Source organism: Felis catus, chromosome F2, assembly GCF_018350175.1.
Source record: "Felis catus isolate Fca126 chromosome F2, F.catus_Fca126_mat1.0, whole genome shotgun sequence".
Classification (NCBI taxonomy): Eukaryota; Metazoa; Chordata; class Mammalia; order Carnivora; family Felidae; genus Felis; species Felis catus.
In genome coordinates this window covers 1,544,476-1,616,564 of record NC_058385.1, presented here as the reverse complement: position 1 = coordinate 1,616,564, position 72,089 = coordinate 1,544,476, and the positions used below count along the sequence as shown (strand labels likewise).

The window sequence follows — 72,089 nt, the reverse complement described above, 5'->3', positions numbered from 1 at the left end:
CTCATTAATCTGCCATTCACACCTCTTTCCAAGCTCTGCAGTAAGACTGAAACTTGCCAACTTTGTATCTATACTTGCTGTGAAAACCAGCAGCCTAGTAGCCACAGGAGGAAGCATAATAGGTTTGGAGTGCTCCAGAAAGTTCCTTCACCAGTTCAATGTCACTATTTGACATGTTGGGCAATTCTCTAAAATTTAAAGAAAAAAAAAAACACCTATTATCCGGGCTTGTTTTTATTTTATGTGACTTAGTGCTTACTCCATGAAAACAGTCCTATGCCCAGGATATTTGTTGAAAATAATCAATGGTATTGTTTAACACTGCACTTCCTGACAGAGTGGTACCAGTTGGGCAAACAATATACTGGTTATACACCTTAAAAACAAGATCTGAGGTTGGGGCACCTGGGTGGCTCAGTTGATTTAGTGTCTGACTTAGGCTCAGGTCATGATCTCACAGTTCGTGGGTTCGAGCCCCACATCAGGCTCCATGCTGACAACTCAGAGCCTGGAGCCTGCTTCCGATTCTGTGTCTCCCTCTCTCTGTGCCCCTCCCCCACTCACACTTTGTCTCTCTCTCTCTCTCAAAAATAAATAAACATTAAAAAATTTAAAAAAAAAGATCTGAGGAATGAGATGTCTATTAGCAGCTTTGAAAAGCTCTGACATGTTGCTGGGAAATTAGAAGGCTGTGTGATGTGCAGAGCTGTGTGCATGCACACAGATGCACAGAGCTGTGTGCATCTCTAAACTCTGAAAGATCTAAAGGCCTTGTGCAAGTAGGAAATGAAGCCTAAGGCAGAGTTATAAACTGCCAGAGTATTAAAAGCATGCCCCAACATCCACACAGAGATCCTCAGCAAATAATGAAAGACTTACTGATTTAAAGCATTTAAGAAAATCTCTGTCCAATCATTAGCTGACACTAAGCTAAGTGAGCAGGTTTGAGTGGTCACACATGAGAAGGAATACAGAATTTATAGACTTCAGGAAAGTCACTAACAAACAGGAACAACAAAAAATCCTGGGGAACAAGGGAGAGGGACTCTGATTTCCAAAGTTTCCACGTTATACTGTATAAAAAAAAGATGCAATTTTCAATAGAAACAACAACAACAAAAGACACACACACACACACACACACACACACACACACAAACAGAAAAATATAGCCCAGACACAGGGAGAAAGTGAGTAAATAGGTCAATAGAAACTGTTCCTTGGCAAATCCCAGGGATAGAGATAGATAGATAGATAGATAGATCTAGATATCAATCTCTCTCTCTCTCTGTCTCTCTCACTCTCTCTTTCTCTGTCTCTCTCTCTCTCTCTACACACACACACACACACACACACATTTATATATTCTAAGAACTAAAGGAAACTGTATCTAAAGAACTAAAAGAAAGTATGAGAATGTCATCTGACCAAACAAGTAATGTCCAAAAATATAGAATTTTTTTAATAGACAGAAAGAAATTCTGGAATTAAAACATATAATCAATAAAATTAAAAATTCAACAAAAAGGATCAAGAGAAAATTTCAGGTAATCAAAGGAAGAATCAGTAAACTTGAAAACACATCAATTGAGATGATCCACTCTGAGGAATGAAAAGAAAAAGAGTGAAGAAAAAAGAACAGAGCCTGGGAGACCTGTGGGATATCATCCAGTGTAACAACATATACATAAAGGGAATCCCAGAAGGAGAAAAAAGAGAGAAAGAGGCATTAAGAATATTGAAGAAATAATGGTTGAAAGCTTCCTAAATCTGATGGATGAAAAACATTAATCTACACATCCAAGAAATTCAACAAACTCCAAGTAAAAACAGTCAAAGAACTCTAAACCTATATAAATCATTATCAAACTCAAAAAACAAAGAGAGAATCTGGAAAGCTATAAGAGAAAAACAGCTCACCACGTAGGAAGGAACCATCAACAAGAAGATCACTGACTTCTCATCAGAACATATGAAGGCAAGAGAACAGTGGGAATTCAAAATGCTGAAAGAAAGTAGATTCAATTCTTTATTCAGCAAAACTATTCGTCAGACATAAACAGCAACTGAGAGATTTTTTCACCAGCAGTCCTGCCTTACCAGAAATACTGTTTTAGCTGAAACGAAAAAACATGGGACCATAATTATGAAAACATAAAGAGCACACAAAAAGGCAACTACATAGGTAAGCATTAAAGACAATGTAAATATATTTTTGTTTGCAACTCTTTTCTTCCCCAGCTAATTTAAAATATAATTTTGAGCAGTAATTATTGAACTGAGTTGATAATGTATAAAAATGTGATTCGATGGTAATAGCACAGAAGAGACTGGAGTAAATAGAACTATATTGCAGAGTTTTTTATTCTATTGAAATTAAGCTGGTATATTTCTTTTAAGTTACGATGTTAATTTAGATAAATCTTGGAGAAAATAGATGAAGTATGTTAAAAAGATAAGGAAATTAAAATAACATAATAGAAAATATCTATTTAACACAAAAGAAGTCACTAACGGAGGAATAGAAGAACATAAGACTTAAGACATAAGACATAGACATAAGACATAGAGAAAACAAAAAACAAAATGGAAGATAAAAGTCTACCTTATCATTAATTACATTAAGTGCAAATAGATTAAACATTCTAATCACAAGAAAGACATTGGTAGAATGGATTTTTTAAAACATGACCCAGTTATATGCTATTTATGAGACTCACTTTAGATTCAAATAGATTTAAAGTAAAAGGATGGAAAAAGATATCATATGCAAATAATAACCAAAAAGAGTTGGAAAGGCGATACAAACATCAGACAAAATAGACTTTAAGACAAAAATATTTACTGGAATGAAAGAACATTTATAGTGATAAAATGAAAGCCTCAAAATGAATTGAGCAAAAACTGACAAAATTAAAAGAAGAAATCAACCATTTAACAATAATAGTTGGATATTTTAATACTTCACTTTCAATAATGGATAGAATAACTGGTCAGAATATCAACAAGAAAATGAGAGACTTGAGCACTATAAACCAACTAGACTTAACAAACTCCATCCAGTAACAGCAGGATATACATTTTTCTGATATCCTTATGGAAATTACTCCAGTATACACTATACATTAAGTCATAAAACAACATTCAGTAAATTTAGTGATGTTAAAATCACCCAAAATATATAGTCTAACAAAATACACTATATAATCTAACAAAATACACTATATAATCTAACAAAATAAAATCAAATTAGAAATCAGTAACAGAAAGAAATTTGAGAAACTCACAAATATGTGGAAATTAAATGCACACTTCATAAATAAAAATGAGTCAAAAAATTACAAAAATAAAAAAATTACAAAATATTTTGAGATGAATAAAAACAGAAGTACAACATACCAAAACTTATGGGATGCAGCTAAAGCAGTGCTCAGAGAAAATTTATAGCCAATATATAAATATGTAAATGTCTATATTTAAAAAAGGAAAGATCTCAAATCAATTCTCTAACCTTCCATATTAAGCAATTAGGAGAAAAAAGAGCAAGCTAGATCTAAAGCAATCAGAAAGAATACAATAATAAAAGTAAAGGGAATAAAGGAAATAACAGATTAGAGACCATCAACAAAACCAAAATTTACTTCTTTGAAATGAAAATGACAATCTTTAGCTAGACTGCCCAAGAAGAAAAAAGAGAAGACTCAAAGTACTGAAGTCAGAAATAAAGAGGCACATTACTACCAACATTACAGAAATTTAAAAGATTATAAGAAAATACTATAAATGACCACATGACAAAAAACTAGATAATTTAAATGACATGGATACATTCCTAGAGAGACACAAATTACCAAAATCAACTCAAGAAGAAATCAATAATCTGAATAGACATATAACAAGGGAATGAATTAGTTTTCATTAGAATTTCATTAGAATTTGAAATTAGAATTTCAGATCTTCTCACAAAGAAAAGTCAAGAATCAGATGGCTTCACTGGTCAGTTTTACCAGTCAGTTAAAGAACAATTAGTACCAATACTTCACGATCTCTTCCAAAAAATAGAAAAGGAGAAAAACTTCCAACTCATTCTATGACACAAATATTACCCTCATACCAAAACCAAAGATATCACAGGAGAAGAAACCTGCGGGCCAACATCCCTGATGAAAATAGACACAACGCTAAACAAAATACTAGTGAACCAAATCTAGAAACATGTAAAAAGCATTACACACCATGACCAAGTGGGAATTATCCCAGGAATGCAATGTTGATTTAGCATCCAAAAATACATTCATGTGTTCACCATATTAATAAAATAGTGGACAAAAAACACATAATTGGCTCAATAGATGTGCAAGAAGCTCTTGAAAGAATCCAACACACTTTTATGATAAATATCCTCAATAACTATTGATAGAGGGGAATTTTTTCAATCTGATAAATGGCATCCATGAAAAACTCACAATTAAAATCGTACTTAATGGAGAAAGACAGAATGCTTTCTCCTTAAGATCAAGAACAAGATAAGGATGTCCACTGTCATCATTTCCATTTAATGTTGTACTGGAAGTTCTAGCCAGGGCAATTACGCAAGAAAAAGAAATAAATACCATCCAGATTTGAAAGGATGCAAAACTAGTTGTATGCACAGATGACACAATCTTGTATAAATAAAATCTCAGGAAAAAACTAAGAAAACTAATAAATGAATTCAGCAACATTTCAGGATGCCAGAGCAATATACAAAAATCCATTGCATTTATATACGATAGCAATAAACATTCCAAACATGAAAATAAGAAAGCAATTACATTCACAATAGCATCAAAAGCAATAAAATAAACTTAGAAATAAATTTGATAAAAGAGGCCCAAAATTTGTAACTGAAAACTACAAAATGTTGTTGAAAGAAATTAAGGAAAATCTAAATAAATGAAAGTGTATCTCATGATCATAGCTTAATAGGCTTAATACGGTTAAGGTGGCAGTATTCCCTAAAATGACCTTTAGATTCGCCACAATTCTTTACGAAATCCCAACATTCCTTTTTGAAGAAATTAACAAGTTATTCACAAAATGTATAGGTAATTGCAAGGGACCCCAAATAGCCAAAACAATATTGAAGAAAAAGAACAATATTAGAGGACCCACACTTCCTGATTTTAAAACTAAACTGCAAAGCTACAATAATCACGTAAGCATGGAATTGGCATAAGAATAGACATATAGACCAATGGAATAAAACTGAGAGTCCAGGGGTGCCTGGGTGGCTCAGTTGGTTGAGCGTCCAACTTTGGCTCAGGTCACGATCTTGTGGTCTATGAGTTCGAGCCCCGCGTCGGGCTCTGTGCTGACAGCTCGGAGCCTGGAGCCTGCTTCAGATTCTCTCTCTCTGCCCCTCCCCTGCTCATGCTCTGTCTCTCTCTGTCTCAAGAATAAACATTTAAAAACTTAAAAAACAAAAACTGAGAGTCCAGAATTTAACCCATATGTCTATGGTCAATTGATCTTTGACAAAGATGCCAAAACAATCCAATGGAAGAAAGAATAATTTTTTCAACAAATGCTGCTGGGACTGGATATGCACATGCAACCCATAAAGTTTGATCTTTACATCACAACATACACATATCATCTCAGATTGGGTCGTAGACCTAAATGTGCGAGTCAAAACTATAAAACTCTTCGAATAAAACATAAGGGTAGATGATCTTCATGACCTTGGGTTTAGCATGTAGTGCCTTTCTTTCCTTGTGTTGTCTGTGTCTGGACTGTGATGCCAAAAGCATGAGCAACAAAAGAAAAAATAGGTATACTAAATTCATCAGAATTTAAAACTATTGTGCTTCAGAAGTATTTGCGTGTCAAAAAGTGAAAAGACAACCCACAGGATGCGAGAAACTACTTGCAAATCATATATAGGATAAGGAACTCGTATCAAGAATATACAAAGAACTCTTGCGACAGAATAGCAACAAGACCAGTCCAAATAGACATTTCTCCAAAGAAAATATACAAATGGCCAACACACACATGAAAAGATGCTCAACATCATTAGTCAGAAGGAAAATATAAATCAAAATCATAATGAGATAGCATTTCACACCCACTAAAGTGGCAAAATCAATGAGGCAGACAATGATGGATACTGGCAAGGATGTACAGCAATTGGAAACTTCACACACTGCCCGTAGGATTGTGACTTCGTGGCGTCATCTTGGAAAATAACTCAATAATTCCTTGAAAGCTTGTAGAACGTTCCTTGAAAGACCAGTGTAGAGTTACCATATGACCCAACAGTCCCACTCTTGATACATACCCATGAGACATAGGTACACATAAAAACTTGGACACAAATATTTACAGAGCATTACTCACAACTATCAAAATGTGGAAACAACCCAAATGTCTATCAACTGATGAATGTATGACCAAATGTATATCTTTATAATGGAATATTATTCAGCCACCAAAAATGAAGTACAGATACATGCCACACTACAGGTGACCTTGAAAGCATTATGCTAAGTAAAAAAAGTCACTCATAAAAGGCCTCATATTGTATGATTATGTATCTATGAGATATTCAGAATAAACAAATTATAGAGACAAAAAGTAGATTAGTGGATTTTAATCTCAGGGAAGGTAGGAGGAGTTTATTTTGAAGTTGATGAAAATGTTCAGAGTTAGATAGCGGTGATGTTGCAAACTCTGAATATACTAAAAACCACTAAATTGTATCCTTTGGAAGGGTGAATTTTATGGTATGTGAATTACATCTTAACATAGCTATTATTTTTTTAAACGTTACCCCAGATTTTGTTATGTCAAAACGGATAATTAAACTTATAAGAAAATACCATGAAAAACTACAAGAATTCGTATATTTAAACGTGACTAAAAAGTTGGGCTCCACATTATTATGTGTTAAGCTATTGACACATGGAACATCAGAAATACTATGTAAACTTGAGCTCTTGTGATAATATAGCAATAACAATAATAATAATATCTTACCTTCTGGAGCACCTGTGTGGCTCAGTCAGTTAAGTGTCCAACTCTTGATTTCAGCTCAGATCATGATTTCATGGTTCGTGAGATCGAGCCCTGCATCCGGCTCTAAGTCAACAGCACAGAGCCTGCTTAGAATTCTCTCTCTCCCCCTCTCTCTGCCCATCCGTCCCTCTCTCTCTCTCTAAAAACAAATAAGTAAGCTTTAAAAAATAATGATCATATTTTACCTTCTGTAATGAATTTGATGCGCCTTCTCACCTGTGCCAGGTGTGGTGGACCGTATTGTGTCAAGGTAAGAACTACATTTTCCAGAATCCCCTTCCTTGAATGTTTCAGTGTAGATTGGCCAAAAGGACTTGTGCAAAAGGGAGTTTTGGCGCACACCTAATCTCGACACTCACGACTACTTTCCTCAGTGGTTTCCCACTGCCCTTAACCTGGTCTCCAGGGCCTACTGCCCATGACAGGCCACCCACCTGCCGTCCAACCTCAGGTGGGTCCTCTCCAAGCGGAGCATGAAACTCCCTTCCCGCTCCCTCCCAGGGCCACGTCCCCTGTGAGTCTCCTGCCCGGACTTCCCCAGGAAGACCTTCTTGCCAGCTGCTGTCCCCACTCCCGGGCTGCTCATTCAGACCTCCTATCGCAGGTGTAAGCATTGTCACAAACACGGGGCCCTGGCCAGGAAATGACAAGAGGAAGCATTGAAGAGTGAGGCCTGGCAAGTCAGCCACAGGACTGTCCCACAGGAAATTTAGGAGGGGCAAAGGGGTCAGCTGGGGACATCTTCCAGATACCCAGCTGAAGCGGGGCTGTAAGTAAAGGTGAAACCCCGTGGGATTCCAAGTTCCACCATGCAAAGCGGAGGGCAAAGCACTTGATTCTGTGAATGACATTACTGATAGAATTGCCATTTAATTTAAAATGATTTCCTACTTATTTATCCAAAGGATACAAAACTGCTGATTCAAAGGGGCACATGCACCCCAACCAGAGCCAAAGAATGGAAAGAGTGCAAACGTCCATCGATGGATGAATGAATAAAGAAGATCTGGTCTATATACACAATGGAGTATTACTCAGCCATCAGAAAGAGTGAACTCTTGCCATTTGCAACTACATGGAACTGGAGGGTATTATGCTAAGTGAAATAAGTCAGTCAGAGAAAGATAAATATCATACGATTTCACTCGTGTGGAGTTTAATAACCAAAACAGATGAACACAGGGGAAGGGAAGGAAAAATAAGATAAAAACAGAGAGGGAGGCAAACCATAAGAGACTCTTAAATACAGAGAACAAACTGAGGGTTGCTGGAGGGGAGGTGAGTGAGGGGACGGGCTAAACGGGTGACGGGCATTAAGGAGGGCACTTGTGGGGAGAAGCACCAGGTGTCATCTGTAAGTGATGAGTCACTAAACTCTACTCCTGCAACTATTATTATACTATATGTTAACTAACTCGGATTTAAATAAAATTATAAATAAATAAGTAAACAAGCAAAGAAAATGAATATCTATCACAAGAGGAAAGCATGGAAAAAAATGAAATCAAAAGAAAAGTTGGTTTCTGTGAGTAAAGGTGCAACAGATTATCTGAGTCAATATAAGAAAATGTGGACAGCTCAGCGATGCACTTTGCCCATTTGCCAAACATCTCTGGAGCGCCTCGGGGTGTAAAGCCTGTGGATGCTAAGCCCTAGGAGTAAAGCACAACCCACGCCTGTTAGCAAAGGAGACGGGGCCTGAAGAAACAGTGTTTAGTGACCGACGTGCCAAGCGCTCACAGCTACAGGCGGAAACTGTCCCGGGGTAAACGGTACCCGGCCCCCCCACTCCACCCGGAGCTCCAGATCGTGGCCTCGCTTGGAAATAGGACCTTCGCAGATGTAAGTAGCTAAGATGAAATCAGACCGCATCAGGGGGGCCCGAAATCTGACGACCTGTTTGTGAGGAGAGGAGAGGCACAGGAGAGAAGACCGGCGGAGACAGGAGTGATGCAGCCACAAGGCCAGGATAGCTGGGAGCAGCGTCTTCCCTGGAGCCCCCAGAGGGGCTGGCACCTTCATCTTGCACTTCTCTGCTCCAGAATTGTGAGGATAGTTTTGTTTTAAGCCGCCGGGTTTGTGGTCATTTGTTACGGCATCCCTAGGAAACTAATGCAGAAGCGAAAATGCTCCGTACATCCTAATGGTGTGTTGGGAACATACCGTGGTGGTTCATTTTAGGTACTCACTTGGCCAGGCTGTGGTGCCAGCTGTCTGATCGCATGTCCATCTGGATGTTGCCGTGAAAGTTTTTCTAGATGTGATTAGCATTTTAGTCAGCAGAGTTTGAGTAAAGCAGATCACCCTCCCGTAATGCGGGTGGGCCTCATCCAATCAGTTGAAGGCCTTAAGGGTAAAGACTGAGGTAAGCCCTACTCTCCACAGAGAAGGAATTCTGCCTGTAAATTGCCTTTGAATTTGAACTGCACACCAACTCTTCCAGCTTACCAGCCTGCCCTGGGGATTTCAGATTTATCAGCTCCCAACAGCCTGAGCCAACTCCTTAAAATGAATCACTATCTCGCTTAAAAACTGAGAATGAACTGAGGGTTGATGGGGGGTGGGAGGGAGGGGACGGTGGGTGATGGGCATTGAGGAGGGCACCTGTTGGGAGGAGCACTGGGTGTTGTCTGGAAACCAATTTGACAACAAATTTCACGTTAAAAAAATGAATCTCTATCTCTATGTCTAATCTACATCTGTGCCTATATCATCTATATCTAGAGTGAGAAATATAAGCACACATATAAATATAGGTATAAACATCTATATACAACACATATATATGACAAAATGTATCTCTGTTTTCAATAAACTAAATTTGCCAATCCCTGAGGGATGCTGATGTGCCTAAATCCCATCAAATGTGCAGATAAGAGGGACTGGTCATTATAAAACAGTACTGATACTGATCGTATCTTAAGTTTTTCAGGTCATCTTCAGTTGTGAATTTTTTGGGTAAGTTTTCAGTCAAATTCAACTCTCAACTACTAAAAATGACTATTTGATGTTTGTAGTAATAACAAACTAATTGCAGGCGTGCCTGGGGGGCTCAGCAGGTTAAGCGTCCGACTCTTGATTTCAACTCAGATCATGATCTCACAGTTCGTGAGTTCAAGCCCTCCTTCGGGCTCTGTGCTGACAGCTCGGAGCCCGGAGCCTGCTTCGGATTCTGGGTCTCCCTCTCTCTCTGCCCCTCCCCCGCTCATGATCTCTCTCTCTCTTTCTCTCAAAATGAAATAAACATTTTTTAAAAAATAAATACTATTTGCAAAAGGGAGGAAGAAGTGACAGATCAAAGTATGTGAGGGTGTTTATCAAGCGAGTTCGGGGGTGCTTACTAGGCTCTCTTGTTCTGCCATGGCTGGATAACTGTCCTCGGAGAAACATCCAGAAGGTCTAGCCTGAGAAAGTGCCCTGAAGGAACTTGAAATAGCACTATTTAAACCAAGGGTCTACGAGGCCAGGAACTCATGCCCACTGATTGTAGTTCCTCTCTTTACTAACTGCCTGCTCTCCATTCGTGTAGACACATCAGCACTCACATGTGACAGCATTTCCAAAATGACCACAAGGCACAGAATGGAAACTGCCCTCCTAAAATGCCTCAAAAATTTGTGTTCACTTACGAAAACTCCTAGCTTTCAAATAGCTTGTGCTCATGGGGAAAAAAATGACTGTTCAGAAAAGTGAATGAACTCAGCCAGACAGAGAAAGGCAAATCCTGTCTGGTATCATTTCTATGTGGAATCTAAAAAAAAGGAAAAAAGAAAAAGTCACACCATCGTCGAAAAGTGGTTGCCAGGGGGTGGGGGTAGAGGAAATCAGGAAAGGTTGGTAATAGTTACAAACTTTGAACTCTAAGATGAGTAAGCTCTGGGGATCTAACATATGACACGGTGGCTATTGTTGGTAACACCACAGAGTGAAATTGCAATGTGCTAAGAGAGTGGAATTTAAGGGGGGAAAAATGAATCCGGGTGGTGGTGGGAACTGGATGGGGGGGTGCTTTTCACAACGTATATGATTATCACAGCACTACGGCGCGCGCTTTAGCCATTTTACAATTTTACTGACAATTGTACCTCGATAAAGCTGAAGTTAAAAAAAAAAAGTTAAGTGGTGGTTAATCACAGATCTTCTTAGCCCTGGGGTCAGCATCTTCTGCTTTTGTTGTAAGGCACAAGAAGCAAACTGTGGCCCCCGTCTCGTCCCAGGCTGTTAGAGCCCACTGGCTTCAGGTCAGGTGACTCCAGGAGCCACTAATCCCCTCGGGGATGTTTACAAAGAACTAGAAAGACAAGGACGCTTGGCTCACAGGCAGAGAGCTGTGCTCGCACTCTGCACACTGCACAGGCCCCCTCTGCAGTCGCTCTCATGTGTGGCCACGAGAATCTGACCTTGTCTATGTGCTGAAATCCGAAGCGTCGGTGAGGAGGCCACCTAGAGGTTTCTGCCACGTTCGAACCTCCGGCTTTCCCAGGTAGGAAAACTGCGGAGTGTTGCCACACTGACTTATCCAAGAGCACAGCGGAGTGGTGGTGGGGAGCTATGGGCAGAGTAAGGGGCCCCCAAAAGAGGGGCTCACCTCCTAGTCCCAGGAACCCTGGAACATGGAAGAAGATGGGAGTAAGTTGACGATATTGAGAAGGCGAACTTTCCCCAGATTCTCCAGCTAAGCCTTAGATGCCCTCGCGCACGTCCTTAAGAAATCAACACACAGAAGCGTCCATGAGGCCCCAGAAACAGAGAAGGAGCGATGTTGCCACAAGTCCAGGAATGCCCGCAGTCATCACAACCTAGAAGAAGCAGGAGACAGATTCTGCCCCAGAGTCCCGGAAGGGGTATGGTCCCAGCGGACTGCAGTTCTCTGCCTCTACAAAGGCCAGAGACCAGATTTTCCTGTTAAATCACCCACTTTGTGGCAATTTGTGAAGCAGCCGCAAGAAACAAAGTTGGTCTTTGGCCTCCTCATCCTCCAGTATTCTTTCTTCTGTTCCACCTGCTCGGATGTCAGTCCTGAGCGTAAATTATGAGCCGTCCCTTTTATATCCTCACCATTGCCAGAAGCCCAAGCATGCGGGCAGTGGAACCTCAGGCCTCCGTGCAGGATCCTGGGAATGAACACACGGTGAATGTCCACCGACAGATAAGCTCCCTTCTAAGTACACGTGATCCTTGAAAGACACCCGTTAGGACTGCGCCGGCCCGCTTACACACTGCTTTTTTTTTCAGTGACTACAATGGAAAAAAATTGGGGGAGACTTGCTACAATCTGAAAAAATTCTCCAACAGCACAGCCTAGAAATACTGAAAAAATTGGGAAAAGTTAAGGAGTAATGAAAGAATACAGCTATATTACATAAAGTACATAAAAATACGTGTTAACCAGCAGTTGATATGATTGGTAAGACTTAAGATCCACAGTAGGACATTTGCAGCGAGGTTCTGGGGGGAGTCGAAAGTTATCCAAGGATTTTTGAGAGCACAGGGGTCGGCGGCCCAGCCCTGTGTCGTCCAAGCCCCATTTTCTCTCCCTTAATTCCCCGTCAGTGCTGACAGATGAACACTCTGCTCCTCAGAGGGGACACCAGGGCCAGTGACTGGCTGGTAGGCGACACCCAGGGCTGGAGCCAGCGTCCACAGGCAGCCACGCAGCCTCCCAAGGTAGAGATCTTCCTCTGAATCTTATCTGCTATTGCAATACTCTGGGGAATGACCCGTTTTAGATCCCGTCCAGTGAAAATACAGCCCAGGGTGCTTCATGACTGCCACAGACATACTTTCCCATCATAATCACTGGTGAGATGAGACTCACCAGCCAGACATCACACACAACAGCCAACAAGTCCAAGGTTGAGCCAATGTGAGATTTTGCCAAAGTAGATAAACACGAGAAATCCCCTTTTCAATCAAGAGCACTTCCCCTGCAAGTTTTCATTATAAATTGAGCTTCTTGGCATCAGCAGGAAAACCTGGCGGATGTGTCCAAAAATAGTCTGGGCCCACCAGGAGGAAGTCTCTAGTTACGTGTCTGATAACTGGGCTAAGACACAGCTTTGTTGAAATTATAATTGGCCGGTGAGAAAGCCAATCCCAGGAATTCCCTCTTGCGAACTAAGTGTTTCAAGTGCCACGTGCAACCGTGGAAGCTCCAGGAAAACTCTGTGCTAATGAAAAATGTGTTATTTTTGAAAATAATGTTTTAAATAATAATTTTGAAGTTTGCTTAAATAGAAGTTAGGTTAGGACATATCTCGGTTGAAGTTGTGAAAACTTTATGAAAAGTTTAACCTTGTCTGTGCTGAGACATTTCTCTATCTCTGCTCCCTGAGAAGTAACAGCAGAACGGGGCCCCACACCGTCTGCGCTTAGCGAGACTCTGAGAGTGTGAAGGTGCCGATGGGCTTCCAGAAGCCTGGACACCAGCTCCTGCCTGAGCTTTCCCCCTGGCCCTGGCACGGCAGGCCAGCTGGGGCCACATCCTGCCTCCTTCCTCAGGACCAGGGGGGCGGGGCGGCTAGGAGGGGGCTGGCTCAGGGGAAGGTCTGCACCTCTACTCACAGCAGGGTGGCCTTTCACTCTATCACCTCCCCTGGGGACGAGAGTGTGATACCCCTGAAAACGCCCCGATAGCACTGTTGGGAACATGAATGAGACTTACACACAAGGTCTGGCAGATAAAAAAGGCTCCGAAACTGCCCAGCAAGGTTTCCTGGAGCAGCGTATACTGGGTGGCACATAGAAAATAAGTTGGGAGACACATAATGTGTTTATATAATCGCAGTTCACTTCAATTTTCCCATTAAAAAAAAAGATTCTTAGATGAGGCACCATGCTATTTACATGAGACACATACGTGTAAAACACAAAGAAAAATGACCGTAAAAGCTAGAAAAAGAAACACAAAGCAAAAATCGAAAACAAAACAAAACAGATACACCAAGCCAAAAAGGACCAAAGAAGTAATGAGCTTGAGGGTAGATTTCTATCAAGCATAGGGTGGCCGAGAAAATACAGGAGACCCAGTTAAATTAGAATTTTAGAACAACATAACCATGAACGTGAACTAATGTTTAAATGTAATATCGGGACATAGTGATATTAAAAAACCATTTGTCGTTTATCTGAAATTCAAATTGAACCGGTATTGAGCATTTTTATTTGTTGAGTCTGGCGACTCTAACCTGGACCTCCCAGTCGCAGGACTCTGTGAACACCTGCCATCCCTCCCAGCGTCAGTTCGATAGCCTGCCTCAGATCTTGGCTTTGCAAAGAGCCCTTGAAAAGCACTCCAGCTCCTTGCTGGGGTCACAGCTGGGGCACCTGGGGTCTTGAATCCTACGATGCCTGGAGCTGAGGAAGCCTCGCCCCCGTGCTGGTCCAGGATGCACGCTGGGTCCCTCCCCGGAGCCCGGAGCCCTTTCTGTAACAGTCCAGGCCCCCCTGTCAGCACTGCTCTCCCTTGACCCTCTCACCTTCCCTCAGACACATCCCCATGAACTCTGGGCACCGGAGTGAAGGAAGCCTCCCTGAAATATCACTACCTGGAAAGCAAAACAGTCCTCAAATTTAGCAGAACAAAGAACGCTTCCTTTTACAACTTTCTACCTGGCATCTATAGGCGTCACATTCCAAGGACATGTGCATTTGGCTCAGTGAATCTCACGTTATCCAGTTAAACGTGATGCCAAAAGCAGCCCCCTTGCCCACTGGCTCTCAGCCTCAGTGCCAACTTCTCCTAGAGCTGAGCTTTTGCTCCACAGGCTTTTTGCAAAGCACCACTTTTCTCTCGGCCCCCGGCAGGCTAAGAGCAGCCATGCTTCCTCCAGTTCAGGCCGCGTCTGGTGTTCGCGACAGCCTGTGAGTCCACACAGTTGTGAGACCCTGAGGTCAAGTGAGTACCAGGGGCAAGAGTCTGTCGCTGCAGTGGTCGGAGCATTCCTTCATCATCACCAGCTGAGCCAGATATTCTCATAGGAAAAAAGATCCCAGGCTGTTGACATTCGGCTTCGCTTGACTCTTGCGGATTCATCAGTGTTGCTCAATTTGCAATGAGCCAGCAAAGCCTGGCCGCTTTAAGAATGAGGTGCAGGCTTTCTTTCCTACCATATAAGGTCCTTGGTGAAGTCACAGTGACTTGTTCTGGGAAATAAGTCTTTGCAAAATTAGATTAATGCTCACATTTGCCAATTTCTCTGAGACTCTTCTGGGGAAATTTAAGGTCTTGTTCATTACAATAAAGCACGTAACGTGGTTCCCATGTCGATGAGACATCGCACTGACAGCGGAAGTTAGCAACGCGATCACTTGTGTATCGAACGACACGAGTGAGGCAGGATGGGTGCGGAGTCTCGAGAGCTTTAACACACAGTATGCTGTTTAACCCCCAGGCAAGAGGCGTTGCCTCCCCTTCCTGCAAGGGGAAACTGAAACTCGGCTTCTCCGCACATCCCACCGAGCGGGTGGCGGGACCCCGTTTTCTGCCCTTTTCAGGACAGCCGGCTGTGCTGGTCAGAGCTGTGCCACACGGTCACAAGTAACACCATGGGTGGGAAGGGACAACACCACTGGCAGGGCCACTCCCGGTGTCCTGGACGTGTGTGTTAACGTGTCACTGAACAGCGTTTCACATAAGTGAGGCGGAAAGACGTCACACGTGTAAACGGAAAGCTGAAACCCCTCACCTGCTGTCCTCTCCACCCCAAACACAGTCCCCCTGGTGACTTCCTGCCCGTGGTTTTCACCATCGCCCCAGCCGAGGTGGCCTGCCCTACAGCACAGGACGTAACCTTTGTCACTCTTACCCACTAACAGGTCGTCCCAATTAGGCTACGATACGCACCTGCGGATGACGACCTAAACGACATCACAGTGACCCGAGATCTAGCCTAGTGAATAAACGCGCCATCCAAAGTGCATCTAGTTCAAAGCAAATGGCACACTGAAGAGAGGTTATTCAGAGACAGTGAGCAGGACAGAAAAGCGGCTGTGAAGTTTATCAGCCTGTAACAAAACTTCCTTTATAAAGATGCAGGGGATCTAATGGTGAAGGTTGTTAACATTCGCGTCTTTAACATTCCCATGTCCTAATCTTCTTGACAAATATTTTGAATACTAAAACCAATTTGGGCAGAAAAATTTCTGTGACTGTTCTGTGCACTCTCCGATATTTTTCATGTGCACCAAAGGGTGAATTCAAACAGAATTCATCCCTTACCCTCTCACCTACCGACATCGCAGAAGATGCACAGCAGACTGGAGCCTCCGGTTCGCCCAGAGGAGCGTTGTTAGGGACCCTACACATCACCCACAGACGAAAGGACTGTCGGTCAGCCCTGGCCACGGTGACTCAGGCGTGGACACGCCGGTCCCCGGGGTGAGCATCTGCAGCCCCCGGCCAGAGCAGTGAATCCGGGCATCGGGACTCACCCGGCCGGGCTTGTGCATCCTCTGGGGCCGGCCCAGCTGCCAGCAGTGATGGCACAGGCGAGGAAGGCCATGTTGAAGGCAGCCCTTCCTTCGCTCACAGGCCAAATCCCGGCTGCACCGCTGTCTTCTGCTTTCACGTAACCAAAAAACCTCGTCTGGCCTAGACCTTGGTTTTTCAGAAACAACAAAATAACTGAACGGAATGCTTCACCAGCCGTATTTTCCACCGTGACAGGCTTTCCTCCCCCGTGAGCTGTGTACATGACCCCTCCATTTTAGTAACAACAGCCAAGCTTTCTGAGCACTCATTATAGGCCAGATTTATTATACATCTTCTCTGTAAGCTTCCTGACAATCCCATGGGTTAGGTATGACTATTATCCTCCTTTTACAGGTAAAAAAATAATAATAATAATGCTTCAAGAAGGTAAGGGACTTGCCCAAGGTAACAGGTGGCAAGGATGGCATTGGAGTGTGCCTAACGAGCAAACTGAAGTTTGTCCAAGGCCACGCTGACCAAAGCAAGAGACGTTACAGCTTGCGATGACCCTTGAGTAGGAGTGATGTGCCGTGATGTGCCCCCTCCTTCCTGGCCAGTTGCCTAATTTAATTTAGTTCCAGAGAGTCAATAAATTTATTATCTTAAAGGAGAATGAAAACATTCCAGAAGAACATTTGAGTATAATTTCCAGCTCAAAAGAGCACAAAGATCACTTTACAAAGAAGTTCTATAATGAATAAACTCTTCGTGGGGGGTGGGGAGAAGCAGGAAAAATAAAGTTGGATTTCCTTGGGATCAGTTCAGCTCTTTAATTCTGGCTCTCGGTTACTGGCAAAACACTCTCCTGTGCAGCCCTTCACCCTTCGGTTTTATCAAACAGGAAACGAGGGGAGCCTGTACCAAAATTGGCGTGTTACTGTTTGCTAATGCGCCTCTAGCTTTGCTATTGTTCTTTCAAGAGATTTTTAGGAACGAAAGAAAACTGCATCCTCCAGAATTCAAGATGTGGTGATAGATGCCTGCTGTCTTCCTGGCCTTCCTCCGTAAAGAACTTCAGAAGAATCGAAGGACCAATGCACTTTCCAAAGGAAGAGAGAGGAGAGAAAATTAAAAGAACAAATGAAGAAGCTAAATGGAGAGTGATATTAATAAAATGCATTAACAGGAGAACCGGGAAGCGTCCTTTGCGGTCAGCCTTCTGTGATATTTGATAGTCTTCAACCTCCTCCTTCTGGCCATTGCTCCCCTGGTCACATCACACCCCATACGCTGGCGTCTCTCTTGGCTCTTTCTTCCATGGTCTCTTCCCTTCTCACACCTGCCCTGGGAAATCCGCCTCCAACACAACGGCTTCGTGTGTCATCTGCATCCTGAGGAGACCCTGCGTCCAGCTCGAGCTCGCTCTCGGGCTCCAGTCCTGAATCTCTAACGGTCTGCCCGGCATTCCCTCTTGGAGGCTACGCATTTACTATAGCCAACGATTTCCCAAAGTAAACTCCTCATTTTTCACTCCTCCCAAGCCACTCTCTCTAATGGCTCTCCGGTCTTCTCCATGTAAATTTCAGCCTCCTGCCCGTCACTGGAAACTTCATTTGTACCAGGCTTCCCTTCCAGCTACGCATCCCTTCTCAGGCCCTGGGGCGTGCAATTGCTTCCACTCTTCCTTATGCCTGGACCATGATTTCTCTCCCATTTTCGCCTTATTAATGCCTATCCTTTCTGTAAATTTCAGCTTAGATATGCTAGACCTCGAGGAAGACGTTAAGTGTGCTTCCCACGTCCTTTACTCTCTTGTGCTTACGCTGTCCTGGAGTTAGACCCTTCGCCACATGCCTGACATTGTGTTGTGACAGCTGCTTCTGGGCCGTTCTCCCACTAGACTGGACCGTTGGGGGCAGACGGGATTTCTTATTCACCATTTAATTCACAATGCCTGACACACACCAGGAAATCACTACGTATGCGTCACTTAAGCGGACGAGCAAGACAGTGCTGTTGCTACAATGCAGTGGGGCTTCAAACCAGCTTTCGTATCCTTCCTGTGCACTCCGGATACGGTTACAGTTTTGAAGAAGACAGGCATGTCATATGCCTCATCACACAACCCGGACCGCCTTCTCACCACTTCCACACATCCCACCAATCAAGAAGCTGTATTTCTGAACTTTGAATAAACCTTTTCATTTGGCAGCCAGAGCATGGTAGTTTATTTCACGTGGCAAGCTGTCGTGCTTCACCCTTGTTGGCCCTCTTTGTCCTGGCATGCAGGTAGACAAGAGAGGAGGAGGCAGGAGGGGCATCAACACAGCCCCAGGGAGGAGGGAGGAGGGGTACCACAGAGACTGTTGTAGAAGCCCTGCTGTGGCCTGGGCTTGAGCCATATGCTGGAAATATACATATATATACGTATATGAATATACGTATATATTTTCTTTTAAGTAGATGTGCAAGTGATTGCATCATGAATAAATGAATATAATTGATTGCTGGTCAAGTTGCAATTTTCTACTGAGAATCCACTTTGAAAAGGGCACCATAGGAGGTATTCTAGAAGCTTATGTCTGACACTGGATTATTTGTTCCCCTGAAGGTTTTCTCCAAAGATAGTAAAAAGACTCAAAGCCATAGGATCAATATAGCGTTACTTCCTAGGGGATGAGATTTACTCAATGATTAACCAACACAATAGGTAACATAAGACAATATTTTTATTTTATATTTTATTTATTTTTTTTAATGTTTATTTTTGAGAGAGAGAGAGACAGAGCATGAGTGGGGGAGGGGCAGGCAGAGAGGGAGACACAGAATCTGAAAGAGACTCCAGGCTCTGAGCTGTCAGAAAAGGGCCCAACACCCATGAACCCATGGACCACGAGATCATGACCTGAGCCGAAGTCGGACACTCGGTGACTGAGCCACCCAGGTGCTCCTAAAACAATATTTTTATAATGAAGACTTTACTTTTTAATGTTTATTTATTTATTTTTGAGAGAGAGAGAGAGTCAGAGAAAGAGGGAGACAGAGAATCCCAAGCAGGCTCCATGCTGTCGGTGCAGAGCCCTACCCCGGGCTTGATCTCATGAAATGTGAGATCACAACCTGAGCTGAAATCGAGTCCGACGCTTAACCAACTGAGCCACTAGGTATCCCTAATGAAGACTTTAAATGATAAAACAAAAGGTCTTCTAGGTGTTTTCCTCTTTGCACCTGGTCACCCAAGTTCATGTCATGGAACCCCAAATGGGGCCAGACAGGAGATGTAATGAAGAAAAGTGCCACTTACAATCACGTAAATGTAACACATTGACACACAAGGGATTCTATCTCTGCCACATGCACATGTGTGACCTCAGACAAGTGAGCCCCAGTTAATTAAATCCATATAGAAAGACCAAGAACGGGCCTAGCTCACAGTTGAGCACCCTGCAGTGGGAACCGGTGGGGATACTCTCCTCGTATAATCCTTTGAAAGGCTGACTCTTCTAACTGCATATCAGACTTGTTACCAAATTTGTAGTAGAAAATGGAAAAGATAATGATAATGACAAATAGTCTGAACGATCTCCTTCAGTCCTCTTAATATCCAAATCTCCCCTTCTTTTCTTGCATAGTGAAAAGACATTGGCAATCAACTTCCCATGCCGTAAAGCATCTCTGGGTGCTGCAGAAGAGGTTGGATGCCAGGCAAGTCACACGGAGTGCCAGCGGATGTCTCCAGCTCTGAGACACTGCGCTGGACTGATTCTGCTCCCAGGAGCACCTGTGGGAACCAGGGGGGAGGCAAGCGAAGACAGTGCAATGGGTGGGGGGGGCATCACGAGGGGTCTGTATGGAAAGGGGCAGACCAAGGCAACACCATGTCACTTTTTGACCACTGACTTGACCCCTTGACCCAGCTTGAGGCCCTGCCCCTTCTTTACCAGCCAACTAAGACCACACCCCAGCCACCTCCCTAACCGGGCCCTCACACTCTGGCTCACTAACCACCTGCCCTAATCACCCAAGACCAGACACCAGCCAACCAGAAACAGCCTCTATGCCCCAGAGCCTGCTGAAATTGTTCCAGTCTGTCAATTCTTCCTGCCACCCTGCCTTGCCACATCCTTCCTACAAAAATCCCAATACTACTGGCCCTTAAGCAACATGGGGATTTAGAGGTGCTCCCCACCCTGAGGCCGTCAAAAATCCACATATTCTGATTCCCCCCAAACTCAACTACCAATAGTCTACTGTTGACCAGACGCCTTAACATAAGCAGTTGATTAACACATATTTTGTGTGTTGTATGTATCATATTTTGTATTCTTACAATAAAGTAAACTAAAGAAATCACTAAGAAAATCATAAGGAAGAGAAAAGACATTTACAACAGTGTGCGGTATGTGTCAAGAAAAATCTGGATACAAGTGGTCCCATGCAATTCAAGCCTGTGTTATTCAAGGGTCACCTGAACAGGCACTTGCCCAGAGTTCCCTTATCTCTCTCTGCCTCCTGACCAACCTCAGGGCCTCCCCATGCCATGGTCTCTCCAGAGCACGATGAGTATAGCAAATTGCAAAACTTAGAACTCCTGGTTCCTCTCTCTTAATCTGCATCTGTCCTCCCCACACCTCTAAGATGTGCCTCGGGCAGCGGCCACCCAGGTAATTAGTGTCTCCAACAGGATGTTCCCTCCTTGGTACCCATCACCCCCCTGCCACTAGGCAGGAGCCAGGGAGATTTTGCCTCCTGGGCATTAGTGAACAACCCACTTTCTTGATAAAGAAATGGCATCACTCTTTCTTGTACTCTAATGTAACAGTTGCTGTCTGTCTCACTCTTCAAGAAAAGCAGAGATCTCTTCCCACATTATTTCAAATTGTCACTTAAATCTTGATTTATAATATCATATTTCCAATGTCTGACCTCTTCCTCCCTCAAGCAAAATCCCGGCAGTGGAGAGGCCCTGGGCTTAGAGTAAGAATCCTGAGCTTGCACCCTGAGGTGTCCACTGAGGCACCAGGAAACCCGGGCCAGGTCACTTCCAAGCCCTGAGATTCTGTTTCTGTGCTTCTGAAATGTTAACAGGATAACCTGCCAAACAGACATCAGGGCAAAATGGGAGATGGTTATGCCCGCCCCCAGGCAGCACCACCGGGTTGGAGCCGGACTGACTGGTACAGAGGCTTTCCCACACAGTAAGACCCCCCCCCACACTGGCTACAACTGCCATTTGTAACTCCAGTTATGACCTCTGGTCTGGAGTACAGAATGCCCCTCATTGTCACACAGATACGATGCCTTCGGGAGCTTGGAACTGTCAGTGGATGAGAGGTATTCCCAATTAATTTCAGTGCTGCCTACCAATCAACTGGTACACAAATGTCCCTTCCTAAATCTAGAGTTTGCCCTCATGCTGTCCTTTTCCCAGAATTCACCCTCCCATGTCTTTCTCTGTGCGCCCCTATGGTGTAAAAATATTTGGCAGCTTTTTCCAAAAAAAATGGATCTGCCTGAAATCAAGAGTTTCTATAATCTAATCTAGTTAATGAAATCCCTTAAAGAAAAAGAACGATGAAAAGGTTTTTGGTAGGAAAGTTGTATTGTGGAAAAATGATTTTGCTGCTTATGTAGTCAGGTTTACTTCTGAATACTTAGATGTATGTACATATTCTGAGATGTGGTTTTTCTTTGCAAATCACTGAGTTGTGCTAACAGTATTGGGGTTTGGCTAATTGTGAGGCTCTCCTTTTGATGATGCAAACAGATCAGACTTTCATACCCCAGGATGATGAGTTGCAGCCAAATCGAGAAGTGATTGCTTTGTGCAGAATGATGGTCGTCTCACTTGAGACGACAAATTTCCCGATAAATGAAGGACATTGCTTCAACAGAGAAACTGCTGCTCTGGATTTGATGAATGCTTTCCAAAATTCTGTTCATTTGTATATGAAAGTTAATCACAAGGGATTTACAGCATTACAAGTAATTTCAATATCAATGAACAAAATGTATTGAGTCTCAACACAGTAAGAAAAGCTTCTGTTTTTATTTTTTAATGTTAGTTTATTTATTCTGAGGTGGGGCAAAGAAAGAGGGAGAGAGAACCCCAAGCAGGCTCCGTGCCATCAGCACAGAGCCTAACTAGGGGCTCGATCTCATGAACCATGAGATCATGACCTGAGTCGAGATCAAGAATCAGATGCTTAACCAACTGAGCCACCCAGGAGCCCCAGGTTTCTGTTTTAAATACACCTTCATTTGTTTAGAAGATAACGACAGTGTTGGACTTAATGCTTCTGGGAAGCAATGTAGAAGTCTCTCCACACTTCTGTCTCTACACACGTTCCAAGAAACGGATAACCACAAAGGATCCCCTGCTCTCCCATATCCTGAAATAAGACCGAGCCAATCTTCCTCACGACTCCCAAAGACTGTGGATGACTTTCTTGTCTACTGGCCTGTACAAATGCCCAGACCTCCTTGCTGTTCTGTGAAATGTCTGTCATTAGCGAACCTTCTCCCTATCACACTAGCCTGAACAAAATCATCCCCTGAATTGTCCAGCATATTTTGTCTTTCACGGTTTTAGTGCCATGACTCAGGTATAACTGGACTTTGCTTGAAGCCCCACTGACTCCTCCTAGGTAAGAAGGCTCTCAGGCCTCTCTGCCCTCCATTCCTGACTGCCGATCCGGGGACCCAACAGTGGGTTTAGCACCCAACCCAGGGCTCAGGGTAGCAACAGTAAGGATTCACACCCATTGGAGAGAGAATAGCTCTGCAATATGGACCAGCAGGCTTTGTAATTGTGTATTCACTCCTGATTCAAGGCTAAATTTCGCACTGAGGCTGTAAGCTGTCTGTCTCTCTGTTGTATGTGTATGTGTCTGTAATTCAGAAAGGCCTTTTCCTCTCACGGTAAGGATGCAACATTTTCCTACCTCCAGATGGTATTAACAAATCAGATTATAAGGTCTCTTAAATTATAGAAACGCTGTTCTAATTGGCTTAGAGATAAATAACTGCTTATGTAAATTTCCAAAACACCCAGCAGTTAATAAAATTAAACTTCCAATACTCTCATAGTGCTTTTTAGTAAGTATTCTCACAGAAACTAATTCAAATGTCTTATTAATTCAAGCTCATGTAATTTAGGTAACCGTTGGAAATTAGGCCTAGTTTAATATTACTTATTTAACAAAAACTGTGTCTTCAGTGCTAAGTGTAATGCAAGCTAATATCTTTATCTTACTTGAATATGTTCTTCCTCACCCTTTATAGCTTTACTGAGCAAATAAGCTAGCATTATTTCTACTAAATGTTTAAGATAATGAAAAATATAATTTGTGTTGAACCCAACCAAATCATTATCTTGACAAACTATTTCAATAGTCATTACCTTTTGTGTCTTTTGTAGCATGTCAGCTCGAAGATAATTTCCCAAATCTCTAGGTAACTTAAAACTGGGGCTGATCCTAAATCAATTAATAAATATTCATGGCATACCTGAATTATTTCTGAGTAAAAGAATGTTGAAACAATAATTGCTAAGCATAATTTTAAGTTTATATTCTTTTTTGCCCCTTATTTTCATTTGTACAGAAAGGCTGTATGTATTTAGGCCTATTAATGAATGAGTTCATTTTTGCCACTTTGAGACGTTGCACTTCAAAGGATGTGTGTGGTCACAGAAAGTTGTGCAATGTGTGTTCATGAGCTCTCCTGGTCTGCTGCAAAATCTAGGGTATGGCAGACACTTCACAATTATCTGCCTCCTAGTCGTCTTGGTGAAGAATACGTTACTTTGGTTAAAAGCTATCATCAATATATGTAAATGAGACTTTACTATAAGCAATGCAACAGAGAGGAACAACTTTAGGCGAGGTATGCAGGATATGGCTTTTTTAGGAAAAAAGAGAGTAATTTCATCCTAAAGTAAAATGACTGGTTGTTCCAGAATGAAGAAGAGGAAGGTGCAGGACAAAACCTGATGGAGATAGAAATCTGTACAAGGTTCTCCGAAAGGGAGTTTTTTTTTTTTTAATTTTTTTTTCAACGTTTTTTATTTATTTTTGGGACAGAGAGAGACAGAACATGAATGGGGGAGGGGCAGAGACAGAGGGAGACACAGAATCGGAAACAGGCTCCAGGCTCCAAGCCATCAGCCCAGAGCCTGATGCGGGGCTCGAACTCACGGACGGTGAGATCGTGACCTGGCTGAAGTCGGACGCTTAACCGACTGCGCCACCCAGGCGCCCCGTAAGGGAGTTTTATTTTCAGAGGTCAAGCTGCCTAAGTTTTAATGGGTTTACTTGTAAAATTTCCAAAACGAATTTTTGTTTCCATTTTTCTTGGGCTATTGGTCAACTCTTACTAAGAAGTTGTAAAAGGTTCTCCTTTACCTTCTGAGTAATCAGCCCAGAAGGCAAAGATTGTGTGTCTTATCAGAATTTCCTTTGTTCTATGGTGACTTTATCATATCTTTAACTATGAAACAGACCAAGTATTCTCACTTTTGAAAGAGCGACAGTCACATTACCTCATGTGTTTTTCTTTAAGTCCTTTTCTTGTCACTTTGGTTAAGCAAATAGCCCAATACTGTTCCTCAGTAATCCATGATTACATCTGTATCAAGAATCCAAATCCTCTGACAACTTTTGATACTCTGCCTTCCCCAAATCAAATCATAAACGATGTCTTTTGAACTGAAAGTCATCTTTGATGTTTCTGAGAAGATCCTTGGAAAATTATAAAGGATTTGTTCTTTCACCTTATTTAAAAAAAAATAAAATAAAAAGAGGTTGTTGGAAATAATTAAATGTATTTGACATGCAACTATCAAGGTATATAGGAAGTGCTATCAAATGAGAAGATTTAACCTTCCCCGGGTTGAATTTGTACGGGAAAAACAGAGTAACATAAGTATTTCAGAAGGCGTGTGCTATGCAGGGAGTCTCTAGCCATTTGTCACTGCCCTCGCCGTCCACATGTTCCTACTCAGAGACCGGTTGTCACTTAGCTGACCTTCTACGACCGGATAGTGCAATCAGCCATAATTTCAGGTGTTGTTTAAATGTTGACTCTCATGACTTTACTTCTTTAATTTGAATCTGGCATTTTCTCGGCCAGTGGTTTTCAGCTGGGTCTCCACCTCACTTGCATATACAGTTTTATTAATCTACAAATGACCTGCTTCAGCCTTCCTCACTCTTCTTACTTGATGTGTTTGATATATTTTTATATGTAAGTGGACTATATATTTATTGTATATTGTGACATAATTATTATTTGCTATGTCTGAAGATATTTTCTATATAAAGATCATGCCCAACCATCTTAATAAATTAGATGTAACAACCATTCTTCTCTGAAAATGGGGTTAATTTTGTTGATAGGTATCTCATTCAAATTTTTTGGACTGACTTTCTGGTTCATTTGACATGCCATGGCCACAATTTCATTTCCTTGCCTGTTGTGCTATTCTTGTTATGACCATTCTTCAGATCTTTCCCTTTTGAAACTTATCACCAATAAGTAACCAACCACAAGCATTTTAAGTATTTTGTCATCTACAGATAGGTGTTGTTTTACTCTGATACTATCCTGAAAGCTCTGCAAACAGCCACAGGTCCGAGTGCTTCGTCTTCTGTGAAGGACCCTCTGAGAGCCCCGTGCAGAAGACACTGCCAGCACCTCGGGGGCAGGTCTCTGGATGACACTGCTTAAACCACACCTCTGAACTGAGTCAGGATTTCCACAGCTGTAGTCCAGAAGCAAATGGGTTCATGAGACTGCAAACTCAAGGTCCCTCAAAAAGAGTTAATTATCTAGGAATGAACAAATTGATGAGCATTGATTATGGGGATTTTTTGAAATTCTGTTCTTTAGATGTTCTATTTCTTGGGCATATAATGGAAGTCCTTTTGCTTTCCTCTTATCTGTAAATCATAACGATTTAGTGAGCTCTACTGTTGTGAGCTTAAATGAAACATTTGTATAAGTGACATCTTGTTCCCCCTGCCTGAGATTCAGAAATTCTTATCGAGTATTCTTACTTTCATGGCAATGCAATTGTGTGTCTAAGTTCAATAAGAATCTGTCTTTCTTACAGATACCATATGTTTTCACTCCTATGTGGATCCTGAGAAACTTAACAGAAGACCATGGGGGAGGGGAAGGAAAACAAAACAAGGTTAGAGACGGAGGGAGCCAAAACATAAGAGACTCTTAAATACAAAGAACAAACTGAGGGCGGATGGGGGATGGGGGAGAGGGGAAAGCGGGTGATGGGCATTGATGAGGGCACCTATCGGGAGGAGCACTGGGGGTTGTATGGAAACCAATTTGACAAGAAATTTCATATTAAAAAAAAATCACTGGGTTCAAACCCCAAGCTTAATAATAAAAAAAAAAAAGAATCTTTCTTGTAATAGGACATAATTGGAAACTGGTTATAGAACCAAGGCTTTGCTTGAAATGTCATATTTGAGAATGACAGATAATCAGACACAACCAGACACTTTTAAGGAACTAAGACTGACTTTATGGAGCCAGTGCTTATGAAACTGTCCCAAGAGAACCAGCCTACTACCTACCGTACAGGTTCCCAGCCTCACAGGAAGGTCATCCTGGCCGACCCAGGAATCAGGATATGCTCAGGGACCTTGAGAAGAGAATAAGTCACCAGATCAGATTCTGGCCCTGATCATTGTCTACTGGCCTCTACAAGACTCCAGATTCCCTGCCCTTTCTTAGAGGTGTCCCTCACAAACGAACCTTCTTCCTACAGCAGTGACCTTCTTAATTGTTCAGTGCATTGTGTCTATCACAATAATACTGAGGGGGTTTTAATTTACATAATGTAAAAGAGGATCTGAGAAAAATACGGTCATGAAGTTCTCCGTGTACAACCTTCCCATGCCACGATAGAGTTGACAAGCTTTTTCATCACTTTCTGTGGTATTTTATTAAAACAGTTTATAAATGTAGACACACTTTTAAGCCTACAAAGACACACTTTGTAAGTAGTAGATATTCAATTCATGTTAGTTCAGTCTTAGACCTTTAATCGCAGGCCATATTTTATTATTGTTCCCCCTCCCCAAACACACACCCAGAGAAGTGTTGCACAAAGAAGGTTCTCTAGTATCATAATTTGATTGTTGCAGTGTTTGGCAAACAATATTTCTTGATGACAAGTCTCTGAGGCTCTCTTAGTTTGTCTCAGGTTTGGACTTCTGTTTTAGACATGCAAAGGCTCAGGAAGGCCACGTCCTGGTTTTTTATCTGATCCCAAAATGTAAAAAGTTGAGCCAACACTCGGGACCTATATATTGCCCACGAGGCTCTTAAGCCCTTAAAATGGGACTGCTGTCCAGATTTCAAAGACATAGTATGGGAAGAAAGAATGTAAAATATCTCCTTATAACTTTATATTGTTTACATATTGATGGCTAATATCCCAGACATGTTGTGATTAATAAAATATATCATTAAAATTAATTCTATCTGTTCCCTTATTACTTTTAAACATAGTTACTAGAAAATCTAAAATCGTATACGTAGCTTGCATTGAATTTCCATTGGACAGCACTGGGAGTCTAGACTCTTTCAACGAGTCCCAATAAATGTAAAGTGAGCTCTAAAGGTGCCTGTTCACATGGGTCACAAAATTTCAAGGCATCTGTTCTCTCACCTCTTGTTTCATGAAAGTCTCCAGAGCCAAAAGTCATAAGCAACGTCCCCTCGGCAGCAAATTCAAATGCTGGACGGAGGTACCCCAGGTAATCCCCCAGCCGCCACCTGCTGACAAAGACATCAGCCAAGTGTCAGATCTGTGACAGGGCCACTGTCCCCTGACGCCCCTGGACACGCGTGAGTCTCCAGCGGCTCACCAGGCCCCTGACTGGATGGCCCCAGGACTGCAAGGACTTGACCTAGAAGGACTCCAGCTATGGCTACCAAAGGCCAGGCTCACAGGCCCATGTGGGCCCAACAACCCAGTGCCATCAGCTCTTGATTTCATGCCTCTATATCAGGCCTTCCTTGGAAGGTCTCTTAATTGTGAAGCCTCAAGACACTCCTACAACTCTCGCCGGGGAGCCTCTGTTGTCATGTTTCATCCTGCCTACATTCTGTTATAAAAGACGCTGTTGGCTCAGGCCAGCCTTCCTTGGAAGGTAAGGGCAGGAAAGGCTGTGCCGGCAGCAACTTGGGGAGCCCCCAGGGCCCGCTGAGCTCCGAGGTGGTAGGGGTGCCTGAGGGGTGTGCTTCAGAGGTCACGCTGCCACTCATGTCCTCCCTCCTTCCTCTGAGCGGTAATGGCATGTGGCAGGCATTATTTGATGTCTTCCTTTTGTATTTAAAAGGGTATCCTGCATGTTGACTTAGGTGCTGGCCTCTTCCCAGGCAGCCACTCAAGCATCCGTTCCCACCAGGGCCAGGACCAGGCTGGCTGCAAATGGACCCCAGAGTCCACACAGCACTGCAACTCCATCTTGACACCTGGGACAGTCTTCAAAACACAGCGGACGTGTGTTTTACAAGGTAATGAATAGGAACAAAAGATGTAACACAAACACAGTATATCAACTTTATTCAACTCAACAAATAAATACTATTTTAATTGCTACCAGCTCCTAATGGGTTTAACAACCATCAATTAAACAATCCATAAATTTTGGACAGAACGATCATTAATCTGAGTTTGCTAATAAAACTGTTTGTACAGGGCATAAATATCAATCTTCAAACTATAATACAGAGCATAAAAGTGGGCCTGAGAACCACTCCATGCGGCACAATTAACTACTGAGTTCTCTAGGGTGTGCGTGCGCTACACGTTTTTGATAGAGAAATCCAAATATTTTCTTATTTTTCAGATTTCTCCTCCTTATTGCTTAATATTCTATTCCTGACATTCTTGCTTTGTTCTTTTGAGGTTTTAAAATGCTAGATATATTTATTTTCTTGTTTAAATCTTTCCTGGTTTTTATAATATATAGTTCCTACATTAAAAAGGGGAAAAAAAGGCAAAAAACAGGAAGTAGAGAACAGGGGTGTGGGGTGACCCCTGGGTCAGGCCTGAGGGGTCGGAGCATATGAGCAGATCACTGGCCAGCATTGTAGGGGGCTTAGCTGCATGGAGGGGGATTGGGTCAATGGTAAATATACTGAAGATAAGAGCCTTGTTTTCCACTGTCACGTAAGAACTGACAAATACAGATAAAAGGAAAGTTAGAATGAATGTATGATACTGGACTGCAATGTGAAATATCAATGTAAACCCACAGTTTCCAATATAAATTGATATGTAGGGAAAGTATAGATGTGAATGTGTGTGTAAGTATACATGTGTGTATGTGTGCAAATATGTAGATATTTGCATATATTCCTTAACGCTCTACAAGAAAAAAGGGTCTGGAAAGAGTGATCCCCCTAGTAACAAGGACTGCACCCAAATCCTTGGCCTTGACCTTGACTTCTAAATATAATTCTTCACTACTGAAAGGAACCAGAGCTTCTTGGAGAAGTGGCTGATTCAAGGCAGGGGCTGGGAAAGTGCAAGATGAGCCTCGAACATCAAGAATGTGCTCAAGAGGGGCGCCTGGGCTGGGGCGCCTGGGTGGCGCAGTCGGGTAAGCGTCCGACTTCAGCCAGGTCACGATCTCGCGGTCCGTGAGTTCGAGCCCCGCCTCAGGCTCTGGGCTGATGGCTCGGAGCCTGGAGCCTGTTTCCAATTCTGTGTCCCTCTCTCTCTCTGCCCCTCCCCCATTCATGCTTTGTCTCTCTCTGTCCCAAAAATAAATAAAAAAAAAAACGTTGAAAAAAAAAAATTAAAAAAAAAAAAAAAAAAGAGGGGCGCCTGGGGGGCTCGGTTGGTTGAGCGTCCGACTTCAGCTCAGGTCGTGATCTCGCGGTTCCTGAGTTCGAGCCCCGCAGTCCGGCTCTGTGCTGACAGCTCAGAGCCCGGAGCCTCCTTCCGATTCTGTGTCTTCCTCTCTCTCTGCCCCTAACCTACTCACATTCCGTCTCTGTCTCTCTCAAAAATAAATAAATATTAAAAAAAATTTTTTTAAAAGAATGTATTCAAGAAATAACGGGGACTTTTCTATTTTTGTTTTTTGTTGTTGTTGTTGTTGTTGTGGGTTTTTTGCCAGTTATTTTATTTTTTTATTTTTATTTTTTTAATATGCAATTTATTGTCAAATTGGTTTCCATACAACACCCAGTGCTCATCCCAACAGGTGCCCTCCTCAATGCCCATCACCCACTTCCCCTTCCCTCCACTTCCCATCAAACCTCAGTTTATTCTCAGTTTTTAAGAGTCTCTTATGACTTGGCTACCTCCCTCTCTAGCTTTTTTTTTTTCCTTCCCCTCCCCCATGGTCTTCTGTTATGTTTCTCAGGATCCACATAAGAGTGAAAACATATGGTATCTGCCTTTCTCTGGATGACTTATTTCACTTAGCATAACACTCTCCAGTTCCATCCACGTTGCTACAAAAGGCCAGATTTCATTCTTTCTCATTGCCAAGTAGTATTCCAACTTGTACCCCAATGTTTATAGCAGCACTTTCAACAGTAGCCAAATTATGGAAAGAGCCTAATGGGGACTTTTCAAAAGAATACAGAAACTCATAGATGGGTCTCTCGGTGACCAAACGTAGGACAATTTGCACATCAAAACAAATCGTGAAAGCGACGAATTACAACCCATTGGCTGAAAAGGGAATCCACAAGATCTCACTGTAATAATAAAAATACCATGCATGCACACATACATGAAATAGTTCTTTCCTACAGTACAATGTCAACTAACCAAAGCAAAAAAGCATTAACCATCACATTTGAGCGATCGTGTATTCTTCTGGCAAAACATCGATGGGTGAAGAAGAATGAGATGCGAAATTGTTTCAGTTCTCTCCACACCAAATGCTTATTGATCACAAAGAAGATCATAAGTAACTTCACAGTGGAGTGACCTGACACATAACATTTTAGCAATGTGACCAGATTTCATGTGACGAGTAATGAGAAAAATCAACATTGATTTGCCAACTGATGAGATACCGTGAGGAGAGCACAGTGCTCCTTGTTTACTATTCTGGGCAAAATACATCTAAAAAGGCCCCCACTCGTGGGGAAACGTACAAAATTATTAGCCAGTAATCTTTCAAAATGTCAGGGTCACAGAAGTCAAAAAAACGCAGAGAAACTGTTCCAGACCAAAGAAGCCTATGGAGGTGTGACAAGCAGGTACAATGTGTGTTCACAGATTGTGTCCTTTTCCTAAAATTCCTTACGATGGCACTTGGAGAACTTGGAATCGGGTCTTGGTCTACTCTTGTAACTTTGCTGTGAGTTCCAAATCATTTCGAAATAAAGAGTTTTAAAAAACAGTCTTATGCTTCTTCGCATTTTTGCCCATGACTGAATCATTGTTTTCTTATATTTAAATAGATGAATTTACACAAATGTGTTTGAATATGTGTTCAAGAGATAAATAAATATATAATGACTTAAATTTTGTTAAAATATATGTATATCTCATGGCAAACATATATGATACCTTTCGTGTATATATTTTATCCACGGATTGCAAAACTCTTTGGGCACAGATCCAAACTCCTTCGTCCTTTGCAACAACTTAAATTTCTATCTCCAATATAGCATCCCAACATCTGCTGAGTGGTAAATTAAAATGGCAAACAATGGTGCTTTAAGAAGCCCTGAGCTACAATCTCTTGGGAAACATGACTCCCATTAAGTCACTCTTAATGGAACTTAAGGACTTCTGGAAGGACAATCTTAAATTAAAAAAAATGTATCAGAGGGGCGCCTGGGTGGCGTAGTCGGTTAAGCGTCCGACTTCAGCCAGGTCACGATCTCGCGGTCCGGGAGTTCGAGCCCCGCGTCGGGCTCTGGGCTGACAGCTCAGAGCCTGGAGCCTGTTTCCGATTCTGTGTCTCCCTCTCTCTCTGCCCCTCCCCAGTTCATGCTCTGTCTCTCTCTGTCCCAAAAATAAATAAACGTTGAAAAAAAAATTAAAAAAAAAAATGTATCAGAAAATTCTTAGCTCTTTTACTCATTTCATTTTAAGGATGTAATCCTTAGCTATTAATGTTGCTAGTGCTTTGGACTGATTCCACTTCTGCCCCCCAACCTCCTCCACCGAAGAGCTGATCGGGCCCCTGCACACTTTAAGATTTCCTACACGAAGTGCCTTCGTGCCCTCCCGGCTCTCAGCGCAGCACCAGGACGGGGTTTTGTAGGTGGGGTCAGGCTCCTGCTTCACAGAGTCCGCAGGAATGGATCAGAACCCGGTACGACTCCCGGGACGTTCCTGGATGAGTCACATGCACACTTTATGTCATCAGACTCAGAGAACATTGTTTCAGAGCCATTTCTCTCCTGTCCCATTAACCTTTAAAAAGTTATTTCTGGGATAGTTAATCCTAAATTCTCAGAACATTTTAGTAAACAAACAAATCATTATAATTATTCTTATGATTAACTTGAAGGTATGAAAAGAGAAAGAATGTGACCCAAATCTAAGCATAGCTATTTTATCAAAAGTACCTTTAAAATCTTCATTTTTACTCTCTTTCTAAAGCTGCCCAACCTTGAACTTGCACTCCTAATTTCTAAGATTTACCAAACTCTGTGAGAATCCTGTTGTCGAGTGAACAAAACAGTTAAGAATGCACAGAGAGGGGTGGTTTGTGGAAGGAAACACCCCAGCAAAGCACCTCAAGCAGATGACACCTGGGAGGGGTCTTTGTAAAGCAAGGACCACGGCCGACCTGTGGTGGACAGGAACCTGGCATCTCCAACAACTGGGGTCAGTGGGCAGCTGGACAGTTGGACATGCCCCCAACCTCCGGATGGGCCGAGGGGATGCAATTTCCCTCTAATTCGTACACAGACGTCTGCCTACGACGAGTACCAGCACAGCACTTTTTAGCCTCCCCCTGAGAAGGAGGTTCGTGACCCCAGTATTATCACGATCAATCCTCTCCGTCCTTCCCCCAAACACCTCGTTGTAAACCCTGGATATTGGTGTCAGTTGGGAACGCGTTGAGGCCAGTGATCAGGGAACGAGCGAAAGCGGGGCCCGCTACGCTCCCCCCTCCGATTTGTTTACCAGATCCCCTTAGCACCTCTGCAAGCAGGGTTTTGCAATCTCAGTTTGAAAGGCTTGAATGAAGCCTTTATATGCAATTCCGTCATCTCAGGGTTGGGTCCAGTCCACGGGCCTGGATATTTATTTACACGTCTTGACCCAAGGTTAGCTCGCTTTAATGGCTGTAACTGTGATTTGTTCCTCAGAAGCCTCCTCTGTGCCACCGGGCACGCCCTGTGACATGAGCAAACATTCGTGAGAAAACCAAAAATCGATTTCACACAAAGCGCCTTTAAACAAAATCCACATCCCCGCAGCTTGACGAAAAGCGGCTCCTCTCCTTGCGGCTGGTGTGATGGCCAGCAGGGGCCTTGACGGGGAGCCGCCCGCCCAGAGGTCCAGGCGGCCAGGAAGGGCTCCCCTGGACCCCGCCACTGCCGGGCGGCTCCCAAGATGCTCCTCCCTGCGGAGGGAGCCTGGGAAAGCAGCTTCCTGGAGAAGCAGGCTGGGAGAAAGCGCCTGCTCTCGACGCCAGGACGAGTCTGCCCCCAGGAGGGGTCTGCAGCTGAGGCCAAACTTGGCCGGACCCCCTTCTGCTTCTCTCCCTCTTCGCTCATCTGTCGTCCAGCTGGGTATCCACCGCCAGGCATTATGTTTTGTTTTGTTTTGTTTCACTCTTTCCCAATTTTAAAGCAGATTCAGAGGTCACAGAGCAGCCACTCTGCAGACACGAGGGTTTGCTTCATCCCTCACCGCCCACGGATTCCCTCGTGAAAGCCGGGGGTCTGCCGTAGGGTGGTCGAGAAAACGCGCGCGGGCTTATCACTCTTGAAAGGGAGGCCCGAGGCTGGAAAGGCAGCGCTCGTACCACGTCTCACTTCGAGAGCAGGATAGAAAATACGGTTTCTCACTCCTTCTCCACTAGAGACCTCAGCAGGGCTACGAGTACCCAACGGCCCGGTGGCCGGACAGGGACAACATGAAGGACTGGTGGCGCGGGTCACGCGGCCCGGAAAGAGACCCATGTCAGCGTTTGCCCTCGTCACCACTGTGAATACAAGAAAGAAGCCTTTAACTTAAAAAGAAACACTTCACTCCCCACCTAAGCACTCGTAGCCACTCGTGGTGCTGTTTCCTACCCACGGGCTGAAAACTCCCAAACGTGAGACCGTGGCTTATGTCTGAATGCTGAGCGCCAGGACCAACCTACGACTGCCTAGTGGACACTTAGCTGCGCCACAGGCATCTCAGACTCGGCACGTCCCCTCCCCTGCGCCCCACGCACCCGAAGACTTTCCTGACATCCCCCTCCAGGATTCCCTGAGCCCTGCCCTCACCTCCCCCCTCCGAACCAGCAGCAGATCCTCAGGAGTGGACCCCTGAGAGAAGCCCACGCCTGGCCCAGGTGTCTGTGCCCCGCCCTCTGCAGAGGGCCCCTGGGTGCCTCTTGTCATCCCCACCCTGGCCCACCCCGCCCGCCCCGACCGCAGTCTTCAGGACAGTCCCGTGCAGTCCCCGAGAGGGCCACCCCCTTCCTGCCTTCCGCTGGTTCCGGCCTGGCTGGCTTTCAGCTCTGCCCCCACACGCCTTCACCAGGCCCCTGCACACGGCCACGGCACAGTTTTGTCCCTAACTTCCGGCACAGTGCCTGCCCCAAAACCTGTGCTCGACAAGTATCTGTCACATAAACACAGGCGTGAGTGACAGAAAGATACTGTGGGAAGAACAGAAAACATGCTAGATTGCAGGTCACCGTTTTAGGTCACTATCTTCTTAGGTTGGAGTAAACGTATGCCCAAAAGGCTAAAACACGTTCCACACATTAGAAAGCAAAAAGAACGCAGGCATGTATTGTTCTCACTGTCGGTGTCGTTTCCAAACGACTTGTGGCTTCGTCCTGGACGGGGTCTGAGTTACGGCGCGCCGTTGGTGGCTGAGCCTGGGGACACTGAAGGAGGGTGTAACCGCCCCTCGGGAGCAGGGGGGGACATGACATTAGGTGAGACTCCATGCCTCAGCCTAGCTCCGTTATGAAAACACGGGGTAAGGGGCAGGTAACACATCATCCCCAAAATGCCGTTAACCATCTTACAGTTCCTAACGTCCAAACAGAAATTCCAAGCCCAGAGGATCTCTTGGGCTTTTTTGACGCATGATCCTTTGTTACTTACTACTCTGGCTGATAGTTGGTGTTTAAATTATTGGGTCAGAGAGGGAAAATCCTGGGGAAGGTGGTTAAGAGCAGCGGACTCCAGCAGAGGCAGAAAAGAAAGGACCAAGTTTCTTTTCGATGCCTTTCCACCATGCTTTTAATGCCCTTCTTTTGCCTCATGTCCCCGCTGGGCCCCCTCCCCGCCTGTGTTCTCTGTTGCATCGGAGAGGGTCCGGTCCCAATGCCCAGCCGGCACCCTTCTCTGCAGTGGTCACTGGGGCCAGGTCCCCGCCTCTCTGGAGCCTCGGTAACAGATCAGGCAGTGGGACGAGACAGTGAGGTTGCCCCAACGCTTCCCGCCATCACTTCCTGCTCACCGGAGAGGAATCCTCATGTGGAGCGTGGATCCGCTTCACACAATTGCACCCTGCCCGACAAAACGGAGACATGAGCCGCCCTGAGCGTCGGCACGTCGTCCCGTGTCACTGTTGTGGTGATTCCACAGGTGGGAAACACCTTCCTTCTCAGAATCAAGCATCACCCAGAGTTTCTAAACCAGCTGTCAGAGACAACACCTAGCACTGAAGTCTATAGAATCCCAGGGACTATAAAAACTCCTCTGCCTCAGAATAAGTAAACCCCGGGAGAACTCAGACCTAGGTACGTTTATAAACAAGGCTGAGGAGGTTCCAGAAAACTCACTGAGCCCTCCTCACTCGCCACACCGCATCCCCTCGCCAGGTGTTGGACGGACTCCGGGCCGTGGATCTTGGCTGGAAAACAAGTTGGAATCTGCAACCCTGTCCCCCCCCCCCCCCCCCCCGCTCAGCCATTCCTTGTAAAGCCGAGGTGCCACGTCCACGTAATTGTGCCAAATATGAGTGCGGGATGCTGGGCCTCACTCCATGAAACATGACCGTGGTTCTCTCCCACTCCGGTCCTTTGCCTTTGCCTCACGAGAGCTGGTAGGTATATTTTGTAAACCTGAGACACGGTACAGTCCACATTCCCTGGTCTTCCGCTTGCCCTAGGCACGTTGGCGATTCCTGTAAGCATTCCCAAAGGATACCGCACAGCTGGGAGAAGAAAGTCATGGGTACAGTGTGCTCCCCTCGTGGGACGGTCCAACGCCACTCTTGCCACTCGCCTGCCTGCACGGGAACTTTGACAGAGAGAATTCTAAACTGGTGGCATAAAAGTTAGGTGGTACTTAACTATATAACCAGTAGAAATCTACCAGTTGGAGACGGCTTTCAGCGACACACGAGATGATTGGAGAAAGACCACCGAAAGCAAGACGGTGTCTTCTCTCCACACCATAACCAGTCTGGAGGCAAGAGGCTCCAGGGCAAGGGCAGCAGCTTAGAGCAGTGAGAGTCTCGGGTTCTTTCGATCTTCTCCTCAGTCACCCCAGGAGACCATTCTCTTCTCAGTGTTGAGCGGCTCCCATCTGCCCTCAGTCCTAAACTCCGACCCCTTATTTCAGGAAGAAAGGGAGGAAGGGAGACACAAGGCATATCCCAGCCCTCCCTATCTCTTTGAAGGAGCTCTCCCAAAGCCTCAACCAATTGACATCGGCCACATCTCATGGCCAGAATCGTCCCGAGGTCGCCTCTCAGCAAGGCCTCTCGGGAAATGTAGTTTTGTCTAGCAGGGCTCATTGCCCCTCACCATAGGATTGGAGTCCTGTTAAGCAAAGAAGAGAGTTCAGGCAACTGGCACAACGAGTGCCAAGTCAACACAAACGTTCACACACAAACACACAGGCATCCGGTACCAACGCAGACTTCCAAACAGGGTTCTGACGAGCCCACAACCGTGCACCGGCCCTTCGAATGGATCGGCAGCCTGTCCTTCTGCTCACGATGCCAGACTTCTGTGGCTCGCTTCAGTTGGTCACGTTGCAAATACAACCCCGCAGTCGTTTGGAAGATCAGGGGAAGTGACCTCGTGGAGGGTCCACATGTTATTCTCCGGAGCTGTGAGAACAACCCTCAGCGGGGCACCCGGCTGGCTCAGTCGGTTAAGCGTGCGACTTCGGCTCAGGTCATGATCTCACGGCTTGTGAGTTCGAGCCCCGCGTCGGGTGCTCTGCTGTCAGCACAGAGCCAACCCCCCTCTGCCCCTCCCCCACTGGTTCTCCCGCTTCCTCTCTCTCTCTCTTTATATAAATAAACTTAAAAAAGATGTTTAAAAAAAAGAACCCTCAGAGTAAATGTGAAAAATAAAAGTATCCAATAGGAATTATCCTTTTGTGATTAAGGACCCTTTGAAAGTTCCAAATACTATAAAGCGGAGACATACGATGAGCGCGAAGAACGAAGAGCAGTTCCCTGCCGTGGTCTCTGAACTTGTTGCTACCTAGTGAAGGGACATATGGCGGAGTAACCCACAGGCTCCAGTCTGGGCAAGGTTGGCCTCAAATCCCACCTCTGTTAATTCCTAACTTGGTAGACATGTCTAAACCTCCGTTTCTGCCTGTAAACCGTGGATAACACATAGAGACAGGGGCTTTGCATATAAAGTAAAGGCCCAGCTAACTTAAATAGTATTTTTTAATGTAATTGAAAAATTTGGTTTCTACACTTAATCAGATTGGGTTAACTAGTTTAACCCACCGACTCTACTGAAAAAATTAAAGCCTGTGCCCTGCAGCGGGGGACAAGAGGCATAAAAAGAAGGTTTGGATACAGACTATTTGACCCCGATTCTCACAGTACAGTTGTGGGGGTTGTGTTTTATGTTTAGGAAGTGGAGATGATTATTTCTCAAGGTGAGAATGGTCAGTGTTTCATTTTCCCAGGGACGGCTTTGGAGAAACCATTGGGAAACGAACTCCATTCTGGTTTTCCTCCCTAAGCACAGACAGGCCGACCGGCCTTGGATTCACACCGCTGAGCCTCCGCGCAGGTCCGGCCGCGCGGTAAGGCCAAGCCGAACTCCCGGGGCTGCTGTCTGGGACCACGAGCCTGAGGAGCCATCGGAGCTATTTCCTGGCCTGGACGCCGAGCCAAGGAGCAGGAGACGGGGAGGTGAAAACAAAACCTGAATCCAGAGTCTTTGTCACTTTTCAAAGCTGCCTGAAATCTCATTAGTTCTTTCTTGCTTGCTGGCTGTGCTAACGGCGTGCGGTGATTGGGAATTTGACTTATAACCACCGGAACACAGAATCTTCATCTAAAGAGTCCTCTTCCTTGGCAACATAAATCAATTAGTGAAAAATAAGAATATGTACTCTTCCCTTTCAAAAAAGCTAAAAAAAAAAAAATAGGGGTGGGTGGTTTTGGACACAATTCCCAGCTTCTAGGAACACGGAGTATCTTACACGGACCAAGTTTCCCTTCCTCACAGGGGACACTGGGACTGAAACTATGTCCTTTCCCATTTCACTAATGCTCTCCTTGCTTCTCAGGGAGTCGTTTCACAGAGCATGCCAAACCCTGCAGTGGGGCTGCGGGCGGCGAGCCTCCTTTCACTGCAATAACACACAGGGACAAAGGACGCCGGACGGAGAAAGGCATTTATTTTTATAGTATCACTTCCTTACTCCCCCAAATGATAACTGTTTGGATTACTTATTATTAAATCAGAAGGGGCAGAAACCTCAAATCTAATTTGGTTTTCACCATTTGCACCACTATTTGTTTATCTTTCATTCATTACTTAGCTCGGGAAATTATAAAAAGGAACTTGGCCATTCATTCCACTTTGTGTCTGAAAGTTTTAATCTGCTGCTTCTCAGCTGCAGTCCTTCTGTCTCAGCTACTTGCACTATGGAAATATAAAGGGGCCAGAAGGCTTATGTTTCTCTACAAACACTCTAAAATGCAGAGGGAAAAGAGCCTCAAGCAAGACACACAAGAAACCATTGCACCCGTATGGCCGCGCCATCTAGCCCGCAGAGCAGGTGGTCTCCAGGGCAATCAGGGCAGGAGCTCCTGCTTAGGGAGGCAACAGTGAGCAGTGACACTGACATGGTCCAAACAGCCATTCACTGTAACATGCTAAGGAGGCCTCAAGAGCATCGGCAAGAGGTAGAGACTGACCCAGCCCAGGCTGGAGAAGGCAGACGGTGTGATCCTCAGACAAGAGGAGAAATTATCAATATCAATCGGTATGGCTTCTGGTAGGACAGCTGAGTTTGGGAGCTAGGAAGTGGAGTACCAGACCTTTGGGACATACAGAAGGGCAGGCAGGCTCTGTGTGAGCAGCTGGGGACAAGCCCCAGTTCCTGTCCACCCGTGGCAATCTCGTGCCGTCCTGTGTGACGTCTCCCACATCTACACGTCCTGCCCTGAATTGTGGTGGACATACAATCCTGTTCCAACAAGAAAACATGTATATTTGATCTCCACACCCACATGGTCTAAGCATCGCTCAGCACCTTTCTCTAACAACACCAGCCAATGACCCTTCCTAAAAAATATCCTGGCAACATCACTGTGTCATGCCTGTCCTTCACTTTTTATTTCCGGTCCACCCTTTCAACCCAACCCAAGGGATGGTTTCTTCCAATGAGGTCTGAAATTAGCCAGTTCTTTCCATCTTCACAACTGGCCCACTGGTCCAGGGCCTCATCTCCTCATGCTTCGAAGGCAGCAGGAAGAGCGTGGGCTCTGGGGTGGCGTGAACTATTATCCATCACCTTATTGCCGGAGTGACCTTCATCTAGAGGCTTAGCTCTTTGAACTTGCTTACTCAGCTGAGAAACCCAGCGACAAGTTCTACTTTGCAGGGTTGTAGAGAATGACACATTTGCAAAAATACCTCGTAGGGCAACATTAGCAGTCTTCCTAAACATGTTGTGTCAAACCAGTTCCAGATTCAACAACCTTCAGTGGATTCCTTCTCATCAAGCACAGTCTGTTCCTCCTGCTGGAATGCCTCCTTGGTCTTTTCATGGCATCTGTGTGGTCTGTAACCCCCAGAATCTGCTTAGGTGGGGCCAGCAACCCCACTGTGTGCAGACCTCAGGCTCCAGGAGGACTCAACTCTGGCTTCTCTCTATATCACTCCTCCTCCTCATCCAAATCTACTTATTGTTTAATGCTCATCTCAGGTGTAAGCTTCCCTAAGGACACTTTCTTGTCTCCTCTGGATTATACTGACCTCTCCTGTCTCTGTGAATTTTTTTAAAAAACATACACTTATGTAGCCATTACTATGTGCCAGGTTCTATTCTGCTTTAAAAAAAAAATGTATTGTCATTATCTCCATTTTACAGGGGGAAGCAGAAAGGCACAGAATGTAATTTTCCCAAGGTCCCCCAAGGATCAAGTGGCAGAACCAGGATTTGGCCCCACACAGGCTGGCCACAGGCCCCAGCCCGAACTGCTACACTCCATGCATAGCCCAAATGTTCTTGGAACTTGCCATTTAATTCTTGAGCAATAACTTTAGAGATGAACTCTTTGAAGGAGGAAGTTACTTCTAATAAGATTCTCAGGGGTCAACCCAGATAACAACATACGAGGCTCCTGAACTCCCTTCCCACAAACCTACTAAATTCTCAGCTACACAAGGAACAATTTCCTGTGGAAAAAAAATTCAGAAACTACCTGAGCAAAAGGCTGGAACACACTTTCTCCATCAATCTCACCCCTAGCACAGTACCATGAAGTCAGAAAAGAACTCCCAACTCCCAGCTTCTCTCTGAGGAGTGAAGGGTTTGGGCCTCACATTTAGCACCCCAACTTTTAAGACTCATCCGAGGGGTGGGCCCCCCCAAAACGCTTTGCTGTGAAATCAATGGTGTTGCATTATCAAGACTTTGGCAAACGAAGAAGGGGTTATGAATGGGTGTGGGAGCACTTGTCACAGCTATACTCCCAGGAATTAGTGCACAGGGTGCAGACAGAAATACCCACATGTCGGTATTTCCCTTTAAGGAGTACATCTGCATATTTTAAAAGCTGCTGACTGAGTCAAGCTTCTAGTTGTGTGTACATGGGGGGCTGGCTACCACTATCCTCCCCAGAGACCAGGGAAGCTGGGAGACACCTCCCTGCCTTCTCCACCCAGCCTGCTCCAAGATGCTAATGTCTCCCTGGAAGGAGCTTGTATCCATGTCTGACACCCCAGAGTTTGCAGCGACTGCCCCAAAGATGAGTCTGTGGTATCCTGGTTCTGACAGTCAATGGGGCTTTCATTCACGAGTTCCACAAACAGTAACAAGCAAAGAAGCAGTTGTTAATGGGTGCAGGGTGAGCGCCCTCCCCTTCCCGCAGCTATGCATCCAGGCCCAATGCCGACGGAGCAGCCCAGAACACCCACCTCCCAGTCACTCCCTACTTCCCTAGCTGCTGCCTGAGAGTCTAATTTCCAAGCAGCTTGCATCTAGGTGCTGAATGGGATCCTCACTTTGGGGACACTTATAGGTTTGCACACTCTCAAATACAAGGAGCCACTTAGAACAAAGAAGACAGCTTGGGCAATCACAAAGGTTTGACTGGAGACACAACCAAGACCTTGGGCTAGGCTGATGGATGAATCATTTCAAGCATCCTTTCTGACCACAGTGATATGAAACTAGAAATCAATTGGAACAACAACAACAAACTGGAACACACACACACACACACACACACACAAAAGTGTATGGGCTAAACAACATGCTAAGTAATCAATGGGTCAACAAAGAAATCAAAAAGGAAATTTAAAAATACTTTGAGACAAATGAAAATAGAAATAGAGCATCCCAAATCTATGGGACACAGAAAAAGCAGTTCTGAGAGGAAAGTTTATAAGGATGCATGCTTACCTGGAGAAGCAAGAAAATTTTCAAATAAACAATCTAACCTTGCATCTCCAAGGGCTAGAAAAAAGAAGAACAAAGAAATCCCAAAGTTAGTAGAAAGAAGGAAATAAAAAAAAAAATCAGGGTGGAAATAAATGAAATGGAAGCTAAAAATCATAAGAGAAAATATCGATGAAGCTAAGAACTGATTCTTTGAAAAGATAAACAAAATTGATAAACCTGTAGCCAGACTCATCAAGAAAAATAGAGAGAGCCCAAGTAAATAAAATCAGAACTAAAAGAGAAGTTATGATCAATACCACAGAAATACAAAGGATTATAAGAGACTACTACAAACAATTATACATTAATGCATGAGATAACCTAGAAGAAATGGATAAACTCCCCAAAACATACAACCTCCACAAAATAACAAACATTCACCAAAAAAAACTATTAAAACTTATAAATGATTTCAGTAAAGTTTCAGGATAAAAATTAATATACAGAAATCTGTTGTATTTCTATACACTAACAACAAACTATCAGAAAGAAAAATTAGGAAAACCATCTCATTTATAATGGCATCAAAAAGAACAAAAAATAATCCCATTTATAATTTCAAAAAGAGTATATTTAAAAAGGTATATTTTATATATATTTATACCATATATACCATATCCATATATCTGGAAAGATATTGTGCTCATGAATTAAAAGAATTGATATGGTTAAAATATTCATAATACTTAATCTACACTTCTTAATCGATAATGTGTGTGGAATCACAAAAGACCCCAAAGAGCCAAAGCGATCTTGGTAAAGAAGACCAGAGTTGGAGGTTTCGTGCTCCATGCTTCAAACCATACTACAAAGCTATAATAATCAAAACCATATGGTACTGGCACAAAAGCAGACACATGGATCCATATAGATGGAACAGAATAGAGATCCCAGAAATGAATCCACACTTACCTGGTCAAGTAATCTATTACCAAAAAAGGCCATAACATACAATGTAGAAAAGATAATTTCTTCAGTTAATGGTGTTGGGAAAACTGGACTGTTACAAAAAACAAAAACAAAAACAAAAAACCCCAAAAAAACATAAAACAAACAACAAATGACACTCAAAATGGATTAAAGACCTAAATGTAAGACCTAAAATGATAAAACTCAGAAGAAAATGTATACAGTAAACTTGTGGACATTCATCTCAGCAATATTTTTTTTGATTTCTCTCCTCAGGCAAGGGCAAAAGCAAAAACATATATATAAATGGGACTATACCAAACTAAAAAGCTTTTGCACAACAAAGGAAATCATCAACAAAATGAAAAAACAATCAACTGAATGGGAGAAGATATTTACAAATCTGAACAGGGGTTAATATCCAAAATATATAAAGAACTCATACAGTATAACACCAAAAAAACAAACAATCCAATTAAAACATGAGCAGAGAATCTGAATAGACAGTTTCAGTAAAAGATATACAGGCAGCCAACAGGCACATTAAAAGATGCTCAACATCACTAATCATCAGGGAAATGAAAATCAAAATCACAATGAGATATTACACTCACACTTGTCAAAATGTCTATTATCAAAAAGACATAAGTGTTGGCAAGGATGTGGAGAAAGGGAATATTTATACACTGTTGATGAAAATGTAAGTTGGTGAAGCCACCATGGAAAATAGTATGAAAATTCCTCAAGAAATTAAAAATAGAACTATCATACAATAGAGGGTATTTATCCAAAGAAAACAAAAACATGAATTCAAAAAGATATATGCCATTGAAGAGGGCATTTGTTGGATGAGCACTGGGTGTTGTATGTAAGCCAATTTGACAATAAATTATATTTTAAAAAAACAAACAAACAGGGGCGCCTGGGTGGCTCAGTCGGTTTGGCATCTGACTTCAGCTCAGGTCATGATCTCACAGTCTGTGAGTTTGAGCCCTGCATCAGGTTCTGTGTTGACAGCTCAGAGCCTGGAGCCTGCTTCAGATTCTGTGTCTCCCTCTCTCTCTGCCCCTTCCCTGCTCATGCTGTCTCTCTCTGTCTCAAAAATAAATAAAAACATTAAAAAAAATTTTTTAAAAGATATATGCATTCCTATGTTCATTAAAGCATTATTTACAATAGCCAAGATATAGAAGCAATGTCTTTCCATGGATACATGAATGGATAAGAAGATGTGATATACATATATGTACAAAAGAATATTAGTCACCAAAAAAGAATAAAATCGTTCCATTTGCTGAAATATAATAATCTAGGGTGGACCTAGAGGATATTATGCTGAAATAAGTCAAACAGAGACAAAAAGATAACCTATGATTTTATTTATATGTGGAATCTAAAAAATAAAACAAATGAACAAACAGACTCTTAAATACAGAAAACAAACTTGTGATTTCCCATAGGAGATGGGCAAAACAGGTGAAGGGGATTCAGAGACACAAACTTCCAGTTATAAAATAAATAAGCCATGATGATGAAAAGTACAACACAGGGAATATAGTCAATAATATTGTAATAGCTTTGTGTGGTGACTGCACTTATCATGGTAGTCATTTTCTAATGTGCATCAATATCAAATCACTATGTTTTACACCTAAGACAAATATAATATTGTATGTCAACTTTACTTCAATGATAGATGATAGATAGATAGGTGATAGATAGGTACATAGATACATAGATAGATGGATAATAGATAACAAAAACTTCCCACAAGCAAATACCCAGTACCAGACGGCTTCACTGGTGAGTTCTACCAAACACTTAAAGAATTAATTCCAATCTTCTTCAAATCTTTCCAAAAATAGAAGAGGGAAAAGAACTTTCAAACTCACTTTATAAGCCCACCATTACCCTGACACTAAAACCAGATGAGGACACTACAGAAAAGAAAATTACAGGTCATTATTCCTGGTAAACATCAATGCAAAAATCCCCAACAAAATATTAGTAAACCAACCTTAACACATTAAAAGGACCATATTCATGATCAAGTGGGATTTATTTTAGGAATGCAAGGATGGTTCAACATGCACGAATCAATCAGTGTGATAAATCACATTAACATAATACAAGGTAAAACTCATATGATCTCAATCTATGCATAAAAAGCATTTAACAAAAGTCAACATTCTTTCATAATAAAAACCCTCAACAAACTGGGTATAGAGATAATGTACCTCAGCATAATAGGTACATTATGAGAAGCCCATAGCTAACATCATACTCGAAAGTGATGTGTATAGAAAACTATAAAGAGGCTACCAAAAAAAGCTATTCCTAATAAATTAATCCATTAAAGTTGCATGATACAAGATCAACATACAAGAAGTCAGTTGTATTGTTATACACTAACAATAAATTATCATAAAGAGAAATTAAGAAAATTATCCCATTTACAATAGCATTAAAAAGAATAAACTACTTAAGAATAAATTTAACCAAAGAGGGGAAAGACCTGTACACTGAAAACTATAAGACATTGATGAAAGAAATTGAAGAAGACACAAATAAATGTAAAGACATTCCATACTCATAGATTGGAAGAATTAATATTGTCAATACATCTATACTACTGAAAAAAAATCTACAGAATCAGTGAAATACTTATCAAAATCCCAATGGCATTTTTCACAAACTAGAACAATCCTAAAATTTTTATGGAGCCACAAAAGGTTCTGAATAGCCAAAACAATCTTAAGAAAAGCTGGAGTTATCATGTTCCCTGGTTTCAAACTATATTACAAAGCTATAATAGTCAAAACAGCATGATATTGGCATAAAAACAGACATGTAGTTCAGTGAAATAGACACTACAGAAATAAACCCATGTTTACATGATCAACTAACTTGTAACAAAGGAGGCAAGAATATACAACAGGCAAAGGACAATCTCTTCAATAAATGATGTTGGAAAAACTGGATAGCTACATGCAAAACAACGAAACAGGACCCCTATCTGACACCATACACAAAAATCAATTCAAAATTCATTAAAGACTTGAACGTAAGACTTGAAGCCATAAAACTCCTAGAAGAAAACAGAGGTGGTAAGCTCCTTAACATTGGTGGTGGCCGTAATTTTGAATTTGACACCAAAAGGAAGATCAACAAAAGCGAAAACAAAAAACTGGGTATACCTCAGACTAAAAAGCTTCTGGTTAGAAAAAAGAAACCATTAACAAAATGAAAAAACAACCTACAGAATGAGGAAAAATATTGCAAACCACATATCTGATCAGGGGTTAATATTCAAAACATACAAGAAATGCATACAACTTAATAGCAAATAAATAAATAAACAGACAAATAAATAAATAAAACAAATAACCCGAGTGAAAAAAAAACGGGCAAATGCCCCAAATAGACATTTTTCCCAAAAAGGCATATAAATGGCCAACAGGTACATGAAAAGGTGTTAAATATCACTAATCATTAGAGAAATATAAATCAAAACTAGAATGAGCTATCACCTCATATGTCAAAATGGCTAATTTCAAAAAGACAAGAGACAACAAGTGTTGGCAAAGATGTGGAGAAAGGGGGGCCCTCTTGCCCTGTTGGTGGGAATGCAAACTGGTGCGGCCACTCTGGGAAAGAGTATAGATTTTCCTCAAGAAACTAAAAATAGGATGATCCGGCAATCTGACCTCTCTCTGTATATCCAAAGGAAACACACTATTATATTGAAAAGGTATCTGCATTCCCATGATCTTTAAAGCCATAGCCAAGGTATGGAGACAACATCAATGTCCACGGGTGGATGAATGGATGAAGAAATGTGTTATATATATCCAACTGAATATTATTCACCCATAAAAAGGAAGGAAATTTTGCCATTTGAGACAACATGGATGGACCTTAAAGGCATCACGAGAAGTAAAATACTCCAGGCAGAAACATACAAATACTGCATGGCATCACTTCTAAGTGTAGTCTTAAGAAAAAGAAAAAAGAAAAAAAATCAAACTCATAGAAACAGAGACTAGAAAAGTGACGGGAGGTGGGGTGGAAAATAGGGAGAGGTTGGTAGAAGGATACAAAGCGACCGTTGCAAGATAAGTAAACTCTGAGGACCTAACGTGTAGCATGGTGACTACAGTTGCCAACATTTTATTGTACAATTGACTGCAGAGAATAGAACTTAAATGTTCTCACCAAAAAGGGGGGGAGGGGAGTAAATAAGTGAAGCGATTGACGTTTTCATTAACTTCCTGTGGGATATTGCCTCAGAATATATACGTATAACAAATCACCATGTTGTAGGCTTTACCTGACAGTTTTGTCAATTATATCTCGACAAAGCTAAAATCAAAACACCCTTCTACATTTCTTAAGTAAAGCCTAGAGTTCTAGTGATCATGGCAAATAAAAAGAGGTAAAACATTTATGTCTCACTGGGCAGCAGAGATGGGTCTAAATGTTTTGCATGTGTGAATCAATTTACTTCGTCCTCATAAGCCTGAGGATGTCGGTATCATCCATCTATTTATAGAGCAGGACTCAAGGACTTCCTGTCCTTCTCCAGGCGGTGAGATATCGCAATGAAGCAAGTGAGTCTGAGTGCAGACTTCACAAAGGAAGCCCGAGTCCGCTGGAGAGAAGTGGAACATGTTTCCTTCTGTGTCATACTGGACCCTCATTCCAGATGCCCATAATGGGAAACTTGGCATTTCTCCAGTCAATCTTGGAAAACCAGCTTGGGCGCCGTTTTTTGAAAGCAAAATAGAAACAGTGTAATACTCTTTCAGTTGTGGCCTGCCGGTGGAATCCAACAACCCAACTTGTGGCTTATACATTACTCTAATTGCAAGAGAGTAGGGATATTTGAGAGGGGGAGGGGGGTGGGGAGAGAGACGGTTTTTTCCTGGCAAAGCTTCTTTTTTGTATATGAGGAAGTTACTCATGCTTCAAATACTTAGCATTTAATATTTAATTAAAAGCTACTATTTGGGCAATTCTAGGGATAGAAAATCAAATGCATGCAGAAAGTCTCTAATAATTATATGCGTGATCTTATTTTAAGAACAAAGTGTTGATGCTATTCTTGTCACTTTTCCTGAACGTTCCTTGCGTCTGGCCAACGTGCGGAGCCGAAAGAACTCTGGACAAAGAACGGGGCTGACTCAGGCATGTCCTGGCCTTCCCCTGGCTGCGCTTTGGGAGGAATCATCTGAACTTCTCGGGACTGTTGCCCTTTGGTCAAGTGGTAGGGTCGGTGAGCCAAAGTAATGTTCTTCTACCTATAGAGCTCTTACCACAGACAAGTGAGAGGTTGGACATCCGGAACACTTTGTGTCCTGGCTTTATTCTTCCACTTTCAGCTTGCCCTCATTAAGGGCAAACCGTCTTCCCCCTGGGAAATACAAGGTTAACAATGGTGCAAAAGAAGAAAAGGAAACCTCGGTGGCCCAGAGACCTCCACCCTCACATCCCCCAAAGTTCTGCAATGTCCCCAAGCCTGGAAGAAGGCCCCCCGAAGATCCAAATAGGATTGCTACCTCTCCAGATGCACACGGCACACCCCTGTCCTGTATGGGTCACAGGCATTGGAGGCAGGCCAGGGGCACGTCTGCATCTTTCAGGAGAATGAGAAGGGAGTCTGAAGGCAGAGCCAGGAGCCCCCCTCCACCCTCGAGGCAGAGTGGGAGGCATTCACTGCACGGAAAAGCAGGGAGACAAGTCGGTCTTACCGCAAGCCCCATATCCCATGTCATCTCCACCCAAAACACGGGACGGTAAAATTGATGTAGACAATGGCAACGTGGGATGGATGGAAACTGATGAATTCTGTCCTGGAAACTTTACCTGACATAGTGTATTTCAAAAAGATTGTCACCCAGAAAGTATTCAAATTTAAATTTAAATGGAAAGCGTTAAAATCTCCACCATCCGACAGAAATCTCTTTTCCAGAAGAGTTTATTTATGATTCTGGATAACCGGAGTTTTGGGTTATCCAACAACAACTTTGTTGTTTCCTACAAAGAGAAATAATCCTGATAAATTCTAACTGCGATTTTTCTGTATACCTCAAAATTTGCTTGGCATTCCTCACACTTTTCAAAGTGGATTTAGGTGCCATTCCCCCAAAATAGCCTAGAGTCAGCATTTATTGAATGCCTGCTGCATGCCTGGACTGTGCCAAAAACATATGCAAAAATTATCTTAGCCCTTGGAACTACATCATGGTGGGAGGCTGGGGGGATTGGTATTGCCCCCGGGTGACTCACGAGGAAGCTGAGGTTTGCACAGGTTAATTAAGTGATCCCAAACCAAACGAGGACCACGTCAGGATCCAATGCCATGTCCATCTGGCTCCAGAGCCACGTATTCAACTTCTAGAAGGAGGTGTGGAAGAAAGGAAAGCAAAACACAGGGCTTAGATAACTGATTAAAAAAAAAAAATGGCTCTGATGAGAAAGCCAAGTTGGCTCCATTTCTGACTCCAAAGCCATTTTTCCTCAAACGGTATCTAGACATCCATTTAAGGCCGTGTTAACAGCGGTCATTGCAACCTGGGTCTGATTCTAGCAACAGCTTTGGATCCCTTCAGTGAAGAAAAAAAGCCTTTTGAAGAAGAGGAGACTCCTCTCATTTGGTCCAAAAATGAGAAAATAGCAAGAGGAAGCGAGAAGCACTCATTCTTAGGCCTCATCTGGTTGATTTCACGTCGGGTCTCCTGCTAAGTCGAGAGGAGAGCCCACGAATGCCCTAGAAAACTGGAAGCTTCACCAGGCAGAATCCGGGCCCCGAGTTTCCAATGTGAGGAGACTTTGTGGCGACGCTCCTGGCAGACAGAAGTCACCACATCAGTGAGGAATGCTCGAACTCAGCTTGTAGCCAAGAGACGTCAGGTTCGAAAAGTCTTGGTGTTCAGGCTGAGCGTCTGTCAGAGGCCATGGTGGATTTTTGCAAGCTTGAGCATCAACCACTGCGAGTGAGTGCACAGCCTTTCCCAGGGGTGGTACGTTCCCATGAGGGGAAAAAACACAGAGGTCATGGGTGCTGCCGGGAGCACAAAGCATTTTCATCAAACCTCTGCAAACACCACTCCAAGCTGTCCGGAACTCCCCTATGGATGCGCAGCTCTCAGCCGGAGAGGCTGTTCCTGTAGGAATTTAAGTCTGGCTCTCAGCTACTTCTAGTTTTTGTTTGTTTCTGAAAAGGAGGGAGAAAAAGACAGGGAAGGAGTTGAAAGAGAGGCACTGAATGGCCTCTCTTCTATTGTTCCTCATCCTGTGAAACTCATCGTTTCACTGCTAACCTAATGATGGTCCAGCCAGAAAGTCCCTGGGAGGCATCACAGGGAACCCACAGCACCCTCGGGGGCCCCCAGACCCGACTCCTCCGTCTGTCTCCAAGGCAGGTGCAGGGACAGCCTCGCCGCCAACATTTTTGAGGCTTACTTGGACAGAGGGGCCTGAGCAACACCGCTGGAGTTAAACGGAGGTAAAGGCAGAAGCCAGCTGGATGCACCTTGCAGTCTCAGCACCCTCGAGCTGTGAGGCCAAGGATGTCGGAGCACCGTCCAGGAGATAAAGGCCTTGCCTGGACCTCTATGCTGCAGCCACTAGCATCGGATTGTTCACAACCAAGTTGACATGACTTTCCATCACCCCCTGGCTTCAGGCAGATGAGATCTAAGTGGACACAAGAGTGCCGGCCTCTCCGACTTCTGGTGCAGGGCTATTCCCGTAACCGCACACTGTGTTTATCGGGGAAGAGTTTCCTTCTGCAACACATGAGTAGTACTTTGCTGTGTGGGGTTGCCCCAGTGCTTGGACAATACTCAGTCATTGTCCCCTCGTCTGGCATCTTTCTTTTTTTAATATTTTAACATTTATTTATTATTTTTGAGAGAGAGAAAGAGAGAGAATGAGTGGGGAGGGGCAGAGAGAGAGGGAGACACAGAATCCGAAGCAGGCTCCAGGCTTTGAGCTGTCAGCACAGAGCCCGACGTGGGGCTCGAACTCACGAACCATGAGACCATGACCTGAGCCCAAGTCGGATGCTTAAACAACTAAGCCACCCAGGCTCCCAGTCTGGTCCCTGTCTAATGTTGGGCAACATACACTGATACACGCTCAGAATCTTCTCCAGCAAAGTGGAGCCAACACCAGAAAGATGTCCATCTTAGAAGAAATGGCTGAGTGTTGTCCTAGGACACAGGATGTCATCCCTTCTCATTATAGATTTATTAATAATTATTCTTATACTCTAATAGTGATCTTTCCCACTGCCAAAAAAAAAAAAAAAATTCGAACTGACCCAACAGATTTTCAACAACTATATTAGTAAAAGTGAGAAGAAGCTTGCTTTTCACTAGCCCAGAAAGAAAAATATTTGAACATTGAATAGACAGACTAGGATTTTGATTTTTTAAGAAGTTCTAACATTGATCATTTTTTAGCCGTCTGAAAAGAGAAACTGGTGTACTGGTAGAGAAAACACATCTCTTCTCCAGAAATAAGCAACGAAAAGCTGGCTTACTTTGCTATGGAGAAAATCAACCCATTAATTCCATTGGCCTCCCTCACCCTCCATTTAGAGAAGAGCTTGGGGTCTGTCACACCCTGCCCAGCATAAGGACCAGATAAACACAGAGAGAGAGAGAGATGGTTCCAGCCTCGGGGAGCTCAGGCTCGAGGAGGAGCTGGCAGGATAACTCTGAGATTTCCTTCCATTTAAAACTCCACACTTTGGCAGTTAACGATGCTGATGGGAAACATGGCGGGCTCACTATCTGATTTCCCTCCAACAGTAGCATCGAGTTTCTGATGCCAGCTTCCTTCTACCCTTCCGTTAGCCTGAGCGTCTGCGGTGGGTTTTCCAGTAAAAAGTAACTCAGGTGCCCAAGAGAATATCTAGATGTAAACTAGAGTCACCTGCCCCCTAAAACCTCCATCAGATTGATCGGCATCTAACTCTGGGTTCTGTGCCTGGCTGATGCCTTCAGTAAGATGCTAGGGGACCCCTCTCTGGAGGCCGTTTGCTTCTATTCTCCTGCCCTCTGGCTCCAGTGAGTGTGAACGAGGTAGTGACCGCCTTGCTGGGGGGCTGAGTTCTTTTCTTGAATTCGCTCCTGTCAGACGAAAGCCAAAGGTACGTCCAGGTGAGGACGGGAGGAAGTCGTATCTCATGAGGGTCGACGCCGTGACGCTCTGCCTTGGAGCGTCCTGCTGTTGAAGGCCAGGGGCACTGGGCGCACCCTGGCTGTGGCCCCTGTGCGTGCGTCAGCCCCACTCGTGGCCAGGAGTGAAAAGCGGTCTGATGATCTCATGCCCCCTTTGCACAACAACTACTCCTTCGTCAGATATTTGGGGAGCACTTGTTCCGAGCAGCCCCTGCTCCGTGTTCTGGGGATCCTTCCGGAACTCGCGCTCGCCCCTCAGGGCACTCGTCTTGCCTTCCAGCAGCGGGAGGTGAGCAGCGAGCAAGCCCACAGCGCAGCAGATGGTCGTAAAGGCAGAGCAGGGAAGGAGACAGAGGAGGCCCGGTGGGGCTGCCGTTTTGCCTCAGGTGGTCCCGGAAGGCTGCTCTGCTAAGAGGACGTCTGAGCGGCGACCAGAAAGAGGAGGAAAACCATTGCAGGTGGAAGGAACAGCAGGTGCAAAACACAGGGGCGGGGGGGGGGGGCGCCTCGGCAAGAGGAAAGGACAGTACAGTTGAGCGGAAGGAAGGAGGAAGGGGATGGGAGACGAGGTCGAAGAGGCCGGCCTGAGCAAGTCGCGCAGGTCGGGCGGAGACTCGAACCGGTGCTCGGCAGGGACAGCGGTTTCTTGGTCCGCTTTCTGCCTTAGGAGCCTATTCCGGGTATGTGCGGAGGGTAACGCAAGGGTGGAGGCCAGGCCGCTGGCGTCTCGTGGGCCCGGGGAGGGACAAGGCCCGCTCAGGCAGGCGGGCAGAGCGGGAAGCCGCCAGAAGGCACCGGTCCCTGGATGGATCTTGAACGTGTTGACCAACTAGGTGTGTGGCGCGAGAGGAACCGATGGCACGAGCGTGGCTTCGGCCCTGGGCGGCCACCGCCTCGCCCTCCTCGCCCAGGGGGGCTCATCAAGGTCCAAACGAGGACGCTCGTGTCCCCCAGAGGACGGGTCTGGGGGAGAGAGGCTCCTGTGAGGAATGTCCCGCCCACCGTACACATATCCACGGGCTCCCTTCTCCCCTCCCAGAGGAGGCGGAGGGGGCTGAGCCGTCCTCTGGCAGGAAGACAGTCCAAGGGAACTTTTCCTAGAATTGTGAGTAACAGAACGCTGCTAAAAATGAGGCTTGACTTTACAGGGCACATACTGGAAACGAAGACTATTAATAGGTTCCTGCGGACGGCTGCCATGCTGGAAAAGGCCACGCAAGGCAGCACTCACAGGAGATGGAAACGTTCCAGGGCCCCTAAGCAGGGCAGGGGAAGAAAACCATCTCAGAGAGGTGCCTTAGGAACGCACAAAAGGTCAGCAGTCACTTCCCACCACCCCCGTCAATGGCCAAACAGAGCCGAGAGCCAGCGTGTGGCTATTTGAACCGAAAGCTATGGACGAAGCCAAGAGGACAGACTCCACTGTGGTTTACCAGAGATGGTGAAAAGTCATTAACTCTCGAAGGACCAACAGGACACATGCCCCCAACCACAAATCTAGTACAGTGGTTCACTTACGTTAGTAACGGGTAAGCAGTCAAGCCCACCCTGATGAGGGTCGTGGCCCAGACTCTCCAGGCTCAAATCCTGGACGAGGAGTAGGGGTGCTGAGTTGGATGCCTTCCGGTCCCGTTCCGTGCTTGCACAAATAAAGACAAATAAAGGGTGCCTCGGTCCCCTTCACCAACGCTCGCCGACACCCAGCTTGTGCAAGACACTGGATGAGCCATGCCCACGCAGGACAGCATCTGTGAACCCAGTGTGCTGTGGGGACAAAGAGAAAACCATGCAGCAGGAATGAGAGCGGTTGAAAAACAGCCCATTTCTCTCAAATAGCAAAATGAAAAAAACAAACAAACAAACAAAAAAACCCCCTGAATTCTCTTCGTGTGCCTTTTTCCGTAACCAGTGCCCTGGAGAACTATAGATCCCCAATGAAACTGTTTCAGCATAGAAAAAAGAGCACGGCTTTGTAATCGTAGAGATCCTACTTTGAATCCAAATATACTGACCTTTGAGAAACCGACCTAATGTTTTGGAACCTCAGCTTCCCCATCAGTGAAATGGGCATACGCTGCTCATGCCAGGGAATTGTGAGAATCGAACGGGATAACAACGCAAAGGGGACCGGCCCAGTGAGTTGCTGCAAGTGTTAGTTTGCCTTCCCCGTTGCTAATGGAAGACGAAAACAAAGAAGTTAAGCCAAGGGAACTTACACAGCCTGGGAATCCAGAAGGAAACCGTTGCAGTAGGCATATTTTCCAAATTGTGTCACTGGACACTGATCACATACTGAGTATAGTTGCGAGAAATGGCGCCCCTCTTGTCTGTCCCCTACCAGAGTGCCCTCCGTGCCAGTGCAGGATTGCAGTAATTCTCAGAATTTGTCCAATTTGCAAATGAACAGAGATTGCCTTTTGCTTTTTTCCTTAATCTTGTAGATTGGTCACGTTTTCTTCAGAATTTAGAGGACCCCTGGGCTAGCCGGAGGGCATTCTTTGGATGCCAAGACTCAGGAAACCCCATGAGGTGGTTCCTCTCCTCCTCCTGCTTCCCGATTTCACCTGTGTGTCCCACAAAGCCAGAAACTCCTCAACTAGAAACCGTCTGTGACTGAATCAACGTTTTCTTTGTTTTTTAACCTCTTGGAAGAGATTTGGGAGGAATCTAAGTATCATTGTAAAATCCACAAAGTCCCAACCCCACTGAGCAAGCAACAGATGAGGGAAATTGTTCCACATCCTGTCGAGAGCACCGGGAGGAAGAATGTGCCGCGTGGTGCGAAAACTCGGTTTTGATTCCTGATGTTGAACATCTGCCATGCATTTGCAGGCAGCTACCAGCTCAGGCAGACAGCGAGGACCCCGGGTTCAGAAGTCTCTGAGGGCACACTGGAGCCGTCACCCTCGGCAGCTGTGGGAACACGGACAGGAAGCAAGGGACCCTGGAAGAGACAGTGTAGGAGTACATCCTGTGGGGATAGATAAAAAATAACGGCCAGGCTGTGGGAACCTCTTCCGAGCAGACACGTGAGCTCAAGAATTTCCTGAGCCGAAGACCCGACTCCAGCTCTGTGTCGTATCTGTTTATTTGTTTTCCAAGTGATTCTGCCTGATTCTGACAAAGTGAAAGAAGATTTGAATCTCAGTCGCGGACGGTCGTGTCTTTTTTAAGCTTTTGCTCACGGAATGCTCGCCTGATACCGGGGCAAGAAGTGCCAGGCTGAGGTCAGGGTTTGCCACCAGGGCCGGTGGAGCGTGGGCGGCGGTGACGGGTGTCCGGCGGGTCCCTCCCGCTGGCAGAGGACGCTGCTCAGCAGGCACCCCCTCGGGTCCGGGATGGCGAGGGGGCCTTTCCCACTGCCTCAGCCTCCTCTGGGCCAGTGAAGACAAGCTGTCTCAGAATCACACAGGCAGGAAGCAGTTTATCACAATCAGGGGCCTTATCAGAGTCTGGCATTCTTCTCAGTTTCCAAGAAAACTGCTCCATAATTTTTACCAAGACTTATAATTCATCCCTCCAGCCTTGCATATTAGCATTCTAAGCAGTAACGTACATGTTGGGCAAAACTACGTTTCCAGGACTTTTTAGAGGCAGAGGCTTACTCTTTAATCCCTTGAAGGTAATACCTGAATGGATCTGTTTGCACACACCTCTTCAGCTGCTGTGACAGATTTGGGGAGGGGGCTTCCGCACCGAGGCACGTGCATCTCACTTACCCCCAGCAGGTGCATGGTCTGGCCCCCACGTGGGCTTGGCCGGCCCGCGGTCCACAGGGCCCGTACTTGCCCTGAGTGTCTCCTTGATGCCCCTTGGGAAACTGTCCCCCGCTGTTAGATCTCACTTTCTGATCACGTTTCCTGTGACCTCGAAGCCTGCTTTACAGGGTACCTGGCTCCGCGTTTGCACACGGTGAATATTCATGAAACACTCCGCTGAGTTGAGCCGGGTTGAACTGGCCCTGCACGGGTTCACAGATTCCCTGTTTTCTCCCTCGTCTTTCCCATCCAGCAGCTCTCCACCCTCACGACTTTCTCCCCGAGGTCTCCTCTACATCCAGCTCCTCGGGAGGCCAAGTGTCCGGGAGCACATCACCCTCCCCGAGTGTGCTCTTTACTGACCTAAGTTTTAGTTCCACGTGATCTGTGTATTTCAACTAGTTGGGTTTTTTTTTTCATTTTCCTTAAAGAAATGCCCCCTTGCTTCCACCTCTTCGTTGCACCCCTCTTTTCAAACCTTCCCCTCGACGCCTCCGTGCCCTGGGAGGACAAGACGGGGCCGGCCGGCCGGGCCGAGGCGCCCATGGGCACTTGGAAGCCAGCCCTGCACCACTGCGCTGGGGCCCCTTGCACTGTGGCCTTTCTCTCCACTCCTTTCCAGCAGACGCAGCCAGGGTGTCTGTCCCGGCTGGCTCTGCCCGCATCCAACTCTCTCCCGCGTGTTTACACACTTGCCTTCCACCGTGGGCCCTCCTAGGCTAAAGCGGTCCACCTGACAGACCGCCTCGCCCTGGGGTTTTACTGGGCAAACGTGGATATCCACCTGCGTGACGCTGAAGGAGAAGGGACAGGGCAGGAGGAGGTCCCCGCCAACGCCAAAGCCTCACGAAGAGGAATTAAACATTCCCCGGGATTCGGTGCCGACCATCTCTCAAAGCATCTTCTGATTTCCCAAAGCTGATGGAAATATTCTGAAGGTATTAATAGAATGCAGATGTTGAAGAATGCCACTTAGAAGTCTGCTGAACAAATGACCCTGTTGGGAGGTCGTTTCCAGTCTCCGGGGACATTCCACAGAGGGCCCAGCTGATTGTCTCATATTGAAACAACATGTCCAACACACATTCCAGCTAGTAGAAAGCGGAACAGGGCTACTCTGACCAAATATAAATCATGAGGCGAAAGGGCAACTTCGCTGCCTCAGTTCTCCCTCCCTCCTTCCCCGATTCACCCTCCCGCCCCCTCCCACCCCCCAAGGAAAACAGAGCGTTGAGTAAGAGCCTGCCAAGCCAAGCGGACTCAGGCGCCAGCCGGAGGCCCAGCGCGGCACAGATGGCGGCCGTTTGGGGAGCTCACAGCTTTCGGCGCTGCGGCCCTGATGTTTTTACTTCGCTGCAATTTGTTTCTGATCTTCAGTCAAATCCTTACAACGCCGGGATCCCCTAGAGAGTTTATACTTTGACCTTATGACAATTAACACCAGAGGCCAAGGAACAAATAGATAAGAGAGAAATTCTACTGGTGAGAGGTGGATGGTCGGAGGACGAGGTGGGGTCCTATTACCCAAGTAAATGTGTTATTTGTGAAATTGTTTCCCATCCAATAAAAAGAACGCAGTGTCTTTAAAGAGACAAGTTGCCAAGATGGAAAGAAAGTCCTCTTTCAAAAACTGCCAGACCTGGCGATCCTCGGTTACTGCGCGTTCAAAAAAGGACACAAATTAGCTGAGGCTGGGGCCGAAGACCTTCCACGCGGGCCAGACGGGGCCTTTCATAGCTCGGTTTGGCTAGGGAGACGTGGGCGAGCCGGGGAGGGTCCCTGCCCAGCCCCTGCCTGCCCCCAGCCCTGAGGGGCAGACCCCGAGCCCGAGGCCAGAAGCCGCGGTCGAATTCCAGGTTCCCCGACCACCAGGGTTGCTGGCGGGTAGCCGGAGGACACCCAGCAGAGCAGGAGCGGCATCCGTTCTCACCTCTTGGATGGGGCACGGGGTCTCGGGGAGGGAGGACCCAGGCAAGGGCCGTGGCTTTGTGGCAGGTACCGGGAAGGAGGGTCGGCAGGCCCCACTGAACGAAGGTGCCTGGGTCCTTGGGATTCGCCCAGAGATACGAGCTCAGGAACAAAGGCACCCAGGAAAGCTCCGTCAACGCCCAGCCCAGAGCCAGGAGCGTCACAGCGGGGCCGGCAAAAGCAGGAGCCCCTCAGAGCTCGGGGCAGGGCACAGGGCCTCCCGTCCCCAGGCCCCCATTATCCGCCCTCCCTCCCTCCTGCCCCATGCACATGCTACACGGAGCCGGTGACCAGAGACAAGGGCTCCCAGATGGGGCGCTTCTTAGTTCAAGTCCTGGCTTCCTTTTAACTCTCTTTATCTTCCTTCCAAAGACGGTCCCTGTTTGGGGCTCAGTCCAGATCTGAAGTAAGGGGCCAGAGTGACATCAGCGTGCACTGATGGAGAGCGGCTGATGTTTGGGGCGCACGTGGTTTGCTGGGAGAACTGGCCTATCTCTCACGGAGACTTCCGTGGAGGAGGGCCCCGGAGGGCTGCGGGCTGTTCACCATAAATCACCCCATCCCGGGGGAAAACAGCACAGGGTATGACAGATACAAAATGCTTCTCACCCACACAGAGGCATGTTAGCAAACACAGAGGAGCTAGGCCAGCTGAAGAGGCTAGTTTTCAAAAGAAATTCCAAGTTGAAAAGAAATAGCCCAAATTATTTTTTCCCCTGAGAATTTATCAGAAAGCAAGATTATTATTACCCTGCTCAGCTGAATGTTTGGGCTTCCTCCAAAAATAAAACATTCCTTTGATAGAGGACGCCTACTGACTCCCCCCCACCGGGAGTCCTGCTTTGAAGCACCAAGGGAGGGGGGGCTGGAGGGTGGTCCCTGCTTCCCTCCCAGGTGAGTGGAGCGGAGGGCCGGTCTGCACAGTGCTCAGGGAGGCGAGGGTAGTAAAAGAACTGAGGAGAGAAATCTACTCAAGCTTGAGGGTCAAGGCGAGCTGGACAGTGGAAACACCATCTAGACTGGGATCTGAACGCATTACCCAGGTGACGGGGAACAGGAACTGGTTTAGACCAAGGGACCCGCCAGTCCTTTGCGGGGGGGGGGGGGGAAGGGGGGGTCTCTCCTGGGAGAGTGGGAACTGGAGGGTGCCGTGAAGGGAGGTTTGCAGGAGCAAGCAGCAACCAGACCACAAAGTGTTACCCAGACCATCAAACCATGTTAAGGAATAGACGTTTGTTGCAATTTTTTACAGCAGTAAAATACACATAAAATTTACCGTTTTAACCGTTCTAAGCGTACCGTTCATTCGTGTTAAGTACGTTCATATTGTTGCACTTCCAGGAATCTTTTCACCTTGTGAAACTGAAATTCCGTTGCCGTGAAACAGCATCACCCCGTTCCCTGCTCCCCAAACCCTGGCCACCCCTAGTCTCCTTTCCGTCTCTGTGATTTCGGCTACTCTGAGCACCTCCCGTAAGTGGAGCCATACGGTATTTGATTCTTTGTATCTGCTTATTTCACTTTGCCAGGGGCTCATCCATGTGGTGGCATATGTCAGAATCTCCTTCCTTTAAAAAAAAAAATTTTTATCATGTTTATTTATTTTTGAGAGACACAGCACGAGTGGGGAAGAGGCACAGAGAGAGGGAGACACAGAACCTGAAGAAGACTCCAGGCTCCGAGCTGCCAGCACAGAGCCCGATGCGGGGCTCGAACTCATGAACTACAAGATCACGACCTGAGCCCAAGTCGGCGCTTAACCGACTGAGCCACCCAGGCGCCCCTCCTTCCTTTTCAAGGCTGAATAATATTCCATTGTACGCATGTGCCACATTTTGTTTCTGTCTGTGGACACTTGAGTTGCTCCAGTGTTTTAGCTGTCATGAATATGCTGCTATGACCATGAATATACAAATATCTCTTCTAGACTCTTCAATTCTCTGGGCTAAATACCCAGAAGTAGAATTGCCAGATCATATGGTAATTCCATTTTTAACTTCTCGAGGAACCTCCATACTTTTTCCACGGCAGCTGCATCATTTTACACTCTCACCAACAGTGCACAAGGGTTCCAATTTCTCCACATCCTCGCCAACACCTGTTATAAGGATTAGACTTCTCAAGAGAAAAGGCTCAAAGGATTTTTTTTAAGCATCCAATGCAGAGGGTTGAGTTAATCATGTTCCTCAGTTCTTGGCACATTATCATCATTAGCCCATACAAGTCCCCTGTCGCTATAATTATTAAATTTCACCATTTCCCATTCCCCACCCTGTCTCTTTCCCCTTCAAAGGCAATCCCTCTTGCAGTGTGCTTCTTCATATTTGATGTGCTCTTACGAAGTGCATTTTGTATTTTTATGCACAGGTATTCTCTATTTATGTAAATGGATGGTGTGATTTGTCTCCTTAAATGTCCTGGTTTTTTTTTTTTTTTATCCAAGTGCTCTGTTTTTCAGACAGTCCACACCACTGTGCACACAGGGGCCCATTGCTTCTAAGTGCACACATGTTCTGTGGCCCACGTGCCCTGCTGCAGGTTGCCCCAAACTCCCGCTGCACACGCGACGCTGGAGTGAACATCTGTAGACCCATCACCACGAGTGGATTCCCACAGAGCTATTTCTGGCCACAGACTAGTCCCTTACTTGATTTGGTTCAAGGGAGTCAGTTGTGTCCAAAATGACCGTCCCATTTGCACGCCCACCAGCAGGGCATGAGGGGTCCCCAGAGGAGGGAGCTATGGCGGGAAATCATGCTTACAAACCAGATTAGAATTCAGACTTCAGTGTCTAAAGAGTGGAGCCATGGAGGCATGTTAGCAACCTCCTTAAAGGAAGCAAATAGCCCCAGCTTTTATATTCTAAATACTTCTTAGGCAATGTGTTTCCAGCCACTGCTGATAACTGGGCTTGACCACAGAAGGTCAACTTCAGAGATGAAGTTCTCTGCCCCATGCTCCCTACACCCTTCACTCACACTTGGAAGCTTGTGCAACCTTTTAAAAATGCATGTCAAAAGCAATTCACTAATAAGAAACCATAGACCAGTCAAGGATTGGGGGATTTCGGTCTCGCTCATGTGACATCCTCGTCTGTTACTGTAACCTGCACTCATGTACACGGGCGCCTGCCTAAAGCTGTAGGATGCGTGGAGAACTGAACAGATGGTGAAAAGCGGAGTCTCTGAAGAGTGGCAGGGAGCTCTGGAAGGGGATAAGTAGGTGCTGCGGTCGAAGCCACTACAAAACAGGAGGTCAGACGGCCATCCTCCTGGGCTCCCCTCCATCTATCTCCAACATCACAAAAAAGGCACCTGTCAGTGCAGAGGACACAGTCATGCAGGGAGATGCCCAAGAGAGCGGACCCTCATGGGCCATATAGCATAAGGCTTGAGAATAAATAGATTATATGTAAACTAGAAATGAAAAGTCTGGATCACACACTTGGGTCTCTAGACCTCAGCTTCCTATCTATAAAATGGTGATAATAAAAAATGTGTCCCTCCTTGTTCTCAGGACTCGCTCATTCTTTGTGCCAGGCACTGTTCTAAGTGAAAGGAGGTACAGCCATGAGCAAGTCAGACAGGATTTCTCTCAGGAGGCTTACGCCTTGGGAAGGAGAGATGGCAATAAATATATTTTATTCCCCAACCACCACCCCAAATCTCAGCTCTGGTAATCCAGATGTTCACTGGGGACTCCCAGCTCCTCAAGATCCAGATAATATCATATTCTACCTCTACCCTAAACCCTGGAGGGATGGAGGAAAGTGTCATCTCCCAAAATTTTCTGCAAACAAGGTTCCATGGAATTTACTTCTCAAAGTCATCTCTCTCTCCTATTTCCTGCCTGCCCTGAATTCTTGTTCTATACATATTACATATTACAACAACCAAATCTTTCCTTGATTTACACACACACACACACACACACACACACACGCACACGCACAGAGACACGGTTTTACTAAGGCTCATGGAGATGGGCGGGAGCTTACAGAGAATCGATGCAGAACTTTAATATTTACTTTTGGTAATTCGTGTTTGCTTTGCCCTTCTGCCATTCTGTCGCTCAGTCCCCCTCTCTGCCCCCTTGTCCTCTCCTCTCTGTTCTCCTTGGCTCCCAACACCAAACACCATCTCCCACCAGTCTCCTGGAACGAGTCCCTGCAAGCTCCCCACTGACCCCCAGCACTGGGCCCAGTGGATGGTGGTCCTGTCCTCATCTCCCTCTGACCTCCCCAAAGCTCTGACACTCATGACCACGCCTTCTTCTTCAAATGCCCTCTTCTCTTGGCTTTGGGCGTCCCCCTCCCTCTCTGCCACCCCCTAGGACGCTGACGCCCTTCCCCTTGCACATTAAATGTGGGATCTCTTCAAGGATTGGCCCTACACCCACATTTTCCTCACTCTATGTACCAAGAGTCAGGACGCCTTTTCTTCTAGGGATCGGAGAGTTAATGCTACAGGCTTCGTGGCCATCGGGTCTCTGTTGCAACTGCTCAGCTGTGTCGGTGCAGCACAGAAGGAGCAGCAGGTGGTATATACACGCACGAGCACCACCGTGTTCCGAGAAAACTTTACTTACAGAGCAGACGGCCAGCTGCTTTGGCAGCCAGGGGGTTTCGCTCTCTCCTGAGTGGACAGACCCCTTCTCAAGTCTTCAACTGCTACCTGGATATATGGTTTCCACCCGGCTTTCTCCTCTGAAGTCCAGCTCCACTCTTGCCTCCTTGGATACACAAAATGCACCCCAGCCCACGGACCCCACGTGGCCCCCTCCCCTGGTCTTCTCAGAAACACAGACATCCGATAAGACAATCCAGACCCCTGGGAGTCATTCTGGGCTCCACCTACGCCCTCAGATCTAAACCCAGAATGAAGTTTGCTGTTTTCCTCGCTGAGAATTGCTTCGGGTTACACTTTCCTCCCGCTCCACGGTGCTCCTCTTGCCCTCATTCCTGCCACCTTTGCCGGGACAGCCGCACCAGCCTCCCGCCCGGGCTGCCCACGGCCGCCCCTTTCCTCTTCAACCCACTCTCTTCGGCGCAGTCGACAGGATGTGGCTTAGGAGAGCGCTGAGCCTGGCCAGGCGGCCCAGCAGCGTCCACCTCCCTCCTTCACCAGCTCCACCTCAGTCCCTAACCACCCCCGCATCTGCCTAAACTGTTCTTTTCGCCCCACTCTATCTGATTTCTTCTCATCATCCAAAGCGTCTGAATGAATGAGGTGAACATGCATTTGTTTGACCGGGACTGGCGACCTCCGGCCCACGGCCGAAGTCCATTCTCCATCCATCTTTGTAATTAAAGTGATACCGGCCACACGACCGTGCAGTTGTGCACGCTGGCTGCAACAGCACGCCTGGGCAGTCACACCAGGCCACGCGGCCTGCGAGGCCTCAAGTGTTTACTCTCTGGCCCTTTACGGAAAAAGTGTGCGCCCCTAATTCCGCTCATCTGGGAAGTCTGTCTTCCACACTGCACAGCAACCCCATAAGGGTAGAGACCGTGTCTGTTTTTCTTCACTATAACAGCCCCGTACTCCACACACAGTGCCTGGCGGCAGAAAGACGGTCAGTATTGGTTGAATGAATGAATGAATGAATGAACACTCAGAGTAAACAATCATGTGGCCAGGCCTGCTTTCCATGGTAAGGCATTTCCTGTCATGAGGCTGGCAGCGAAGGGGACAACTGTCCTTGCTTCTTTATGAACTCACTGCACTCCAGAGCCATTGTAGTTGAGGCTCACGGATGACCTCTCATTCTCCTAAGAGGGAATAGGCATAAGAATAAATAGTCTGAATAGAGGAGGTCTGTTCCTCCAACCATGGGCAAAGCCATCAAGCACGAACCAAGACTTATGTTCACGGAACGGGCCCTCGAGCCCACGTCCCGCACCCGTCGTCACGGCCTGCACAGCACAGAGAACCTGGCTTGAGGGCCAAGTCACTTGAGGAAGCTCAGTCTTCTGGCTGCAGAGTCCCTTCTTGTCAACACACCAGCATTTCCAAATACGAATGGTATGGAAATGATTAGGATGGAAAAGGGGAGTCCCTGCTCAAATGTGATTGGGAAAGCCTCAGTGGAGGTTCTGCAGGAAAGAGCCCTGTTCAACGTTCTTGGAAAGTATTTGATCTCAGCAAAATACCTAGAAATCCTCTGCGGAGCTTGGAGAACACACGTTTTGAATAGGCTGACGACCTGCCGTTTGTGACAACGCCAGAGCGGGTGCAGCATCCCTCCGTGGTCTGCCCAATGCCTACCACACGCCTGCCGTTGCTGACGTGGAGCTGAGAGGCTCTGGGGAGTCGGGGCCAGAGTCCCAGGCCTTCCTTCCTCTAGCATGCCTGCGGCGACTAAATCCCCCCTGCTCCATTCCTCAGAGGAAATGATTTCAACTGCTTTAAGAGAAAACCGATCTCACTCAGTGCCTGGGCGAAGGAACCCACCCAGAGTAGAAAGGACGGAGGGAATCTTCTTGAGGATCCGTGAGTCTGAAAGAGGAGCATACACACGTACTTACGCGTGCGTCCGTTGAATATCAGAAAACGACTCACTCTAGGTTATGCCCCTGTGAGCCCCCCGCCCACACTCTGTGCTCATAAATAACGGTCGGTAAAGCAACAACCTTCTGAGATGCCGCCAGTGGTCTCCTGCGTGTGACTGGAGCCACCCTACGTGTCATACACTGTGCCGCTTCCTCAGCGACGGGCCCCTCCTTCAGCGTTATATCACTCCCACAGCCTGGCTTAGCGCTCAAAACGTGTTCGTTGAGTGGAATTGAAAGCCTTTCCACTTTCATCCTGCAGATGCCTAGCCAATAAATACTTCTTGGGCACCTCCTATGTGCTAAACACCATTGTAGGCCAGCCCGGGAGCTCACGGTCTAGGTGGGGAGATGGGCAGAGAGGCTCTTGGCACGCCGTGTCATCGTGAATGACAGCGGTGAGTTTCCAGAAAGTTGCGGAGGTCTTACGGAGTACAGGGTCATTGGAGCCCCTCACTAGGGTGGTACAGCCTAGAGCCAGGTGGAGCAGGGCACTAGGGCACAGGGCACTAGGGGGCCGTGCAAGCCTAAAGCCGCAGGGTGGCAGGCTGGAGGGCCTATCCAGGATGTGGACTGTGGGTGTCTGGTGGGCCGGCCTGCCACGACTGCACTTTGTGCTGCAGGCAACGGAAGCCACGGAAGATTTTTAAAAAGACTTTACTTCCGAATTTATTAAGTCTGTGTTTAACACGAAAGCTTAGTCTACGGGAAAGACTGTAAGGGAGAAAGCCTCCTCCTTACTTGAAAAGGCCCTGGGGCAAGGCTGCAGTGTTCCCAAACTAATTTGGGGTAGTATCCTATTGGGCCTCCCCCTAAAGTACAGATGCAGCCCACCCCCTGGCAGGTGACACACGCAGTGTCCTGAGATCCTCCAACCTGCTCTCACGGGGACAACCCAGAAAGCCGAGGACCAAGAGGAACCCGTTCCTTCGGACCTTCTGGCTTCCTCCTGCCCCGGGCATGGGAGAGCACGCAGCTGTGGTGAGGCCTGGCCAGGGTACAACCGTGCCCCAAGACTGCAGGAGGACGCCAGTGCCAGGCCGCACCGTCCGCTGGTGTGGCCGGGGACAGGGCCCCGCAGGATGCTGGACAATACTGGGAAGGAAAAGGAGGGAATCCTCGACCTTGGGCCGGAGCCGGCCACAGACCACTGAACCCTGGGTGTCTCGACTAGTCTCAAGAAGAAAAAAATTCTTGGAAGCTGACAAGGCAGCAAGTGAAAACAAAAGATTCTATCTGGTAGGAAATAGAACAAAATGGAGAGAAATTTGTTTTGTTTGGGGAGATAAAATAAGCAACAGACCACTGAACTCAGGTCAGCAGAGCGTTGCAACCTCCCCCACCTCCTCCCCCCCCCAGAACAGACAGCAGACGAAGAAGGAAGTGTGTTGGAGGCATGTATAAAAAGAAGCTATTTTGAGGAAAATTGCCTTAAGTCTAATATGGCTCCTTTCTGCATAGAAGGCAGCATCCGCGAGAACAGACTAACCAAATGCAGCGTGATGGAAAACATCCAAGGAAACGCCAGGTCATGTAACCCCAAAGTCAAGCCTGTGGTGGAGAGCCCTCTAGTTTCTTCATGCAGATCCCTGCTGGAAGGAGGGGCTCCTGAACAATGCACACTGGCCATCTTCCCTAAGTGGATTCCCTCCCCGAGTCAGTGCGACGACCAAGCTTTCGTTTGGCTTTGTGTGTGCAGACCCAGCTCCGGAGGCCAAAACCACCAATCGGAGTAACCTCAACTAGACGAGCAGCTGGACTCAAAAGACCTCAGTCATTCCCCCCCGGCCTCGGGTCGGCCCAACGGCTGTAGGGATATTGTATTTGAAAGAATAAAAGAATTTGGGCCAGTAGTGTTTTCCATATGCTTTAGACTCACTGTTCATACAAAAGCATTTTTGCCAGCAATAATTCATTGAATGCTTCTCAAATGCGCTGACCAATTACCAAGGGGGCTTAGGAACATAATTGCCAGGAGGGCTCTTGTGCCCCTCCATCTGGTTTGTGTCTAGATAATTTCAGAAGCGGAGTGACCTCCTCTTTGGGAAAATTCTTTCTATTTCATCTCACATGACCTTCTCCTATAGGATGGCCAGAAGGGCTTTCCCAACAGAGCCACTGCATCAGAAAATGCTTAGGAACTGAAAACTTCATTATCTGCTTCCTTGGAAGATTTCGTTTCCCAAATAGACAGACATCTTCATTCCAACAGGGGAGTCTAGCCATAATATCAGCCACTTGAACATGAAGTCCTATAGAGCATGCATCATCTGACCTGTCTTATAGGGATAGACCAACGAAGCTGTCACATAAGCAAGTAATTCAGAGGAGCAATGCAGTTATTCAGAGCAGTCCTGGAAAAAGACACAGGTATTGGGACAAAGGGTCATTTGAGACTCATAGTGATAGGTCATTATTATCATGGAACTGAAGGGCTCCCCTGCCACTAATTAGCTGTGAATGGCCCCAGGCAATTGACTGACAGATAGATAGATAGATAGATAGATAATAGATGATAGATAGATAGATAGATAGATGATAGATAGATCAGCTCTACGGAGATATAATTCACATACTATGTAATGTGTACAATTCAATGATTTTTAGTATATTCATAGAGCTGTACAACCACAACCACAATCAATTTTAGAATATTTTTATCATCCCAAAAGAAAACTCCCTCCCATTAGCAGCCTCTCCCTATTTACAACCAACCACTCCAGCCCTACGCAACCACTAATCTACCTTTTATTTCTATGGATTCCAGGCAAATTTTTAATATGCCTGAGCCTTGTTTTACCTGTAAAAGGAAAGAAACTGGAATGTGTGGATGCTAGAAAAGTTTTCAAAAGTTTCCATCTCATTCAGATACCTCAGACTCATGGGGCATCTGGGTGGCTCAGTCGGTTAAGTGTCAGACTTTGGCTCAGGTCATGACCTCATGCTTCATGGGTTCCAGCCCCTCATCGGGCTCTGTGCTCACACTCTGTCTCTGTCTCTCAAAAATATTAAACATTGAAAAAAAATTTTAAAAAGATACCTAAGACTCATAATTAAGTGATGAATGATTTTTCACGGGACCTTGCAAAGAGGAGCCATGGCATTGGTCCTGGATTAAGTTCTTCCTTTAGGTAAGAGTGCAAAAGTCACTTGAGAGGTCAAGAGTACATTGCATCCCATTTCCTTGGTGCTCGAAGGCTCCACTCTGTTGCACACTCCTCTTTGGAGAGAAGAGGCGTGGAGCTTCAACATAAGTCACAGAGCACACATAGTAACAGGGTATCTCACTAAGGTCCTAAGGATGAAAGCACTAGTCACATTCTAAAGAAAACTGATGGACATTCCAAGAGACAGTCCAGCATCTGTTCTGGGACACTTAGTCTCCACCCACTTCCAGCCTCTTCCTTCAGGAGAGGCTCTAGATGGATGGAGTAGATTGAGAGGAGATTTCATTAAACTACTTATTTTAAAGTAAACAAGTCAGTGGCATTTTGTACGTTCACAATGCTGCACAACTATCACCTCTATCTAATTCCAAAACATTTTCATCACGCCAAAGTAAAACCTCTTCCCCATTCAGTAGTTTATCCCCATTTCCTCCTCCCCTCAGCTCCTGAAAACCACCAAATTGAGTTCTGTCTCTATGGATTTATCTATTCTGCACATCTCGTATAAATTAAATCATACAATATACGACCTGTTGTGTCTGAATCCTTTCACGTAGCATTTTTTCAAAGTTAATCTGCATTATAGTATGTATCAGCATTCCATTCCTTTCTATATCTGGAAAGGTATCCATCCACTGATGGACAGTCTATCCATCCATCCACTGATGGGCAGTAGGACTGTTTCCATCTTTTGGCTGTTGCCAATAGTGCTACCATCAGTGCGTGTGTTCACGTTCTTGTTTGAGTACCCATTTGGGGTATATTTCGCCAAATGGAATTTCGGGGTCATATGATAATTCTATGCTTAACTTTTTAAAGAAATGCCACACTGTCTTCCATGGAGGTTGTACCACCTTCTACTCCCAGCAGCAACGTACAAGGGTTTCCATTGACTAATGATGTTGAGCACCTTTCTTTTTATGTATTTGTCAGTCATTTACGTATCTCCTTTGGAGAATATCTTCTACACGCTTTTTTTTCTTTTTTTTTATTTTTAAAAAAAATTTTTTTTTCAACATTTATTTATTTTTGGGACAGAGAGAGACAGAGCATGAATGGGGGAGGGGCAGAGAGAGAGGGAGACACAGAATCGGAAACAGGCTCCAGGCTCTGAGCCATCAGCCCAGAGCCTGACGTGGGGCTTGAACTCACGGACCGCGAGATCGTGACCTGGCTGAAGTCGGACGCTTAACCGACTGCGCCATCCAGGCGCCCCTACACGCTTTTTTTTTTCAATTTGGTTGTTTGTCTTTGTTTTTGCGTTGTATGAATTCTTTATATATTCTGGATTCTATACTCTTATCAAATATATAATTTCCAAATATTTTCTTTCATTCTATAGGTTGCCATTGCACTCTGTCGATACTGTCTTTAGATGTACAAAATTTTTAATTTTTATGAAGTCCAATTTGTCAACTTTTTTTCATGTTGCTCATATCTGTGAATCCATTATTATCAAACCCATGTTTCTGAACATTTACCCCTATGTATACATCTAAGATTTTATGAGTTCAGTTCTTATATTTATTCTTGTATATGATATCAGACCGGGGTCTAACTTTTCCTTTGCATATAGGTAACCGGTTGTCTCAGCACCATTGTTGAAGAGATTGTTTCTCCCCATTGAATGGGACACTTGTAAAAAACCAGTTGACCACCAATGTATAGGTCCATTTCTGGAATCTCAGTTCTTTTCCATCGATCTATATGTCTATATGTATATCAGCACCACACTCTTTTCATCACTGTAGTTTGTAGTAACTTTTGAAATAAGGACATATGTGTTATCCAATTTTGTTTTCCTTTTTCAAGATTGTTTTCGCTATTCAAAATCATCTATAATTCAATATTAATTTGAGGATAGGCTTTTCCTTTTGTGCAAAAAAAGTCATTGGAATTTTAATAAAGAAAACATTGAATTTGTAGATTGTTTTGGGTAGAATTAACATCCTAACAATATTAAGTCTTTTAATCCATGCACTTAGGATATCTTTCCATTTATTTGACTTCTTTAATTTCTTTCAGCAATGTTTTGTAGTTTTCACTGGATGAGTCTTTCACCTATTTGGTTCAATTGATTCCTAAGTATTTTATTCTTCTGGATGATATTTTAAATGAACTTACCTTGTTCCCTTTTTTGGCTTGCTCATTACTGGTGTATAAAAACACAATTGATTTTTGTGTGTTGATATTATACCCTATAACTTTGTTGAATGTGTTTATTAGCTCTAGCAGTTTTCTTGTGGGTTCTTTGGTATTTTATATATATATATATATATATATATATATATATATAGGATCACATGATCTGAAAATAAAGATTGCTTTACTTTTCACTTTCCACTGTGGATGTCTTTTCCTATCTTCTTGCCTAATATCCATGGCTATTTCTAATACAATGTCGAATGGCAGTGGTAAAAGCAGATATCCTTACGGGGAAAGATTGCAACCTTTCACCACTCTAAATGGGATGTCAGGTGTGGGTTTTTCATAAATGACTTTTATATTGTTGAAGAAGTTTCCTTCTATTCCTATTTTGATGAGAATTTTTATCATGAAAGGATACTGGATTGTGTATTTTATTCACTTGTTAATATCTGTATTTTGAAACGAAGAGTTTGCATTTAATATAATATATCTGCATTTAATGTAATTAAATGTAGGAAAAGAAGGACTAATGGATAAGTAAGGATCTCCTTCTGATATTTTCACGTTTGTTTTCTGTACGTCCTGTCCCATTTTTATCCTTCATTTCCTCCATTGCTGTCTTCTTTTGTATTTTGTAAGGTTTTTTTTCTAGTAAACCATTTAGATTCCTTTCTCATTTTCTTTCATATATTTTTTTAGTTTTGTTGTGTTGCTATAACGGAGATTACAGTCAACATCCCAAATTTATAACAATTTTGCTATCATTGATACCTACTCAACTTCAGTAGAATACAAAAACTTTGCTCCTATACAGTTCTTTCCCCTTTCATTTGTGTTGTCACAAATTACGTTTGTATAAGTTGTGTGTCCAATAACAGATTTTTAATTGTTTTTATACATATGTCTTTAAATAATGTAGAGAATAAAAAGTAGCATTACAAACCAAAAATGCAATTGTATTGGCTTTCATACTTACCTACAGGGCTATCTTTCCTGGAGATCTTTGTTGGTTCATCTGGCTTCAAAGTTATTGTCTAGTGTCCTTTCACTTTGTTCCCTTTGTATTTCTTGTAAGGAAAGCCTACTGATAACAAATTCCCCCAGCTTTTATCAGGAATGTCTTAATTTGTCTTTCATTTTTGAGGGTGGTCTTCCCAGATACAGAATTCTTGGTTGATAGGGTTTTTTTTCCTTCCATATTTTAAATGTGTCATCTTTCCTCCATGTTCCTGATGAGAAATCAGCTGTTAATATAATTGAGGATCTCATCATCTCTTGTGATGAGTCACTTCTCTCCTGCTGTTTTCAAGATTTTCTCATTGCCTTTGGCTTTCAACAATTATGTAATGTGTCTCAATGTGAATTTCTTTCCATTTATCTTACTTGGAGTTTGTTGAGCTTCTTGATTTTATAAATTAATTCCTCCTCCTGTTTGGGAAAACTTCAGCCATTATTTCTTCAAATATTCCTTCTGCCTTTTTGTCTAGTTCTCCTCTCCTTCTGGGAATCCCATAATGCATATGTTGATTTTTTTAATATTTCACAAGCCCCATGGGCACTACTTTTTTTTCTTCATTTTTTTTCTTTCTATTCCACAGATTATGTAATTTCAATTGTTCTATTTTCAATTTTTCTGACTCTTTGTTCGGTCTGGTTGAATCTGATGTGGAAATTCTCCAGTGAATTTTTCAGTTCAGTTATTGTACTTTTTAGCTCCAGAATTTCTATTTAGTTCTTTTTAATAATTTCCATCTGGCTTCCTTTAGCTCTTTGTCCATAATTTCCATTAGCTCTATGAACATATTTAAGACAGGTGACTTAAATCTTTGTGTAGTAACTTGAATGTCT

General features: G+C 44.9%; 1 long non-coding RNA gene across 2 annotated transcripts; it reads right to left on the bottom strand.

The window, feature by feature from the left end:
• Positions 1–32,428: 32,428 nt before the first annotated feature.
• Positions 32,429–57,625, bottom strand: LOC109495957. 2 transcript variants are annotated; one of them, XR_006592466.1, is made up of 4 exons: positions 54,867–57,625; positions 54,169–54,414; positions 48,775–50,675; positions 32,429–34,647 (listed from the first exon to the last, which is right to left on the bottom strand). It is a non-coding gene; the product is annotated as an uncharacterized LOC109495957 (long non-coding RNA). The 2 variants fall into 2 exon arrangements; XR_002151682.3 differs by lacking the exon at positions 32,429–34,647 and having other exon boundaries at positions 48,435–50,675; positions 54,867–57,617.
• Between the last annotated feature and the right edge of the window lie 14,464 nt (positions 57,626–72,089).